Source organism: Aythya fuligula, chromosome 3, assembly GCF_009819795.1.
Source record: "Aythya fuligula isolate bAytFul2 chromosome 3, bAytFul2.pri, whole genome shotgun sequence".
Taxonomy (NCBI): Eukaryota; Metazoa; Chordata; class Aves; order Anseriformes; family Anatidae; genus Aythya; species Aythya fuligula.
This window is the reverse complement of record NC_045561.1, coordinates 9,042,898-9,114,495: the sequence shown is the minus strand read 5'-3', so window position 1 is coordinate 9,114,495 and position 71,598 is coordinate 9,042,898. Positions and strand designations below refer to the sequence as shown.

The 71,598-nt window shown below is 40.6% G+C and overlaps 4 protein-coding genes across 5 annotated transcripts in view; 1 reads left to right on the top strand and 3 right to left on the bottom strand.

Annotated features, from left to right (window-relative positions):
- The window catches only part of C1D (C1D nuclear receptor corepressor), a 12,844-nt gene extending 5,969 nt beyond the window's left edge, over window positions 1-6,875 (bottom strand). The window contains exon 1 of one of the 2 annotated variants that reach the window (XM_032185584.1): window positions 6,820-6,875. The gene's annotated coding sequence lies outside the window, so the exon portion shown is untranslated. Of the gene's footprint in view, window positions 1-5,521; window positions 5,614-6,819 lie in introns of those variants that run through there. The other variant, XM_032185585.1, reaches the window with a different exon arrangement.
- A 10,061-nt stretch (window positions 6,876-16,936) lies between these two features.
- On the bottom strand, window positions 16,937-23,923 carry WDR92 (WD repeat domain 92). The gene is made up of 8 exons (XM_032183695.1): window positions 23,711-23,923; window positions 23,474-23,574; window positions 22,476-22,606; window positions 21,908-22,009; window positions 20,494-20,609; window positions 20,154-20,288; window positions 18,594-18,691; window positions 16,937-17,832 (listed from the first exon to the last, which is right to left on the bottom strand). Exons 1-8 carry the CDS (start codon window positions 23,921-23,923, stop codon window positions 17,625-17,627), a joined length of 1,104 nt encoding a protein of 367 aa, XP_032039586.1. The 3' UTR covers window positions 16,937-17,624.
- Window positions 23,924-24,002: 79 nt separating this feature from the next.
- Window positions 24,003-28,188, top strand: PNO1 (partner of NOB1 homolog). Its single transcript, XM_032184717.1, has 7 exons — window positions 24,003-24,210; window positions 24,298-24,447; window positions 25,449-25,532; window positions 26,121-26,181; window positions 26,938-27,055; window positions 27,562-27,632; window positions 27,896-28,188. Exons 1-7 carry the CDS (start codon window positions 24,052-24,054, stop codon window positions 27,961-27,963), a joined length of 711 nt encoding a protein of 236 aa, XP_032040608.1. The 5' UTR covers window positions 24,003-24,051; the 3' UTR covers window positions 27,964-28,188.
- Window positions 28,189-31,500: 3,312 nt separating this feature from the next.
- PPP3R1 (protein phosphatase 3 regulatory subunit B, alpha) lies at window positions 31,501-67,577 on the bottom strand. The gene is made up of 6 exons (XM_032184332.1): window positions 67,366-67,577; window positions 43,843-43,882; window positions 36,136-36,312; window positions 34,313-34,372; window positions 33,153-33,337; window positions 31,501-31,839 (listed from the first exon to the last, which is right to left on the bottom strand). Exons 1-6 carry the CDS (start codon window positions 67,366-67,368, stop codon window positions 31,792-31,794), a joined length of 513 nt encoding a protein of 170 aa, XP_032040223.1. The 5' UTR covers window positions 67,369-67,577; the 3' UTR covers window positions 31,501-31,791.
- Window positions 67,578-71,598: the final 4,021 nt, after the last annotated feature.

The following is a 71,598-nucleotide window of genomic DNA, read 5'->3' as shown; positions in this document are numbered from 1 at the left end:
AGCCTTCCATTTTTGATCCCAGCATTTGTGGTAACATGGCATGGCTACTGCCAAGCCATCTGGCTGCTGGCTTACGATCAAGATCTTTAATTCCTCTCTAATCATAAATCACTTATTATCTTGGGGAGTTGATGTTACTTAAAGCTGTGTTATTTTCTACAGCTTCTACTGATTGAGCAATGATTTTTTAAAAAATGTTATAAGGAAAGAAATGAAATATATCATTTTCCTGCCCATTTGTTGGGCTGCATCAAGAACAGCGTGAGCACCTGGAGCACCACAGCCCCTTCTACGTGGGGTCAGTGTGATAATCTCACTGCCAGCTGCTGAGTACAGGGGGCGAGAGCATCGGTTGGAGAAACTGCACTTTGCAAGTTTGATCTATGAACACCAAGCCATACAGCCCATGCAAACAGCAAGGAAACAGCAAACAGCTGTCACATCGCTGGAGTTTGTTTTAAAGATTTGATCTTTCCCTTTTCCTGGCAGGAGCTTGGTTTGTGTGAGAGAGGTTTCTTTTTATTTATGTTGTCTGCTGGAGGTCAAGCAGGACAAAGATTGGGAGGAAAAACAGTGTGGAGCTATTTTACTCAGGCTTGCCTACAACTTGTTTTTAACCACAGCAGCGCGATGCCAAGCATATGATCAGCCAGTTAACAAGCCCAGTTCCACTGCTGTTATTTGCACGGTTTAGAATTATAATCCTACTCTGCTGCATGACTTTGCATCCTGGTCAGAGTTCGTATAGTGTTACAATTTGTTGAAGGTCCCCTCGCTACCCCAGCACTTAACTCACTCCATCTAAATACCATTTCAGCCACCTGCAGCATATCTGAGCAAGAAAGCTGAGTTGAACTGACGAGATACTGTCACAGAAAGGCGAGATACCAACACAGTTATTTCTGCCCTTTATCATAATATTGTTTGCATTTCATTCTGTCCTGGCTACCTGCACCCTTCTTACGCTGACTGAGCGAGTCCGCTGTCTCTGTTGCTGTGTTATAGTCTTAAAACACAGCACATAAACCATGCAAAGCTACAGAAGGAACTAGACTCTCCCAGCTGCTGATACAGTTAAGCCTGGTTAGAAGCTATCTGTCAGCACAGAGTTACTATACTTACTCACACAGGGACAGAGGTGTAATCCAATCCAACAATATATGGGGCTTTGCCATTCTCTCCGATCCCTTATCTACTACGGTCTAAATTTTACAGACACGCGTGAAAACACTGACAAATTCCAATTTTTCTCTCTCCCTTTATCAGGCCATCCAGCACCAGCAACTACAGGAAAAAAAAAACACAGCAAATTCCTACAGCAGGAATATGTCACCAAAACTAGTCCCAGCTTTTTTACCACAAAAAATGTGATTAAAAAAAAAAAAAAACGTGGACAAACAGGCACTGCAACATACACGACATTCTTCTCAGTATCCCAAGCTAGACCTAAAGAACGAGGCAGAAAAACTACAGGAAGATAGAAGGAAAGAACAGATGCAGCCCAAAATACATTTTTCTCTGATTGCTGCCTCATGAATCAGAAAGAGCTGCCCTGGTAACATGATGTATTTACTTGGCATTTAATTAGCAAAGAAAGGGAAAAACTGCTTCAGCCTTCCATGGAACAAGGCTGCACGTTACCATGAAGCCTACCACGCACAGGCTGTCTGCTGCTGCTGCCCTGGGAGAAGGAAGAGTTTGTTGGACTTGTGTTTTCTGTTCATTTCAATGGGAACTAGAGCAAGTTCCTCCTCCTGCTGTGTAGGGACTTCTCTCTTTTCATTAGACTATTGTTTCAGCATTACTAATCTCTAAGCAGGATACATTGCAGCGTTGGCACATGCCAACAATACGGCAGCAGTCAACAGCCTAAAACAGTTTTGAGAGCATTAAATCAACAAGAACAAACTTTACACTGCATCAGAAAACAAGGACACCGGAAAGTGTTTCTGCCAAAATCAACACACAGACTGCACAGTCACACCTGCTGAATGACAAAGCCAAGGATGCAAGGAACTAAGACCTATCAGTGGCTCTGTAAACATGCCTAAAGGCTACACTGCCCTCGATAGCTATGTTTCAGTGATTAAACCACAAACAAGATTTCCTCAAAGCACTGCAAGTGTTTCCCTATGCACTTCATGCAAGCAGAATTTTAATTCTGTTCCTGAAGTGGATGTTTACTGCACAGGATTTCTTTGTTGGATTTCAACTGTATTTTATTTGCCACAGAGATCAGACTTCAAAAATTAGACATAGTGCAAATATTAAGATAAGTGAAGATAATGAAAATATTTGCTGGATAAACATTTGAATAATGGGGAAAACTCGGGGAAATATGGATAATAAAGTATTTTCAATATCAAGTAATAACATAATGCAGAACGCATAAACTGCGGTTGCGTGATGATAGTACTTTATAAGATCTTTAATTTTGAGAACAGAAAGGAAAGTTCACAACCCATAAGCATAAAATAGAAAAGGTCTACTTTGATTAAGGACAATGAGGCAAACCAGAAGTGATGAAAAACGTGGCATGACTTCATAACATCCAGCCAAAACACCTCTCCCTTTTAACTCTGAGGTCAAAAACTCTCATGTAGTTTACGGGGGAAAAAAGGCTAGAAGAGATACTGTACTTGAGGAAGAAAAGAAATTTAAATCACAAAAGTAACAAGTTTTCTCATGAAAAGGATTTAATTGCATTTAAGTCTGATTAAGAAGTGCCAGAAAATGAGTTTTCACAGGTGGTAATTCTCATTTATTCACCAACATGACTACATTTATGTGAACTACTTAGAAAGCAAGGAACATCTTGTTTTCTCTCCCGTTAACACAGTATAAACAGTGAGGAGGAATACACTCAGCATTCAGAAGGGGGAGGGACAGAAACATTGGAAAAGAAATACATAAAAGAAACATGAAAAGGGGAAAGCAAGAGAAATGTCATCTTCTGCAGGCTATATAAAAATGACTAAATGCAGTTTGCTGCAGTGCTAACATGGCTATTGATCTAAGATCTAACTGCATTAAATTCTGCGTTAAGGAATTTTATATTAAAAAAGCAGATGACTACACACAAAGCAATTAGCAAAACTGTCTATGTCCATATTTATCTGCCAGGAGAAGGAAAAAAAAACTCTGCAGACTCCTCCTTTCAAGAAAAGCACAACCATGGCTGGCACACAAAGGTAAGAAAAGGAAAAAGTAGAACTGTGGATAATTTGCAGGTGGCTTTTATGAATATTCTCTGAATTTACGTGGTGCTTAAGCACAAGCCTCAGAAATCAACTGCCAGCTGGCTTAAAAAAAAAACAAAAAACAAACATTCCCTCCTGCCCACCCCAAGACCAAAATCATATCTCTCATACTGAAAGATATAAACCCTAATTAGGCCCTGGGTACACCTGTGAGAGATTTCACTGAAGATGCATGGTGAAGGTAACAGAAGCTACAGGCATAGATCGAGGTGGTAACAGGAATCCACAAAAGATAGAATTAAAATATGCTCTTAGTGTCACGCACATGGTTTTCACCTGGAATTAAAAATGCATGTTCAGGATAAAAATTATGTCTGAAATAGTTTCTAAAAAGCAAACAAAAAACAGAAGTAATTCAGCATCCTTTGCATTTACTACTGCATCTCAACACTTCATGTTAACTCTTGTGTTTTTTTAAGCACTAGAAGGCCTTATCTTCATATTGAGCTCAAATCTTTTTTTTTTTTTTTTTTTAGATCATTCAGCTAACAAAAATCAGATGAGACTTTCTTCCTTTTCATTAATATCTGCAGGCTACATGAAGAAAACCAAAAGAAACCCAAACCCTTTTGATCCGGGTAGCTAAAATGCTTTCAAACTTAAATCAAATGCACTAGCAACATCAGTATGATCAACCATCTCCACCAGCTCTCAGGACAATGTGTGTCCTCCCTCTCTGGAGTTCCGACTCACAACCTGCAGCAAATGCAGGTGATATGCAAACACAGCAGAGTCTGTCCCTTCTGCTCTAACCTGAATTCCCTGCCACAGCTGTAGGACCAAGCACTTGGAACACACAACAAGCATTTCAATTTAAATCTACCAGAGATGACAACAAAGTTCTTTGATTACAAACCTCTTTGGGGCAAAGAAACCCATTTTATTTTGGACAGAGATACCCATTCTATTTGCAAAGCCGTAGTACAATAGGCTCTGATCTGTGAGAGAGACTCCTCAGCATTACTGCAGCGTAACAACTCCTTAGTTACCTGCTACTCATCACCATGTCCACAGACCTGTTTTGCCACTGATGCCCTTCAAGCCAGCTTGGGGCAGCTGGAGAGTGCATCTAGTACAAGTAGTCAGAGCACTCTTGAAACACCAACTCACAGTCTTGTTTGCAAGAAAGATTTCCATTGCAAAAGCGATTAAGCCTACCATGAAATATCAAGTATGCACCAACAGGCTTACCTTGATCCCCTTAAAAATATCCCAACTTGAGCTCTCCAACATGCCCCTTGCGCTACAATGCAAATGGGCAACAACCAAGCAATCATTTTCAAGCCCACCTCCGAAGCTAGGCTCCAGTCTGTGTCCCAATGTGCACAAAAATACCCTGTTAAACAGCTCACAGCCACAGGCTCTGGCTGATGGCACTGAGATCCAATTTCTTCAGCCTCAGAGGATCCGCAAAGTTTATTTTGCTCTGTCTTAAAAGACTATCAAAATTTCAAGGAAAGGACTAATATTGCAAGTGAGCCTTAACGCTTCAGCCCATGGGGGATATGACATGAGAAACGGGGTATCTCATCCTGGCCCTTATTCACTTCAGCCCCTTATATACACAGAAACCAGCTTTGATATAAACCTTCAACTTGATCTGTATGATTCCCAAAACATTTTTATTCTCTGTGGAGTGTCATCAGCTGTCCTGGATTCCATGAGGCTGATGACACCATCATTTCCTCTGCTGGACAAATGCAGCATACACTGGCTCTTGCTCAGCTCGAACCTGTTAGTACTTCCATCAACAAGTACAAGGATAAAGACAGCTTTCTTTAGGTATGTCCAGAACACTTCCTAGTGAGAGGTTTTCCAAAGAGCTCTCACACTCCAGACTATTTTAGCACTGTCCAATTCAAGACTGGGACTTTAACGTGATGTTAAATTTGAATGTCTAAAGTGGTTTCTAAAAATACTTTTGGTCGCACTGAACCTCTCAAGAACTTCTACAGCAAAATGCTATCCCCTTGCATAGTCTGAACCACTCTGACAATTTATCTGTAACCCAATTTGTTTGTGACAGCAGTCAATACTTCTGTCCAACCAAAATTCTCCGAAAATAACCAGCCTCCAGTCCGCAGCTGACATATGCTCCAAACCATGGAGTTTAGTGCTGCTACCAAAATTTGCTGCCACTTGTTTCCTCTAGACACTAACTAATAACTAATAAACTGACAAAAAGGAGAACAACCCCTATCAGCAAAGAAAAGGGATATGCAGAATATCACTGAAGTGAGTGAATAATACAGAAAACTAACCTGGGACCTGGAGTTTTCACAAGGAGAGAATTAAATAAGAAATCCTTGTAGGATGGAGAAGAGATGTGCGCTGGCCTGACACAGGAAGAAAGTGCATGGCAGTCACGATAGCCTGACACAGGAGGGAGAATAGAGAACTGGGAGAATAGAGGATATATGGAAAAAGGAACACAGCAAAACAATTTTCCAGCAGAGAAAAATTGAGCTTATACAAGTGAGTGAGAAGAACACTGCCTGTGTGAAGAGGTAACTAAATGCGGTGTGCACCCCAAGGCCCAGCAGGATGACCCACAGCAGGCCTGCACGAAGAATGGAGAAAAGCAAACGGAGTGGGCAAAGGAAGCTCAGACAAACGTAGTAGAATCTACAACCTCAAAGCTTTCCTAGTCCATTACCACATCCCTTTGGCATCAGTTCTGAAGTTAACAATATGAAGCCTCGCTCTCATTCTTACCCCTCAGTCAATCACCTTTATTTCTTCTTGCTGTGCTGCCTTCTCCAGCTCTGGTTCTGCAGCCTGCAAACGTGGTGACCAGCACTATTCCAGCATCCTGTTTTATTTGGAGGGCTTCATGCTTTTCTCTGCTCACCACTGCATCCCATACATATCCCACAATTTTCCACTGATGTTATTAAAAACAAAGAAACTAACCTTTGCTAAACGCTGGCATTTTATATAAAAATCCGATCATCTGCGCACACATGAAGAACCAACTAGAAACATGCCTGTCAAAACGGGCTGTGGGATTTCTGCAAATTATCCAAACGCCTGCATTTCTGATAGGAAGCCTAAGAATGCCAACAAACACCTTAAAGTTGTTAAAAACAAGGCTTTTTAACCGACATAAGCTAAAGTTCAGCTTGTGAGTCCCCTAGTAGGTCACTAGTGGCAACTAAAGGTCCAACCACGATGCTGTGACACAGGAAGAGCACAGCTTTGCCTTCACGAGAGCTCTTATACAAACTGCTGCCTGCCTGCCGACGGGACGGAGCTACCCAACCACTTTACCCACGGCCTGCACGGGCACGGCGGATTTTCCCGTGGAAAAAAAAAAAAAAACAGGCTTTTCTCACAGCAATCACTAACTAGCGCTCACTATTTAACATTCCGCAAGCGGCAGCGCAATTTTAGCGTTATTCAGCCTCGAAACGCCCTCACAGACCCCACGAAGCCCCCCCCTCAGGGCCGTCCCCTCACGGCGTCCCCTCAGGGCCGCCCAACGGCCGCGCCACGCGCCGCGGAGCGGGAAGGGGGGGGGGGGGGAGGGAGGTCTCCCAGGTGGGGCTGCTGCTCTTACCTCCGCGCGCGGCTCCGTCGCGCGGCTCTGACGTCACACCGGGGCCGTTGGGCGCGAGGGGCGGCCGTTGGGGCCCCGCCTGTGAGGGAGCGGGGCGGGGCGCCCGTCAGGGGGCTCCTGCACAAACCATGAGCATTTTATTAATTGTTTGGCTTGCTGCTCCGTGCTCTGATAAGGCTGGTGTGAGCCCAAACAAGTCTTTCCCCTAATGTTGGAAGCGTATCTAAAGCCCTTCAGGCGTTGTACTTGTACAAGTCTTGTCACCGCCTTGTCCTCATGGAGATACAGAGGTTTAAGTTTGCGGTTCCTACCAAAATGGCTGAAAATGCAGCTTTTTCAGATGTAACATTACTTATGAAAGTAGCAAACACGGGGATGCTTTAAGAACCTTCTGATTTTATGGGGAATGCGCACATGGATGGTGAAAACACTGGGGTGAGGAGGGGTAGCCCTACTGCCTGCACGTCCCTCACCAGAGGAGTATAACCCATCTCACTGAATTTCATAACCGTTTCTTAAAGAACACAGCCTAATACCTTTATCTTGTCCAGTTTTCCAAGTACAACTACAGAACTGTGCACTCTGTGTAAAAGTAAATTGAAGAGGGATTCAGTTTATAAGGCTTAGAAATGCAATAGAATAAATGTGAACAAAACAAAACAACAACAAAAACAAACAAACAAAAACAGCAAGACCTGAACTCCTAAATATAAAAAGTTTGCACTTCCAGACTGCCAAGGTGTCTACAAGAACCACAGAACACTTGACGTATGTTAACTCCTTCCTACCTTTGTATTCACGTGCCACAGGTATGGAAGCACAGAGAGGGAAGTTGATCGATAGACTAATTGATTTATCACGTTAGGTAGGACATTTCTGCCAGAGTCGTATTTCCTAAAGCCTATTTTTTTTTTCCAGTTACAAGATGAAAGGAAAATGCAACACATGCTGATCAACGTCCAGATTCAACCGTCTGTGGATAACCACATACAGCATTAATGCAGTACGGGTTGGAGTGTTTCACGGTCATACAGTGTGGCTCTTTGTCGCCTTCTGGTGGTTTACACACGTTATAGATTTGCTACTGCCTCCAAATTGCTACAGATTTATGCTTTTATTTGAGTAACGAGAATTTGTATACTTCAGTGCCATAGATCTTGGAATTTCTAGAGGCAGTTCACTAGGAAGGTTGCTAGGTATATATGTACATGTATTTGTTTTCTGCCTAAAATGACTGTGATGCTTGTTTGTTTTTCAGAGCAGTGAATGATTGAATGATGAGTTAAGGGTTTGTCTTCATCCCAGCCAAAATATGATTGAATACAGCTTATGTAATTCAGTTGTTTTATGTTGGTGTCACTGTGAAAGTATATTATGATTTTATGTGTGGATATCTATACAAAAATCTATCCAGGAAAAGCTATACAGCCATCCAGTACTTAATGGAAGCCATTTCATTTGAGAGGACTATGAATGATTATTGATTTTTCTCTATCATTCCCAAAACAACATAAAACAATCCTAAATATTTTTGCCAAAACAGTCAAAATGACAGGCATCTTTAACATAATTACTCCTTTATTATGATGTATCTCATTCATTGCACACGCTATATATCGACCCCTTCAAAGTCAACGTTCTTTGCAGAGCAGACATGGAGGCCAAATCCTGTAGTCTCCACTTGGCTGGAACCATAATGCTTACATGTAAGCAGGATTTCTGTTCTGAGGTCACTTGCAGTATTCTTATCAGGACGATAATTATTTAAGATAAACATATTTGCTGTATTTAAGACATGCAGTAATATTTTATAAACATTTCTTTCAAACTGCTGAACTGCCTTGACTTTTCACCTTGGAGAGTGAGGCCCACAGACTTTGTGAAAAAGAAAGCTTTCTGATGCCTTTGATTAAAAGAATGAGGAACAGTATCTGATCTGTATTAACAGAACATTTTTGGTAAATGTATTTCCAAGGTGCATTTTCAATTAAAATGTGGTAAATAAGAGCACTTACTCAGCATATCAAGGATAGTGACATTGATGAGATTCTTTTAAGTCACAGCCAGACATCATCTTTCCAAGCATGACAGAAGCCACATGCTTTGATATCAGCAGAAGCCCAGGGTGTCCAGTGACTACATAAAAAGACTTGCTGACAATTACAAGTAAATTGCCATTGTGCCTTGGATTAAGCAGGCTTTTCACTGCTTAGGTGAAAATCAGAGCTCCAGAGAAACACAGATTTTGTACAGTCCTTGTAGAAGACCACTGTGTGCAAGCTGCCCTAATGTCCTCAGACATCCCCAGGGCTAAATTCTAAGATTGTGTCAGCTTCAGCAGTGCAAAAAAAAAAAATGGTCTGCTGCAGTTTGTTCATTTTTTATGTCCAAATTCTCTCCCTATTCTACTCTTTGTAATGTCTGTTGAGTCCTCAATTGCATTCCTGTGGTTTGAATGATACAATTTACTAATTACACTACTCCTTCTTTGGACATTATTACATTTGAAAGCAAAATGAATCTCATTAAATTATACTAGAATGAAATCCTCCAGATTATCTGTAAACTTCATTGTTTCCTGAAACGTGCCTTACGATTAAAATCTCATAAAGCAGAAAGAGTAACAGTGTTGCTCTACATACATGTAGATGGGGAGTAGCTTTTAGTCACTTAGGGCAGCTGAGGCATCCCATGTTACTCTGAAGGGGATGAGAGGTGGTTACAGCCTCTCTCCCTTCTCAGCAGGTTCCTCCAGCATCACTCAGTAATCCGGATTGGCAGGCAGGCCATCCATGCTGAAAACCCTGGCTCAGCCAACCACGTGGAAAAGAGCACTGCGCCTTTGCTGTGAAAGCTGGATGACATCACAGCTCAGGAAATGAAATCAATCCCGACACTGGCTCCATACTCCCGAGGAGGGACGGTGTGACAGCACAGAGCTTCACAGAACTCCGGTCACTACAAGATGAACAGCAGAAGGCAGTAAGGAACGACTCGATGCTGTGGGCTGGGCAGGAAGAAAGAGCCACCAGGGTGCAGCTCAGCCCACAACCATGAGGATTCCCAGCAAACCATCCTTCTGCCCTTTGTAGCTAATGCCACAAAACACAGCATTAGCAGTGGCTGTGCACACTGTGAAAGATCAGCAAGGTTATGGATGATCACCTTGTTCAGGAAAAGAAAGATTCACAAGGAATGAGATCTTCAGCCAGCAAGGCTGCATGCAGACCTGCTTGTAGGACGGACAGATGATTTTATGGAGCCTGGCCGTGTTACACAAAGCCCCCACTTTGCATCCGCAGCAACAGGAAAGCTGTAACAAAAAATCATCCAGGGTGCCTTGAAAATGGCCAGTGTAGCTGATGTCCAAATCACGCTTGTTGGTGCAGATGAGTTAAAAATCTCATTCCAACCAAAAATACACAGTTCTACTTCTGATCACTTAAGCCTGGGTCATGCTAAGCACCACAGCCTGAAGTACAGACCAGCTGTGGCAACTCCAAAGGCCCAGAAAAATAATGCCACTGAAAAAGCTCATACAGCATTTGAAGATTCTCATGTAGAAGACAAGATGAATACAAAAATTGTTAGGATTCTTCTGAGAATCTGGTATAAATCCAAAGAAGGATACTAGAAGCCACTTGTAACAAAAGGGTCAATGAATCATTGGCAGCATAAATGTTCAATTAATAAAAACAGACCAGAAAGAAAAGGCATCTGCAGTCATCCTAATGGAGAAAAATAAAGGAATGGTATTACTTTGTTTTCAAGTCCAGCCTCTTCCGACACTAACTGCTCCTTTTGGCCTTTTAATGAGTCTTAGCAAGAGCAGCAGATATACTCCATTAAATAATTTAGCATAAGTGGATATTTTTATCAGGTGTCCACCACAAGCCCTTTCTATCAATTACTGGAGAGGCAGTACAGAGAGCATTCCCTTTTATTCTGGCAGTCTCTTGAACCTCCAGAGATTCACTGGCTGTGCTGAAAATGCAAAACTAATTCTGACTTAAAATGAGATTTAGTTTGGTGAGGATACAGCTACAATATTTTGAAGCTAAACTGTGAAATGTTGTGCTACCTCTGGTAAGTCTGTAGCTTAGGTTTAAAGAAGTGTGTCTGTGTAAAACTGTGCAACATCACATTTAAACTATTTAAAGAATGAGTTAGTCTACACCTGGGTACCTGACCTGCAAACCATTTCACAACTGAAGTAAAGTTATGCCTAATGGCATTAAAACGCAGAGTAGCAGAAGATACCTTTTAAAATTCCAGGTCAGGGCAAGCAGACCAGTTTGGGAGATCCTGGTCTTTATAGCGCACTCATGTCTGAAGGCCTCAACCATGTAAAGAAATCCCTGGGACAGGCATTTTGTGATTTTGAGGCCTGTTTCTCCACCATCTGTTCAATGGTCAGAGCAACCAATTACCAGAGGAGCATGTAGCAGGAGTAAGCTGAAGCATCGACATCCATCTGCTCGCCGATACCTGCCTGCCTGCGCTTGCCACTCAGCGGACAAGGGGTGAGTACCTGCCGTGTCCCTGGCACATCACAAGACAAATGCTTGCAAAAGGATGATTACAGGCAGCTCACTGGCACGTTTATGGTAATTTATGTCTCCGTCTGCAGTCTGTAGAGATCAGAGGTATGCAGGGAGCAGGAAATCAAGGCAGGAATAGAGAATTCAGTGATTTATTACAAGGCAGACAGCGAGTCAATGAAGATGGACCAAAATAATCGGACCTGCCAGGTCTGTGCCCCAACCACTAGAGTGAGGAGGGAAATAGTCTTGAAGAAGCTAACCCCAGGGATGTCTCACATCTTCAGGAGCTAAAGAACAACCAAACAAAAAAGCTGTGCCAGCAATGCAGGGCAGTGGCAAAGAAGTGTAACCTCAATTTTTTCCCTGTTGCGGTAGTGTGGGGGTAGTGTATGTGGCACCCCAGGCCCAGATGAACTTAGACTCACCTTTCAGTTAAAATGCTCTGGAAATATCTTTTTTTTTTTTTCTTTTCCATGCACTCAAATTAGATTAGAATGGCTTTAAACATACTAAACACAGACTCTTTTCCCTTTTGAAAACATAACATTTCTAATCAAAATACAGATGTAAAAGTACATGGAAAGAAGGAAACTGAGCTTGATGTAACTTTGTTTTAGGGAGGAAAAATAATATAATTCAATAAGACTAGCTTAAACTCTCTGATTAAAGCTTTTTGAACATAACAGATAGGGAGGCTGAGATCTCTGCTGAGATAAAGATAGTTAGCACAGATCAAAAGAGCTTGTGTTCATGCCAGCAAGATTAAATGACAGGATGTGGTGAAGTGCTGGGTACCGTATCTGGTTACTTCACGTACAAAGCTTTATTTGCTGAATGCAGATCTATCTATTAGGTTATATGTATTTATATATGAAACCCGGAGAAATAAATGGAAGGCAATCTACCATGCGTGGAGTATTTGTTCTGATATTGTTCCAAGATTGCATTTTTTCCAATTAGTATGTAAAGCTGTAATTTTTTATAGCTGTCTCTCTCACTAAGATTGTAAAAGAAAATTGTATTAGAAATTGAGATGTTGTTTCTAAAGGCATTAGCATTCCACCATTCTCACTTCCTAGCTTCTGTGCATAAACTCAATAGAACCATATATTTCATTCTCCAACTTCAGTTTAGCATGAAGCCTGGGACAATTTCAGGAGTAAATCAAAATTAGAACCCAAATTGCTGTTGTCATTTTAAAGGATTTTTTCCTTGGTAGTTATTTACCTGCGCACGTCCCCTGAAGAGGCAGGATGCCAGGCTGGAAGACCACTGTGGCTGCTTTTGTGTTTGTCACACGTTCTGCAACAACAGATGTGGGAGGAAGAGAATGTGAATGTCAGGAAGGGAAAACGCTGATGGCTAGGAAGATGCCAGAGGCCTGTGCCACCATGCGCTTCTGCAAGGCAGCAGGAGGGGTCTGTCTCCACATCTGCTGAGCAGGCAGCCCTGCCTGGCCGAGCTACACCAGCAAGAAGCATGAAGGAGAAATTCTGTCAGCTCTGCAGGAAGATTGATGACTCAGAAAATGAGAGGTTTAGCATGGGTTGCACCTGAACTGAGCAGATTTCATTAACTGCACCTACATTTTATTATTTTTCAGCAGTGCTGCCTAGAAACCTGAACCTCGTGGTGCTCCAAGCTGGAAACCCTCAGGAAAAAATTGCCTTTGTCTCAGAAATCTTCCAACAGACAAAAAAAAAAATAATGAAGATAGCAGGAGGGAAAAAGCCTCTCATAAATAGAGCACATCACTAGCGTTGGAATATTTCTGAGGGACAGATGCTGGAGCAACATCCCAGCAAAATCAGAGCCAGAAACAGCTACAGCTGCAGGAGAGGGGCACAGCCCCGTTATGCCCTAGGGTATCAGGAAGGGGGTAGGAGGGCACAGCTTCCTTAGCCCCCAGCAAATCCACAAATAAGAATTTAAGGCTTTGCACCACACATGGTCATTCGCATCTGTGCAAAGTGAGAATGAAGTTGCATTTATGTTGTATTAATAGAACCTTTAACACACAAAAATAATAAAAATCGTGCCCTAAGTATTTTCTGAGACACAAACATAGCTAGCGGGGGGGTTTCACGTAGGCAGCCCCTACCTGCGAGAGAAAAAACTGGAAGCAGCTGGGACCCAGAGACTTCATCTGTGCTTTACTTAAAGTACCGTGGGCCTTACTGCCATTCTGCAAACCACGCGTCCCCTAGCTTCAGAGCGTCTTCACTGTTTCGTAACCTTAAAATCCCAGGCAACCTAGGAGAGCTTGCCTGTGCCTGTTTTATTTATGCTGCTGACGGGCTTTTTATAGTGATGAAAAACATTCAGGTTCACTGCCACGCTTAAGGTCAGGGTGTAATGTTCTGATCAGGAAACGTCCTGAGAGGCTGGCAACCTTGGGAGGCTTCTTGCACGCTGACGAGAGAGGAAGGAGCTGTTGGTGTGGGATGGGAAGCCCTGTGTGCGCCTTCTGGACAGGCTGTTCTTACTGCCAGGGGAACTTGGAGGTAGTGCCGCGTGGTTCCGTAGCCCCTCACATGGAGATGGTGACTGGGGGTGGGGAGAGTTCCTGACATCCTGCAGGCCTGGGAGTACAGGTGGGCAGGACACGGATCTTTTGGAGGTAGAAAAACTGGAGCACACACACCTGTTGCAGGGACTGCGGCTGTACCCAGCTAACAGTGATGGGCTTGCTACCTGGCTTAGAGAGCAGCCGGGGCAGCTTGTGACCCACCTTAAAATCAAGCTGGTCTCCAAGGCAGGGCTGCCACGTGCAGGCTGCCTCTGGGAAGCAGCCCCTGCTCATGCTGTAGTCCTCAATCAACCAGCACATTGGCTGCTTTATTGGGGTAAATCCTCAAATGCTGCCATGTTCCAAAAGCTTTCACAGTCTTTTCTTTTGTCTGATGTTTCTTTTGATGCTGGTTTTGAATACCTTCCATACCACGGATGAACTTCAGAAGTCAGACACGAAAGGTGATGTTTCATCTCCCTCACTGGTGCTGTACTGAGGCTTCCCCTACAGAGTTATCACCTGTGTTACTTTGCTTGAAATTCAACCCAAAGCATGGATAAGCCTTAATTTATTTTTTTGGTGGCAAAAAGTATGAGCTATAGACCTCACATAGGATACCTGCACAGAAAACTGTAATCACCAAGGATCCGTATGAATGATGAAAATCAGTGTCACTGATGTGAAAGAAGAGCCCCTGATTTGAAATAACTGGGTGGCACCTGATAAAAACCTGTGTGACGCATACCTACGTTCTGTTTGCAGCCATGCCCATAAACAGGTTCTTCTCTGCCAAGCACACATGGGGATGTTTTGCACAGGAAGCAGGAGAGAGCTGCCAAGCAGGTATACTTAGTAAATGTGGTCGCTGATGGTAAAGCCAAACAACCCAGCAGCACATTCCATTCCCTGCCCCTGGACCAAGCAGGGGTTTTCCAGAGCATGCCGCGGTACTGCATCAGAGGGGACTCGTGCATTTCATCCCTGATGCGTTATGATTTTATTTAGAACACACTTCAGCTCCTCAGCCTCCAGGCTGCAGAGGCAAGGTGCCAGTCTTCAGCAAGAGAGGGGGAGAGCTATAAATAGAGCAAGCTAGGCCGCTCTGGGCAGCTCTTTGGTCTGCTTAAGTTTCTTGTTTAGCCTGGGAGAAGCAGAAATTCAATCTGCTGAGGAGATAAAGCATAGAAAAAGGCACTGGCAGCAGCTCTTCTCTTCCAACCACTACCTTTCATTTTTTAGGTACGCAGAAACAGCCACTCACCTTTCCTGAACAGGGGCAGCACCATCATTTGTCTACGCTTTCCTCTAGCTTAGTTTTTTGCAAACTCTCACCATGCAAGGCTGCCACATCTCCATGAAACAAGCTACTCATGAGGGAAAACCATTCCTTCATTCTCAAAGTAACAAATAAAATGAATCCCATAATTAAGCATCTAGAGGTAGCACAAATTTAATCTTCTTTGAGGCCCACGAAGCACTAAGAAGTGTTGTTTAATTATTATCATCTAGGCTCACTAGGAGCTCTCCATGAAGTTGCTTGTATAAGGAAAGAAAATTGCTGCAGCAGGCTAAGTACGTAACAGGAAATATCACCGAGAGCCTGGTCCTGCACTTGCAATTGTTTGGTTTTGCTCACAGGTACCTACAGTGAGAGCTATTTCTTCCCTCACTCTACTTCACTCCGAATTGCTGTTAAAGAGAGAAAAGCTGTTTTCCACAAACTTGTGCTGCCCAGCGTACCTTGCAGTGAGTACAAAGCATTTACAGGACAAAGCTAATGGAGCTCATCTTTAAAAAATGCTTTTTAACTCAAGTGCTTGAACCGATTCTTTGAAGTTCAGATCCCAGCTTTTCAAAGAAATCTGCAGCCAAGATTGCAGAGCAGTGGTTCCCTGTAATCCCTCCCACCCCACGATGCACGTTAAAAAGGACAACATTTAAAATAATTTCAGGATACACTCAGTGTTATGCTATGTATGTAAGCAGATGGGATTACTTGTGTCAAAAAAAAAAAAAAAAAAAGTATGCTAAATATTACACTTGCAAGCAAACCATCAAGTCTCAGGAAGACAGCTGGATCTCATAAATCTCTGCTTTCTGCCAAATCTTTAGCCTACGTTGCTTGAAAGAGCACTTGCAGGCCAATACACACCTCACACACGACACAACTTGCCGCTTGCTGAGCCAGAATGAAACCTGCGCATCCCTGTGCCACACCAGAGGTTAGAGCTGCATTTTTGACAGATGGACAGACCTCCTTAGTTCTTCCTCAGAAGAACTTTCCTTCCACATTTTGCTGTTTCCTGTTCTTCTTACATCTTGCCTGTTCTCCAGCTGGTGGCAGGACCAGCACAGACACAGCTGGTGCCTCTCTCTCTGCCAAGCAGCCTCTAGTTGGTTGTCAGGAGCTGTCAGCAGAAAGCCAGGCTGGAAAAGCCATGCAGGCAGCTCACCTGGATTTGTCAGAGAGCAATTCCTCATTCTGAAGCCTAAGAAAACTGAACTTCTTCATAAATGGGCACAAGGGCTCTTTTGCTGTTGGCACAGACAAAGTTGACATTTTTCCACCTCAATCTGTTTTCAAAAACAGTTGAATACTTTTACCTGAAACTTGCATTTACACAAATAAGCGAGCTGTAGGCTAAGACCAGACAAAGAAAGTGACCAGTGAAATTACTAATGCTTGCTGAAATTAGGAAGCCCCCCACCACACACGCACAAATAGAGGCTAAGTGGGTGTGCCTGTTAAAACAGCTGGCAGCAACATACAGTGTTAAAATCAGAAACAGACTGTGGGTAAGAGGAATTACAAAGAGTTCAGGTGCAACTACAGCACAAAGCCACTTTGTCACAGCAGGTTTTGAAGAAATACTGAATGTTAAAAAAAATAAAAAGTGATTTGGCAAACTTACCTCCCTTTTGAAAAAAAAAAATATAAGTTTTAGTAACTTTTGCCGCAAAAATGATGAACTTCTAACTATTACAGGCTGTTCTTTTAAACCTACAGAAGTCTATTCCTTCCCTACATGTCCGGATGTTTGAATAACATATTTTGTTTATATCAAGACAACACTCCATATAATTTTATTTGTAGAATACAAAGTTAAAAACGGATATAAAATCAACAGAACATAAAAACTCGTTACAAAACCAAACTAAAATGGTTAAACAGTGCATTTTGCTCAATAGCTTAATTGCAATACCATCTTCAGTAAGAAGTCTACTCAATTAAACCTGAATATTTTAGTATTCGTTATGGTTTCTAGTGTATTGAAGACCCCTAAGTCACTTTAACAAACATTCTAACTAACAAGCACAAAGAGTTCCTATGGGGAGCACACAGTAGTTCCCATTGCACGAGTGCATGTGGACAATACTATATGCAGAAGAGCCAGACCATTCAACAAGCACCAACAGATCTGCGCTGCGGTTAAACCCAACACAAGCAATTTCAAGTTACCGCTGAAGTTACAGGCTGCGTTAACACGAAGGCACATCTTGTTTTAACGTAAATTCACATTTCCAGACGGTGAAAGTTGCGTGCCCAGGCCACTTCAAGTCATCGCAGTGCAATCAGCCAAACAACTCTAAGTGCACGTATCTGAACTTTCAATAGAAAGATCTGGTTTCTATTTCTTTAATCCAGTTTTAATAAGGGAGAAATTAAATTAGAACCAGGAGGTCTCTCCCTCCCATATTTACAGACTGCAAACTATATTGCTTTCTCATCGGAGATCCAAGTTCTCCTGTCAGACTTTGTTAAGCTTGGTAACTATCAGTACCCTCACAGTTTGGTCAAAGGCACCACAAACACACAGCCCCTTTTTGTCAGGGCTCCAGTCTAGGCTAGAGATCGGCTGCGTTGACAGGGTCACGTTCTGCAAGAGGCTGACAGAACCTGCCACCCCCATCTCAGCTCCTTCAGAATCCTTCTTGGAGCGCTGAGCAGGGTACTCGCTGGCAATAAGAAAAGTAAAACACGCACTTAACATTTACCGATACAAACACATCGTTATCATTTTGTTTGCAAAAGACCACACAAAAGGGGCTGTTCTCAAGATAGGGCAAAGAAACATCTTCCAAATAATGAGCCATCATATCCAGCTGTATCTATAGTACGTACTTAGCAAATATTTCATGACAAAACAATGAGGTAGGAAGTTCTGAATCCTGGCATGTCTCTCCTATAGCCCTTTATTTTTTAACAGTTTGGCTTTTGCCACAGGCAAAAAAATTTCATCTCAGAGCTATCCCTCTGAAACCTGATGCACCTACTTCACTGTATTTGGGATGATTAAGTTATTTTGATATAATAAAACATTACAACAAGATCGTTACAAATCCAGGCTTTCGATATTTTTCACAGATGCAACTGCAACCATACAAAAACTTTAAGAAACCTATTTTCTTCCATTTATTACCATGTTAACTGAAGATATAATTAGATCTTGAATATGTTACAAAAAGTGACAAGGGCAGAATTCACCTGTGCTGCTGTCAATCTCTTTTTTTTAAGGAATCAATTCAAGATTCTGAATTGGGTACTGACACCAAAATCACCATTTCTACTGTACCTGTAAGCAGTAATTTTAACTTGATATTCTGAGCTTGGAAGCAGGACCCCAACTCACCATTTTCAGAAAGGTTCCTTCTTAAAACAAGAAATTATTGTTTTGGTTTCTTATTCCCCTGTTGTAGGCTGGAGAGTGATCACTTACTATTTCCAGAGATGAAGGCTCCCAGCTCCTCCGCTCGTCATAAATATATCTCTGTTCTGCGGTAGGTGCCGAACCTGCCATATGGTGGATTTGTGGGCCTAATAAGAAAAAACAAAAGCATCATACTGAAGTCATTTACAGATGAGCTTCACAAGGACGCAGACTCTTTAAACTGGAGTCACTGGAGACCCCATCCTTCTCACGGTGGACACTGGAACGTCCATTCTGAGGCCCCTTCCCCTGCTCCTGCCAGTCCCCACACAGAAAAGGCCAAGTCAGGTCCCCAATGTGCCCCATTCCTCCACAGAGATAAGGTGGCAGCAGCCCTACCAAGGCCACCAGGGATACTTCAGCTTCTTGGGCCATCTGAGCAAAGCTAAACGGAGGTGAAGTGGCTGCAGTTCCTCTGGAACAGTTCTAGAGCTACTTGATTCCCAGGCTCTTAAGTGACATGGTCACCACAAGGGGAATTTCAACGTCTGACAACTCTTAAATATCATTACTGCAAGTGAACATACTAGAAACACTACGCAAACACAACACACACACCTACAATTCACATTTATATCTCAGCCAGGGCACGGAAGATCGCACAGCAACAGAAATCACTTGAAGAAAAGTCTTAACACTCATACTCTGACCTTATGCATACCTGCCTACAAGTGTCCAAAAACAAAACAAAACAAAAACAAACAAACAAAAAACTTAGATGCAACTAATGAATGATAACAAATCCTACTTTCGTATTTTGATTATTACAAACTCTAATTTGGAAAATACTTCTGTGTTATCTAATCAAAATACTTCCAACATCTGATCTGCTTTGCCTGGAGATGTGTTAAATAGGGATTTAAAGATATTCAGCTGAAATTCAGATCTTTCTAATTTAGGCAGTCCTAGAGAACTTAACCACAAAAAAAAATTAGTTTTTCTAATTGACATCAGATTTTGTTCACCAAAAATAATCATACGGCTTTATAAAGAACTCGCAACCTTGTGTCTTCTGTCTATGACCACTCTTGTTGATTATTTTAAGTTCTCCACATTAAAGAGCTTTCAGGGCCCTAAGTTTCCCCTACATATTCCTTTCGCTCATCCTCAGTATAGCAAGCCAAAAGCCTTTGGTTCTGAAGAGAAATAATGATTTCTGTGGCTCATACAAGGTCTTGTGATGCAGGATAAAACAACATTTGCATAGGGCTTACTTTATTTTTGGATATATTTAAGATTTGAATCTGCATGCTCATCCCACTTTGATATACTCCTCCGACATACAAGACTCCTGGACTAGGGGCACAGCTGAGTGCACAAACTTGAAACTGCAACAGGACCCAAAATCCAGGTATAAGAGAGGAAGCTTCAGTGAACACTGGCAGGACAGATAGGAGCCCTTTTGCTGCTTGCACCTGGGCCACACCAGCCACACCACTGCACAGCTTGTTCCTAGGAACCTGGGCATCTCTCACCTATCAGTAATTTTACACCTGCAGTGCTTCCAACTACTTTAGCAGCATATATTGCAAAAGTTCGTCTCTTAAGAAGTTATCTGTCTCCACATACCTTTTCTGAAACAGAAGCAAAGCCTTTAGTTGGGTGCTGAGTCCTCATATCAAAAACGTGGAATTTTCCCTCAAGTGACGTAGCCACTAGCTTGTTCATATTCACATCTTTTCTGTCAAACTCCACACTGCAGACCTGGAAATGCATAAAAATAAATGCATTCAGCCTTCAAATTATCCACTGCTAAAAATAATAAAATAAATAAAAATAGTATTTTGTGTGTGATTTGTAAATCTCTGGTTATCTTTACAACATCAGCACCAACTTGGACTTAACAAGATCACCCAAAAACACAAATACACTGAAGCTGGAATGAAACCGTGTTTTTATGGCACCTTACCCCATTCTTAATGTTGGTCTCCCATCGCAGTGACATAGTTTTTAAGTCAAACAGTTTAATGTCCCCATTGTCGTACCCAGCACAAACAACACGCTCCTCTTGATTGTAAGCGTTACCTGGACACAGAGACAGAAATAGTTAGAATACAGAAACCCTCCTTAGGCTATAAATTTCAGATCTCCTAAGTCTGCAATTTCAACTTAGATTTACGCCAGAAAAGCATTACTATTGGGACAGTAAGACTGAATGAACAGGCCAGTTTTCTAACCCAAAAGGTACAGCAAACACAGCTTCAACACTGGCAGTCTGTTTCTTTAAACAGCGTGAACAAATTCTTACTCCCCTGCCAAGCACTGCCTAAATTGCACAGACTGCTTCAGCTGCTATAAACCACGCTCCCCGGGCAGGACAATGGCCCCGCAGCACAGAGCAGTCCAGCGGTTCACTAACTGGTCCCTCATGCATGAAGTGTTGCAGGGACAAGACTCCTTTGAGGACACGGGCATTTAGGGGGGCCCTGGGTGTTACAGTAGCCCTCAGACACACAGAAGCCTGCCTCCAAAACCTGACTCCCAGCAGACAGGCTCAAGGAGGCGCATCAGCACCTGGGAGCAGTTAACCTGCATGGACAGTGTGTAGCTCGGGATGGACCCGGCCTTGGCTCAACCAGCAGGAACTCAAAAGCAAGCAGAAGAAAGTATGAGGCCACTTTTCTCTCTATTAGTCAAAGCAAAAGACAAAGGTCTCAAAAGCAAGGAACATTATAGCTTAGCTGGACCTTCTTGCCAAGAAATGTCATCTCCCTACTATCAATTTTGTTATTATAATCCATGCACTTATTCGCAGTTTGTAAAACTTACTGCCTGACTCTGGAGGCAGAAATGGAGCTAATCCAGAAATACCAGCCCGTGTACTACACAGACAGCTTGTTCTCTTCAAAGGAAAAACGCTGGGCCCAAGTGAAGCATCTCTGTCTTTAATTAGCTCCTAGCTTTGAGGATTTTCTCTTAAATTAATGCCTTAATGCTTGACAGTTGGAATTATGCTACACCAGTGATCGGCTAGCTCTCCATGCACTGCAACAGTTACACTATGTTAGGATAAGGCAGCTTGTCTGCTTTTACATTCCTAGACACACAAATTTTAAATTCCTGCACCTAGGACTGTAGAAGTACCTAGGAATAAAGCTTGCACAGTTTATCTGGGAAGTGATTGACCAAAGACTGTAAGAAAATTAGGCCAAATCCAAGTATCACAAAACAGGCATCTTTTGAAAAACACATTAAAAACATGTAATTTGATAATGCTGAAAAACAAAACCTGCTACTGACTCATCCATACAAATAACCATTCCATAACACCTTGAAATAGAGGTCACATTAGAGGGGGGAACAGTAATTATCTGGTACCTTACCAAATGCTACTGTCCAGCAGTCTCTCTTGCTCTCTCCCTGCACAGGCTCCATGTTAGCCACAGGAGTATCTTTCTGCCTTGGGTCCCACACCTTCACGGTCCCTGTAAAGGAGGGCAGGGGATTCTGTATTAGGGACACGCTGCCACGCTGCACTCATTTTCTCAGGAAAGGCCTTTGCTCTTCAGCCTGGTCATTCAAAATACAGGAGCATCTCTTTAAATTCCAGAAAGCCAGACTGGTTTAGTGGACAGCAAAGCAAAACAAAACAACAGAAATAAATGAAAAGTATGCTAAGGATGTATGTTCTCTAGCTGGTATTTTGTGTTTATTCTGCTTTGCGTTCCTTCTGTCCCATGCTCAGTGACAAGAATATCTTTTGCTTCTCTACAGCTTCTACAACAGTTACAGATCCCTTGTCCCAGACAAGATTCAAAAGACAGACTTCATACAAGAACCAGTTGCAACAGGTTTGTAACTGGTTCAGATGGCAGAGCATCCCCTGCCATCACAGCTCGCAGGCTGCTTTCTTGGAATAATTAAAAAGACTTGTAGAGGTCACTAACTCACCATCTCGACTGCCAGTCACAATTTCTGGTGCACCTTCCCCAATTCCTAAGCCACCTACACCATCTATACTGTTTATGATTTCCTTATGACCTTTCACAGAGTACACTGGTATTTCAGGAGCTTCTAAATTCCTAGGCAAGAAAAAAAAAAAAAAAAAAAAAAAAAATAACAGACAATATGGCATTTACCTTGACAGTCAGGATCTGTATAAAAATTTAAATGTGAGCACAAAGTACGTGAACTCAAATAATGGGCGTCAATGTTATGAGCATGTTTTTGATTCTTTTGGCTGATTCTTTAGACGGGTCTGAAAGCTTTTGCTCAGGTCTGGATTCCTCTATTTGTAAAACAGCTGGGGATTCGCCACAGCAACCCTCGGGAAGGGGTTTTTATGCTGGGCTCAAAGCAAATCATGTTGCAGATCAAAATGCTTTACTGCAAAACGCTCTCATGAGCTTTACTTCCAGCAAGCATTTAAGGTGACCTCTCACCTATTCCCACCTAGCTCTGACAAGTGGCCTCCAAAGGAGCTTTGCATCCACCTCTGGGTTTTGTGGCTCTTTCCTGCTGATTCTCATCCTTGGAGAACCCCTCATTGCGCTGCATCTTTAATCTCTTTTCAAGGAGGGACTGATCCACACCATCCTCAGTGCTCCACCAACACAGAACCAATAGTTCTTTGGCACATGAAATACAGCAATAATTTCTTTAAAAAGTGCTTTTTGGACCCTCTTGCTTAATTGATGACTGATGTACCTACAAAAACTTATTACACGAACCACTGAGGGACCAGGAAAACCCATCAAGCCCACTAAGTGCACGCAACACAGGTGTCACATTAAGGCTGGAGGCAGCCTCCTAGAGCCGTGCACCCACGCAGCAGCCCCTTTTACAGCCCAAGGGCCTCGCTGAGGCGCTTTCGACCACGGCAGGGGCAGCACCGACTGAAGCACCGCGCAGCACCCATATTTTGGGGCGACAAGCGGCGGGCCGCTTACCACACATTGAGGCTCCCCGCGAAGTCCCCGGTCGCCAGGTATCTCTGCTGCAGCGAGGCGGCGCCGAAGGTCCCGCATTTGATGGGCTTGGCCTTCTCGATCTTGCCAGGAAAGCACACGCGGGGCTCAGCGGGGGGCACGCAGCTCCCCTCAGGACCCCCCCCTTATCCCCCCATTATCCCCCCCCTCAGCGCTGAGGCGCGGCCGTTCCCGCCCTTTCCCCTTCCCGCCGCTCACCTCGCGCAGCAGCGCCAGGCGGCCGGCGCGCAGCTCGTACAGCTGCAGGACGCCGGTGCCGCGCGCGGCGCTGCCCAGGCAGAGGAGGCGCGCGCTGCGCGGCACCCACTTGCAGTCGAACAGCGTGTAGCTCAGCGCCTGCTGCACGTGCGACACCACCTGCGGACGATCCGCACCCGCACCCGCACCACCCGCACCGGCCGCCGCCGCCATCGCGCCCGGCGGGAAGGGGCGGGCTGAGGCGCGGCGGAAGCGGCCCCCTCACGGCTGCTTTCCGGCGGTTGGGCCGCGTGCGGCCGTTGCAGCCGTTGAGGCGCGGAGAGCGGCTAACGGGGGTCGTCATGGAGACTGAGGCGGCGGCGGGAGGGGATGGGTTCACTTCAGTCAGCCGGCGGCGGCGGCGGCGGGAGGAGGAGAGGAAGGGGGAGGATGAGGAGATGGCGGAGCCGCGGCCCCGCAAGAGGCCGGCCTTCCCCGCGCTGCCCGCAGAGAGCCTGGGGGTGAGCGGGGAGCGGGGAGCGGGGAGGGCTCGGGGCCGGCCCGGCTGAGGCGCCCGGAGCGGGGTCCTGAGGGCTCTGTCGCGACAGGTCGGCGGCGGGGAGGTGCGGAAGGTGGCCGTGCCCGCCAACAGGTACACGCCGCTGAAGGAGAACTGGATGAAGATCTTCACGCCCGTGGTGGAGCACCTGCAGCTGCAGATCCGCTTCAACCTGAAGACGAGGAACGTGGAGATCAAGGTGGGGGCCGTGGGGTGGCCGCGGCTGCTCCCCTGGGGGGCCCGGCGGGTTCGGGGCGTCCAGCGGCATAGCCGGGAGGGGAAACCCGCACCGGCGGCCAAAATAAACGTGTTTAGAAGCAAATGGTTTGTACACGTAGAATCTAAAAGCATTAAGGCTCTTCTAGAGTTGGGTGGTGTTTTTTTTGGGAGGACTTTTATAGGAGAACATTTACTTGAGAATTAAGGAAGAGCTCCAGTGTCTGCGCTGAACGTGATTTGTGAGGCGTTCCCCCGACACGGAAGCTGACTAAGCGCACATGTGGCACTCAGCAGCCAGCTGACTTTGGAGGGGGCACCAAAACTTTCGGTATCTCTGGCTTCTTACGGAAGATCCAGGAATGCAGGTTAACAGTGGGTTTTGTGAGTTATCCTGCCTTGCTTTTTCCGCTGCTTCAGTGACTATGCTTTCTCACTTTTCCCTGCTTTTTTACTGCATTGTGTATGCATCTACGTTTACAGACCCCTAGGGTCTGTAAATGTAGATGCATACGCAATTTTTTCCCCTGGCAGCAGAGGAAGGCCTTGGCCGAGTTTTAGGACAAGCAGTAAAGAATGCTGCCTGACAGCAGATGCTGCTGCCTCTCCTAGGGTGAAAAAAAGTCTGAAACTTAAAAACAAAAACTCAAATATTTGATGCTTTGCTAGGTTGGTTTCTACATGTTTCAAATACCTTGTTAATCTTTTTATTCTGTATGTTGTATTGAACCTGTCCATGTTCTGTAACGTGCTAAAACATCTCAATGCTACTGGCATCTCAGTAAGTTCCTCAAGTTGTCTCCCACCATCGTCCATCTCTTCTCTCTGCTGTTCTGTGGTCTAATTTTTTTGTTTGTTTTTTATACAACATAGAAGGGGCGTTACCTCAATGTGTCCTCTATGGTTAGCTTTCATATCCTAACAATTTTCAAGGCCTGACTCTACTTGCATGTTAATTTGCGAACTGAACTTTGTGTCTTGCAGACTTGTCAGGAGACAAAGGATCTCAGTGCTCTAACGAAAGCAGCCGATTTTGTGAAAGCATTTATACTTGGCTTCCAAGTAGAGGTGAGTCCCCAGCAGCTGGACTGGGAGGTTGGATGAACTTGCTTGAAATCTTTGGCCTCTCCAGAAGTTGTATTAAGAAATGAAAATCTTCAGGGTGGTTTCCTATAAACAAGCTTGTTTGGAATTATGACTGAAGTGGGAGGCTAATTTCTGAAACTAATTCAGAATAAAAAGCCTTCAAAAAGCACACAAGTAAAATTGTGAAATGAAGGAAATACCTGGTAGTATATGAGTGTTCATTTTGCTTTCGTCCAAGCCAATAGCCATTTGTGTTCAAAACTCAAACTTTACTTGGAAAAAAAAACAAAGCTTTTGTAGTACAGAACAGTCAGGTTGTTGTCACAGGCTTGTACTGACTCTGGTAGTAAAGGTGGGTCTGGGTAAATGTCGTAGGGTCTAAGCATTTCCAGGGTTCTCTACATAGAAGTTTTTATTTCTAATGAAAAGAAGCTGATCTAGCTTTAGCCAACTGTTTGAGACATCAAATGGAGAAATATTCACGTGATCTGTTGAGAAAGAAAACACAAGCTTGCCCTGTGTTGTGGTGCTGTAACACTTGTGCTGATAACAAATCTCTTAATATTCTAGGATGCTCTTGCTCTCATCAGATTAGATGATCTTTTTCTAGAGTCCTTTGAAGTTACAGACGGTAAGTGGCTTCTGCTCCTGTTCCCGTAATTGTGCATACCATCTGCGAGTTCTTGCTGTCTCTTTCCCTGCTCCATTTGTGTCATTTATCCTTGTGGAGCAGGAAAATCTTCATGTCAATACATGAAATTATTGTCTAGGTACAGGAGGCTTAAAAGGATTGTCATTTTTTTAATGATTTCCCAAGAAAATGCTCAAAATCTTCGTCCTTAGAAGTATAGCACTTCATCAGACCGTCCACTGATGTGACTCGTTACAGGAATTATTTTTTTTAACATAAACATCACATGGAGGAGTGTTTTGGGGAATATATAATTTTTTTAAAATTTTTAAACTGGAACAGGCTCTGTTCCTCCAAGTATGACAGAGAGGTAGGAAGCAGGCAAAGTGTTTGTTTTGCACATTACTGGGACTCCAGGGAGCTGGCTCCAAGAAGAGTAGCATCTAAACTTAATTGTGTCACTTCCACTCATGTTAACCATGTGCTCTTGCTTGTTTCTTTCTTCAATCTTAATCGCCCTGTAACAAAGGGAATGCCTTCTGTTGTGGATTTCTCTGACAGACCTCATGGTCACTTATCACTGGTGTGATTTTTCCCTTCTAGTCACACAGGTGAACGTAGGTAATATTTCACCAATAGTAAAATTGCCTTAGTGTTACTTAAAGTGAGTTATTTCAATAAAAACTTGAACGAGGGAAGCATTACAGAGGGCTGTGTACTACTGCTGTTTTACCAAGTGTTTTGTTCTCATTTTAGTCAAACCTTTGAAAGGAGATCATCTGTCAAGAGCAATAGGGAGAATAGCAGGGAAAGGTGGAAAAACAAAATTCACAATAGAAAATGTAACAAGGACACGAATAGTTCTTGCTGACTCGTAAGTATTGACTTCCTTCCTTCTTGACAGTATAATCCCTTCACTGACCTATCTTGTCTCCTAGGAACCACCATGGTTCAAGTTACCATAAACTTTGGTAGAGCATCAGTGAGACAAATATTTTAAGTGCAATTTTTAATGAACATTAATTGAGTATTTGACCTTTTGTTACGGCAACAATGATACCAGCTCATCAAGCATTGTTTCCACACTGCTGAAGAATTCCTTCCTCTGAGTAATCAAAGTTGAACCCACCAACCCTGCAACACTCTTTTCTAAAGCTGCTATAGCCTTAAGCTTGCAAATTGTAAACATCTATTTCTAAAAAGATTTAGAGGATGGGTTCTATGCTGTAGTTTTCTTAATTATAGCTGTGGAGAAAAAAGTAGTACACTGATCCAGAATGCTATACTCACTTCTGAACTCCTGCTTGAGCTATGTGCTATTAACTATGCAACCACGGAGAATCTTTATCCCCCGTTAACATTGCTCTATTTTTTTCTTAGGAAAATTCATATTTTAGGATCTTTTCAGAACATCAAAATGGCACGGACAGCAATTTGTAATCTAATTTTAGGTAAGTCCTGTTAGTTAACCTTCTCTATTACAGGAAGAGAGACTCTGCAGTTTCAGACTGCTTTCTGGGGGCCTCCCGTTGTGCCCTAGTGTGTCCACAGCTGCTTTTGGGGGTGTGGAGCTTGTAGTAATCAATGAAGTAGCTGACCATGAGTATCTCTTACTCCTGGGCAGGTTCTCCCCACTAACACAGACTGAAGCACGCCAGCAGGGGAGCTGTTTCTGTAACGTGTTACGTTTGCTGACTTGGTTTTTCTTCTGCAGGAAGTCCTCCATCAAAAGTTTATGGCAATATCAGGGCTGTGGCCAGCAGAGCAGCTGAAAGGTTCTGAGGTGCGGTCTGGCTGCTTTATGAAGGACTGGGGCTGGGAAGCGTGCTCACCGCACGCACAAGCTGTGCGTTCACGGGGGCTGCAGAAGCGCTCAGCCCTCTGCCTTGGAAGCCCAGAAGAGAAATGGGACTGTTTGTGCGGTCTGACTTCCTTCAGGCACACCATCTGATTTGAACAGTCTTTGTATTGAAAAGCCATTAAAAGTTGTATATCTAAAGTGCTATACTGAAGTGTGGGTGCCTGACATTGTTTATCCAAGCATTAAGAGACTGCTCACGGTACAGCAGAAAGCCTGTAAGTTTTGAGCCAGAACTAATCAGCATAGTTGAGCATTTACAACCACGCATGGATCAGCATCTTCCTAGGGAAAAGAAGAGTCAGCTAATGCCCAGTTTAACAACAGGCTGCTGGAAGACTACTGCTGCTGCTGCAATGCTGTCACAGAAAGAAACAGTTTGAAGACTAAGAGGTAAAGAGCTTATTTGCACTTGGTTCTAGAATCTGCACCTACCAGGATTCTCATTCTGTTCTCAGAACTGACGTGCAAGGGCAGCCTAGTGAGGCTGAGAACCTCCCAGTCCAGATGCTGGGCAGTGCCAGGGACTGCAGCACCACCAGCTGTCAGTGCTGGATGTCTTGCCTCTTAAAATGCTGCATGTGACAGAACAGGGGGCTGCAGTAACCATACTGAGTTGATTTATTAAACAAGGGCTCTTTTCTCCTGCCTTCCACCAGCCTTGTTACAGATCTTGCAAAATAACTCGGCTTAGGTCTGTGAATCAAAACAGAAAGTGAAATGAGATTATCAAAAGAATCAACAAGTAAGCATTTCTTTGTCCACATAAACACTGCAGCACTTTATAGCCCAGCAATATTTTTACAGCTGAAATCATTCAAGCCTTCAGCTCCTGAGATTTAAGACTTGCTGAGTTGCCTAAATCGGTTACCTTCAGTTACCTCTGAAGCCCAAGCTGTAGAGAGGAAAGAAAGAGCTTCCACTTCGAGCAGCTCAAGGTAAAACAGCGCACTACCAACGCAGTTTGTTCGGTTGTTGCTTGTGTCATTTATCTCAATTAACTTGAAAGGTAAGAGGTGAGAGTGAGCCAAGGACACAGAGGTGATAAGCCCTCCTCCTGCAGCAGGTACATACTGATCCTGGCCAAAAGCTGTGGAAGGCAACAGGGCAGCATGCAGAAGGCCCAGATAACTTGAAGACTTTGAAGGCTGCCTTTTAGGATGCATGAAGCAAGGGAGGCAACGCAAAGAGCAAGAGCAAAGGGCTCCCGGGCTGCTTCTGTAAAAGGAAATAGCTGCCTACAGGGAGGGTTGGTTCCACCAGCAGGGGTCTCAGACTTTTCCCTGAGAAAGAAGCTGCCATTGGGTTTCCACGTATTTTGATTAGGGTTGTTGTTGTTTCGGTGTGACACAGCTTAAAAAGCAATCATTCCCAATTTAGTAAGATTTAAACAAGGTATTTTATCTCATTTGGGCATTTAACAAAGTTTCACGTGTGCCTTTATGAAAAACATTAAAGATTGGTCTTGAAACACAAAAAGCCTGGGAGTGTTCAGGGGACTGTCTGCACCCTGTGCCGCTGACGGTCAGTCTTTACCAAGGAACAAAAAACTGAACAACTTTTCTTCTTAGAGCAGGGTGCAGAGCTGCCCTAAGGTTAACAAGAAGCATCTAGGTAAGTACTGAAGCACCCCAGCCAAGGTTCAAATATTTTATTTTATATTCATATAGTATGAAGGTTCTTATAGTTCCCACAACATATGATGTAGCATGCAGAGGAAAAACTAAACATTCAACGTAAATCATTTTTCCCCACACAAACTAAAAAACCTCATCCCTCCCCTTCCAATCCCCCTAAGGAAATAACGGTAGCACTAAATTTCTATAACGCCAGCCAAGATATGCACAAGCAAGTAAGAGAAAATCAAAAGCATTTGCTAAAATGTTTGTAACAAATACTTATGTACAAAAAATTCACAAAAGACTAGTTCCCCCTTGAAGCAGAGCACATGGCAGTTGACACTGGAACAGATACAACCACTGGCTGGGATTACAAGCCACGTACTGATCCAGAGGAAGAAAGTTACATGTAGTGGAGATTTTTGTTTTGAACATTAACATTTACCAAAGTTTGGCAACATTATCTTAAATTATGCAAATTATGTAAACAAGAGGAACATTTCAAATCGATCTACATGCAAAACTTCATGTCATGCAAGGACACCAAGCACCTGGATTTCTCTCTCACAGACAGAGCCCATGATGTGCAGCACTCAGTTGAAGGAACAGCTATGGCAGACAGGTGCTCGATAGAAGTAGGTTCAGACAACCTGCACTTTCCACTGCTGATTATAAAACAATTGTTTTTAATAGAAAAACTACTATACAGGAAAGATGTACTGTCCTAAAAAATCTAGCAAATGTTTGTCTTCCAGCCAATAGTACCATTGCAGAAAAGGGAAGGGATGATATAAAGTTGTAAAACATGGCTCGCTACTTTTATATCACACAAATATATCAAGTTACCATCCATTACAAATTATGATATGGACAAATCTAGAAAAGAAAAAAAATTCTCCAGGCAAAGGACTGGAGAACCGCAAGAGGTATAAATTTAGATAGTGTGAAGTTTTCCTCCTCTATGGCATAGGTTAACAAGATTTTCCCCCTGTATGAATCCTATATACATATATATATTATATATAAAACATTACCAGTTATTTATGCTACCTGTAGTATTCTTTAAATGCAGAGGGGAAACTATCACTGTTGAAACAACAGAATTTAAATGGCAAGAACACTTTATAGTCTAAGAACTGTATAAAATAAGTAGATGGGAATCCTGCACACTTACGTAGGTCCTAATTCCATTAAGCTAAGCACAAGAGAAAATCATGAATGTGTCTAACACCTTGAGCAGCCGTATCTAAAATGAATCCAAAACAGCAGATGTGCACTAACCGTGGGACAGCTCTAACTGCTCCCGATCCCTAAGTGACAAAATCTAGTGGCCACCGAAGCATTCTGCAGTTACTATATGCACATGAGGGCTAGTTCTTGGCAGTAGCATTAAACTATATTCTCATATTAAGTAGAATTGTACTAAGTTATTTAGCAAAGAGACACAGTCCCTGGTAATATATTAACAGGTATAAATAAACTTAGTCTCCTGTGTTACAAAAAATGTCATTAAGGTAAAGTAATAAGAAGCAATGCTTTGTCAGCCAGTCAATATATAGAAACATCTGAACAGTCACAGGAAAAGGAAAAGAGTTGACCTAACACCCAGTTAAAATTTTACATTCTTCTACTATATATATAAAACTGTGTGAAATAAAAGTAAGGATGTATATCCATATATTGAACTGTTAATATTCTGCTTGGCACTTTGTACTCTAGTTTTGTTTCTGAATCAAGTATATTAAATTAAAGCCCACCTAGCTACTACATATAGAAAGCTACATATATATCTATATATAAATACACACACACATATATATATATAGATAGATATTTCCTTGTTATAAAAGATGAAGAAAAATAAATTAAAAAGCCAACCCCTTCCCTTTCTCCACCACACTGATATGCTCTTTCCATCTTTGCTGTCCTTCAGACTTTAAAGTGCTACACCGAGTTATTGAGAGAATAAAAGTTCAATAACACTTAGTTGGCTTCATGAGGCTCATGTTGGAAAATGTGGCTTCACAGAGAAAAATACTTCCATTTAAATACACAGAGAGCATTGCTGGACGTCTTGAGCAGATCTTCAGAGATGGAGAAGAAAGCAAAAGTGTTGGGTGGTGCCCTACAGAGTCACACATCTACCACCATCTTTTTGTGGATATCTAGGCCTCCTACAACCTGGGAGAAAAACAAGCGCTCATAAGTAGGCAAGAATTGAAAATTGGCAAGACAGAACAAGCACGCTTCATTCAAAAAGATGCATTTATCTCTAGTATAATCACAATACTCCTCTGGCCTCTTCGATCTAATTTACACTTCACAAGCACTGCACAACACAAATTAATTAGGTATTACCCAAGGTGATTATATTGTACAGGTTAGACAATCATGTAAGTTATACCATCTAGCTTTCCTCCCCCTCATCTCATAGTCTGACCTTGTATTATGCTGCTACATGTTAACTGAAATGCTAACTTATTTCTAAAACATCCTACAAAACTGTGCAGCTTTACAAAGAGAAGCAAGGAGCAACAGCAAAGCAACATCCTCAGTTTTTAAGACGAGCCTTTCATCTGCCTGTCCTGTTTCAAGAGCAGCACTCAAGGGGTTACTCGCCCTCTAACTGACAAATCCCACTACCCCGGCCTCTGTAAAATCCCAGTGTGCTGCAGACCTGATAATCTCCCCAGGCTCTCTCTGCTCTGTGCAAAGATAAACCTTTCTCAAGAGTGATTTGGAGCAGACACCTAGTTTAGAGACAGGAGATTAACCTGAAGTTAACCTCTGGGGAACACACCTCTCCCCTCCAGCTACCACCTCTGAGGAAGACACTTTGTAAAAGAGAGATCTGCTGTGAAGTACTGCTTTCACAGCTTCCAGATCGTTTGAAGCATTTGTCTTCACTCAGCAGACTTACATGCCTGCCCACTGTTCTTTGATTTTTCCAGTCTATTCTGTTAAACAGCTAGAGACAGAACAACTGGAAGTGCTGTTTCTTTTTTAATCAAACCATTGAAAACAAAGAAAACCAGCCTCCTACGACAAGCCAGTCACTTGCAAATCATCTTTAAATTTGCTATTTTCTACCAGCATAAGGCCTGGTAGAAACCAACACACATCTTAAAGCTAGCTTGTTTTGTCTCTGTATTAGAGATTATTTCGGACTGGTCTTGCATTTAGTATGCCATAAAACAGCATAGGAATTGTGTTGCAAAAGTTGCTATTCTCTGAATGAAACCCTCCTCCCCTTCAGAGGCACTAGATTCAGTGGGAAAATTGCATCCCCAACGAACCAACTCATGACTGACTCACACATCAGAAGACACGCTGCACTCTACTGAAAGCCAGAAGACAACAATGCCATCTATAATAATGCTGCGTTGTGAGGAGCTATGGCCAGATCAGAAGAAACGCTCTGCTTTTACAACCTTACCCTTTATACTGTTTACCCTTTTATTTTAAATAAAAAGTTTTCCTTAGAGGTTACTTACAGCACAGAATTCTTCAAAAGATATTCTTCCATCACCATCCTTATCTGCATTAATTATGGTTTTATCTACAATTTGCTGTAACTGAGTGTCTTTGAGATTGTTCCCAACCATCATCTTCAGCACCTGGAAGAGCTCTCCATTTGAGATATACCCATCTTTGTCCATATCATAAATGCGAAAAGCAACTGCAGAAGTAAAACATTGAAAGTTGTTTTTTAATGGTTTTTTTTTTTTTTTTTTTTTTTAAACAACAAACGGGGTCAGAAAAGAGCAATAAGAATTTGTGCGCTTTGCAACAAGGCTGTGCAGGACTGTGTCATCACAAACAAAAACATACTGCAATTTAAGTGGGATATACTTTTAACACCTTTTCAGTTTCATTCTAAAAAAGCATGAAATATCAGGAACAAAACGAACAGTGTTACTACAGGACTTAGAAGAAAATATACTTTGGAAGTGTCAGCTAATGTCAGCTAATACTGTTTTTAAGCCCCAACAGTAGAACCACCTTATAAACACTAAATTGGAAACTCTTCACTACCAGAATTAAAGTACCGAGGTAGCAGTTAATTTGCAAGGAAGACAAAAAAAATTGCAACCTTCTAAGGAAGGATGAATCAAAATCCCACCCTGCTGCTTTGCTGCAGTTTGACATAGGACTGAATTTATTTTTGAACATTTAAATAAAGCAGATTTCTTTCCTAAACCTCTATTGTGTCTTACGCTACTGAAAGCTACGTCCATGACTGAGCCTCTCCCCTCCCCACACCAAAGGCTTAGGACGTGTTCCTGAGATGCAGTTCTCAAACAAGAAGAAATTAGTGCTGTTCTACTGCAGCATCCAAAAAGCCATCTTATTTTTATGCTCCTGTAAAGCAAATCACACTGCTAACAGTTTTCTGAAGTATACTTAAATATTATTTGCACTTCCCCCACCGCTGAAATCAGAAACAATTGAGGCACCCTCCTGAAACCTTCCATGAAGAAAAGAATGCTGGCAAACTCCTCACACAAATGAAAAATGTGAATAAAAGCTTCCAAACTACCTTAATAATTTCCCACTTTCAAGAACAATCTGGATTTACTGTTTTATCAATGTTAACTAATGAAAGTACGTTTTTGAGCAGTCAGATTTGTTAAGGAAAAACCAAAATACTTACACCTCAACTTCTGTTCCTTATCTCCTTTGACACTGAACTGGGAGACTCCTTCTATAAATTCTAAGGGATACAGCACAGAAAAACATTTACAAAAATAGTATATTTTTTAATAAAGCAAAGGAAACAGTGTTCAGAACTAGAGATATTTTAAGACTCTAAATTACTGCAAAATCTTTAATACATTGCTTACCCTGCAACACTTCAACTCACATACTTGGACACTGTTTAGTGGGATGTACTTCAAACCCAGCACTGCACTCACTGAACAGATTTTTCCATGTCAGTATTAAGTAATTCTGAACTATGTTTTCAGCAGTCTCATAAAACCCCATCTCTACTAAATCTCTCGCCAAAAATACAAAACCTTGAGACGTGATGCACCTGGATGAGTTCCCATAACTAGACTACCCAGAGCTTTGAATGGTGAAAGTGACAACGGTGTGAAACTGCAACCATGGTACAGAAAAACAGAGGTATGGCAATATAGCATTAGATTGAAAGGCCTGCCACAGCTTCAGCAAATTTTGTGAAATTAAGTGAACAACTCAATACTGGGCTAGTAATTTTTTCTTTCTTGAACCATTGTGTTTCTGACAGGTTAAGAAAATCTCAGGTCCTTTAACAAAGCAATACAAGTTTCCTCACACCAGTGATTTTTTTTTGAGCTTCCCTGAGGCTGAAGTCAAGCGAGTCAAACTTTGCCAGATGACAACAGCAGAATTCATTACCACTGATTGCAACAGCATGATTTTACTACAGCAAACTGATTTTGACAACTTCCTGTTCCCACCCAAGAGAAACAGCTCTTGGTAATTTTGCTAATCACAGCTCAATGTCACACACAATATAGCATCATCTTTCCTCACTGCCTATTTTTCACATGGGGATTTTGAACTGTAAAACAACATCGTTTTGGAAACAGATACAATGGAAAAAGTCACGAAAATCAACATTCCAGTTATACTGTAAGTCTGTAGAAGTTTGAGGGGGTTTGTAAAGTAAAAATCTTTGTCATTATTTTTTTCCTGTGTTCATTAACATGGATAATAATTTGAAAGGTCAGTCTGTCAGTATGAGATTTATTAACTTTCTTCAATTTAAAATAAAAAGCAAAAAATATCTGAACAACTTTTTCTATTCATGATCTATAAGAGACCTGTAATAGCTTGGACACCATCACTTCCAAGAGTAAGGTTGTTTTAACAAAGTAGAAAAAAAAGTTTTTTGACTGCTGATTCTTTTAACCAGAAATAGTTAAGATAAATCTAAAGCTTTGGAAAAATCTAAGTCAAAGCTCTTGGTTTTGCCTCAAGTGTCTACCCAAAACCATAAAAAAGACTCCTGTAAGGGAAGTATCAACAGAAAAATATACATCACTTTCACAATTCAGAAAAACATTTTCAAAATACTTCAAAGGATATCTTGTAGCAAGTTTTGGGTAAATACAATTCAAGCAGAAACACAGCATTTGCAGTCTACCCCACTTTCTTTCATAATACTTCAGATAGCACCATGACTGAAAGTCTAAATCAGTGCACGTAAGAGATGCTTAATGAGTAGTCATAAATCAATAGGATCAGGAAAGCATATTACTGAAGACTTTGCTCTTTTAATCAATTTAGGCTGAACCGTTGCCCTAACACACCAGAGAATTTTTCTGGCTGGCAGTTTTACTGGCACTCAATTTCATTAGAAATTAGTATTTATTTTGATTAAGAAGTTTTCTACACCCATCCTTTCTTAACAGAAGTGAAATTTAAATTCTGAGTCTCCAGTTAATCTGATAAAAATGCCACCACCTTTCAGAAAGCATTGTATCTTACCTTTGAAGTCCACTTCTCCATTGCCATCTGTGTCAAATATATCTATTACTCGCTGTACTAACGGATTCTGTTGCAATTCAGGTAAAGACATGAACTCTTCCACACTCAAAGAACCAGAGTTGTCCAAATCAAGCTTCTTAAATCTCTTTCCTAGTCGTTTAATCTCATCAGCATCAACTGGAAGGAGAAAAAAAAAAAAAAAACACAACACCTATTCTTAGTATTTTTGGCTTCACAGTAAACCCTTTGCCAGTTAAACCCCACCGCACGTTTCTCCCTAGCTTCCTAATCAGCATTTCTCCTATAGTATTAGGACCACAAAACACTTGCATGGAAGATTATAATGCCAAACTCTGAAAAAAAAACAAGCCTTTTCATTTTATTTTAATTAAAACTTACCTTTTTTCCTCCCTGCACCAGCCATAATACAGTTAGCCTTGTGACTCACTGAACACCACATGCTGACACAACATTTTAAAGGATTGCAGATGCTTAGCTAGTTCTTAGTCAGAGAGCTCTTATAAATACCAGGTATAAAGAAATTAAAAAAGAGACCAAATTTCCTTACAAGCAACCAGCATTAAGTTTACAGTAAACAACATAGTAAGTTATGAAGACAGTTACATTAGTGAATGTATTAGCACACCAAACACGAGACCTCCTGGCACACATGCCAAGTGAAGCAGGTTAGCAGGCTGGCTGCTGCCCAGCTACCACTCACCTACTCACTCATCACCCTGACAGATCTAAGATAATTTGTGTCTGTCCATCACAAATAGGAAATGGACACGCATGTAGCCATAATGTTCGTACCCCTATTTTCTGTCACAGAAGTTAGAACAGGTTCAGGTTCTGCTTCACCTCTCTTCACATTTAAAGCAACCCTTAGTTACAGCATATACCTCGTACCCTACTTCGCATCTGATTTCTAGAGTAGACTAAAGCTATAAGCACATAATCACTCCTTAAAAAAAAAAAAAAAAAACACACACCCCACCTCTCTCTCCCTCTCTCTCCCTGTCAGTGCTGAAAAGCTTGTAATTTTTTTCTCCCTAACAACCTAGAAATTTCCCATCAGCAACTTGATTTAACACACCGAAGTTAGTTCACAAATTACTCACCATGTTTGGGTATGAAGGAGGAACTGTGTTTCGTAGGAAGTACTAGAAAGTGGCTAGCATACAACCAACCACAGCAAATATATCTTACAGCACCTGAAGGTTTCCAGCTTGCCATACAAGTTTCTTTCCTAACATTAACAATCTCCTCAAAATTTCTTAGCTGTGTTTAATGCATTTCCTCTGATAGCAAAATAAATTGTTTCTCAACTTCTGTGAGGCACAGGCATACCACCTCATCCATTTCACATCACATTAATACCCTCTTAGGCTTTTGCACAAGCACAACATAAAAACAAATAGCACTTTCTGACATTTAAGGACTGCCAACATGCAGAACTTTATGTTTAGAAATTGTAACAGATTCAGAGACCAAAAGATTCCTCTACCAAAGTGGTCACAAACTTTCAATTAAGTTCCTTGATATCAGTGTTTACAAATCAACCAATGAAGATACATGCATTATTTAGTAACAATATTTAACTTCACTTTAGAATATTTAAAAAACAAATTCAAAGTATTATCTATTGTGTACATAATACTGTCCTCTTACCAGATCAGTAAGTGTCTGTCACTTCCAATCTTAATAAAAAGGGTAACACTGACTAAAATTGAACTATTGCTCGCTAAGCAACCTGAAATACTTTATAGTTCTGTAATTTCACAAAATGACAATGGAGAAAAATTAAAGAAGCAGTAATATACCTGATCTTACCTCCCCTGCCACACAAATCAATGAGCTATGAATTGCAAGTTTTGAACCATTAAGTTACACTTAAGAAAACCACACGTATCCAAAAACTACAAAAAAAAACAAACAAACCATAACACAAACAAAGAGATGTCTGAGCCAGGCCTGAAGACTGGCAGCAACAGCATCACTGCCTCAGAATGCCAAAGCAGCATTCAGTAGAGTCCTGTCTCGTGACGACTCCAGTCCATCTCCTCGTTTGGAAGCTGAAGTCCACGGTATTTTTCCTCTTAAGTATATAAGAGGAGACCAAAAATGAAACCCAGAGTTCTGTCAACAGCCTGCCCTAAGTTGCGCTGATCACCTCATCCACAAGCCAGTCCAACACAGCTTTACACTCCATTATTACACAAAAAATGACACTGAAGTACTGGACCAGTTCTGCCATCACACTCACCTGCTCCAAGAGATAGAGCAGAACTTCCGCAAGAGGTGCTAAGGCGGCAAACTACAAGGGTATTTTATCTCAAGCTAGTCTCTATGTTTTAACAGGACCTACCAATATTAATCCAAAAGCTACATTTTACTAGGACATTCCAAGACTGATCTATAGCACTGCTTGTCAGGATTGTGTGCTGTAACAGTGCTCTAACATCACCTGCTAGGCGTACAAACCCCTGTTAACCAGTCATGCATGAGACTTCAACTTACACAATCACAATACTTAAGAGGAGATGAAGCACTATTTTTAAAATTTTTTTTTTTTTTTGAGGATCACAGTCAAGGATTTCAAGATTAAGGACAGTGAAGACAAGCACCAGAAATGTGAAGGCATTAGAGAGGCACCTAAGGAAACTACTCCAGAATGCTTTGTGTGTTTTGCTGAACAGTGGCAAAGCAGCAACCACTCAAATTATGAAATCACAAGTCTCCAGACAGTTCAATTGTAGTACAGAATGCAGATGCTGAGCTGAGATTCTAGGAGAAAGGGGTAATAGAAATTTTTCACTCCTAACTGTGACACATTCAAACAAGCGTTTGCCTGCGGTGCAGAGCTGAGGAGGTGCTACCCTTGGGAGGGGCAGAGCAGGGCGTGCAGGGACAGGGAGGTCAGAGAACAGGAGTAAGGAAACTGCATCTCTGCCAAAGCTGGCCATGCGTAGGTTTTGTCCAAAGCTTTGTTTCTGGCAGCAGATACACCATAGATGGGCATACTGGGAGAAAAAATTTCATGGTAATCAGAGTAATTACGGGAACAGGCAAGTTTCCTTTAACAGTTCACATGTATAGAAGCTGCCGTTCATCATGAGCAAATAGATAAAAATCAGCATCTGCAGATCAGTTTCTGAATTTTAATTGACTGAGCATGTCCTACCAGAACAATTTTTTCTTGAAATACACTGCAAGCATCACCTACGTTTTTAGAAGGCCTAACTTAAAGAGCTTATACACTTAAAGTCATATTTCAATACATGCTTCTCTTTATAAAATGGCTTTCAAAAATTCAAAAAATAATAGAACTGATTTTATTTTAATTTTTAAATCTTTCTTTGAAATTTGAAGAGGTTTTGCCTATCCTTTTTCCTTCAGTTCAGCCATCACCTGTGACAATTCTCTCTGGCTGAGCTGAACCACATAGAGATTTTGCCTGGCTGAGCTGAACCACATAGAGATTTTGCCTGGCTAGCTTTTAAGGAAAAAAGGCAAACATTTATTGTAAGAGCAAACTCCAATATTATCCTATGCATTTTTTGTTCAGACTTCCTCTACAAATACACACGTACAACAGTCCTCACCTATAATGAACATAACCCTTTTTACAAGGCTGCTCTTTCCTTAGTATTTAGCAGCAGGCTGACTCTCCTAAAATTTCACATAGCTATCACTAAAGACCAGAGCAGTGAATTAAGTTATCAGAGGCTGAACAAAAATACTTCTTTCCTTCTTCTCTAAGGTCTCCTTACAGGCAACCTAATGCTCACACAAACATCCCGAAGCTCTACTGGAATGCAAGGCATAGGATAATCCTGATGAAGGTATTTGAGCCAGAAGGACTGATGGTGGCAGTAGCAGGCAGAATTTTACAAGACTCAAGCTCAGGAGACCAGGATAGAGATGAAAACACTGGGAAATCCAAGGAGGTCCAAGTCCACTAAAGTGTAAACAGGGTGATAACATCACTGAGCAGAATAAGGAGGATCAAGCTTTGTTTACATCATTTGTGGCAGAGCTCGCCTGTGACTCATCACAGTGGTCTGAGCTTCCTCGAGCTCTGGCTGCAGCGAGCGTTCTTCTAACCTCAAACTCAAGTTGGCCTTTTTTGTGCTCCGCTCAGCCACTGATGTAAGGCTCTGTGCTTCCCATGGCTTTTACACAGAAAAATATCCCATCAGCTTATCGCTCATGCCTGGCCTTACAGAAGATACTAACTAGCCAGGAATTATACCTGGTGATTTTCTTAAGAATGCTTTGCTCATAACCCTCTAAAAATATCAAGTTATTCAGTTTTAAGTTTTTTCATAACCCAATTTATTTCAGTCACCTTTTTAATTAAAGAAATATCAGTATTTCCAAAAGATTCCTCTTCCAAGCAAGTATTACAATTCCAGAGGCAACAATACCTGCTTCATATTCTGAACTCATTTGCATACACCTAGAAATGCTATGAATCAGGTCAAAACACAAGAACTACAAGCTTCCATGAAACAACATGCTAACAGATCTGTGTAACTCCATTTTAGTACACCAGCTTTATCTTCTAGCTGGATGCTATCTAATATGCTGCTACAGACTACTGAATATACCACTCCTTTCCTCAACACAGAACAGTAGAGAAGATGATCCATAAAGCATTTTAAAAAATAAGTTTGTTTCAAGCTGTTATTCACATCACTGATGCTCAAGTAGTACTATAAAAGGCATTCAAGTAGCAACTCAAAAAGCCTCATTAAAAGCGCATCTGAAGAGCATTGCACTCTACTTCGAATTAAGTTATTTCAGAAAATCTGTTTTAGTGTTATTTTTTCCAGTCAAAGTCAAGGTGCACCTGCATGGTTAGTTTGCTATTAATGTGAGAGCCACAAGTAAAAGAATACCTTAAAATCCACATCTCTTTAAAATCCACTAGATTCAGTGATATTTTAACAGGGTAACTGCTTGTGTCTTCAAAAGTGCTGTGCATTCATTGTTGCAGATACACGATATGTATGTAGGTATCTGCACAGTGCACTAACCTGAGAAAAGCTGTACATCTCAGCAAAGAGGTCCACTTCTGAAATCTAAATGTTTATCTAAATATTTAAAGATGCACATAAAAGATTGGCTTTTCAGGGCTTTTCAGATACTCTTAAAATACTAACTTTAACTCATAACGAGAAAAACTGAAGAGAAAATATGGTGACAGAAAGCCTGTATTACACTTCTTAAAATATCAGTAAAAATATTTTTCTAATGCTTTAACATGCTTGTGAAACATTAGAAAAAAGCTTTATAGAAAGAGAACATTACTAAATTTGAAGTGTTTCCAGATAAAAAAAATTACACATTTTCTATAAGAATGGACTGCAGAGATCTCAAAATAAAACAGAGGTGAGAGCTGTTGCTGAAGGTCTAGCCACAGCCTTGTCTGGTGCAGGAATATAATGTTTCAGAGCAGCAACCAAGACAGCCATTTCAGTCTTGGAGATCAAATTTCAAAAAGATGACGCCCTTGAGAACACATTCAACCACTTGTCTTGTATATGCTTACACGCAGCTGGTCTAATCCTTTTCATGACTTCAGATGTGTCAATTACAATTTCTAAGTTAGAAAAGAGGTACCAGTCTCCTTAACCTAAAACCAAAACATAAATCTAAAACTGTTTTCTTCAGTTTTTTTGCTATGATATTTTTTTCTTGTGGATAATTTGACAATTTGGTTCAAATCAATTTTTTCCATATGAAACAGCAGTAGATTTTCAGTAATTTCTCAAACAGCATGGCCAAGAAAGTAACATTATTTATTTATTTATTTTTAAGAAATCCAGCAATGCCAATTTACCTACAGAAAAATAATAGTATTCTGTTAATGGTATACATACCCTGCATAATATCCTGAATTTCCTTTCCATTACTGCAAACTTCAAAACAAAATTCTTATAAAGTCAGACACCAAGACAGCAGTGACTGCAGGGCCAGGTAGGGGGGTTATGACCCTGCCACCAGGGGAATAGCATAAATTTGTTACTGCTTTCAGTCACCCAGAAGTTTTCCAGTCAAAAATCCTTATCAAATGATCTTTAAGAACACTGTCCAGTCTGTACCCGTGGCCCTCAATCCCTAGATCTTTCACTTTACTCAGGCACGCAGAATCTTGAAGCACAGTGCACCCATTCCGGAGACCAGTCACAAACAAGAGGGACTTCTACAATAACTCCATCTTCCCCACTGTTTGTAGTCGCGTTGCCCAGACAAGCAGTGACACGCTCTCTACCGTGAGAAGGTCCATCAGAGCAGAAAGTTTTAATCATGCAAAACCTCAGATTTACATGATATCCTCAAAATACTGTTTAACCACAGAATATAACACAGAAATGATCTCCTCTGCAATAGAAGTGGGTAAACAAGCTCAGCAATGAACTTTTAGGTTAATAGTAGCCACAAATAAATACAGCTTGTCCCAGAATTAAAAGTTAATAGCAACTTACTGCTTACAACTCACAGAGAGATATGGCTAATAAAAATCTTCAAAGGTCAACTTGTCCCTAAGGAAAATCTGACCAGTAGAGCAGTAGCATAAAAGCAGATACAAGATGCAGAAAAAGACTGATAATGTCTTCACTGCCTAGGAAGTTCTACCCACATACACGTACTTAACAAGATATAGATTGAGAGCGTAACACCACAGTGCAGTGCTTTAGTGAAGTGGGTAAGCTGCTCCTGCAAGTCTTTGCTAGCTGATGACAAACTAATTAACATGGACATGCACTAGGCATTGCAGACTTGCAAGGTATTAACAAAAGCCTCATTTCTCTGAAAAAACGCTTCGAAAAAAATGCCTCTACTTATTTCACATTACTGCTTGAGTTATGACGAGAGCTGGAATTCAATGACTAGCATTGTGAAAGTAGTCTAGAAGTTAATTCTTATTTTTAAACAAAAAAAATCTTCAAATTAGGAACCAATTAACCGAAGAATAGTAATTCTATTAGGAGTTCATACATATATGCACAGGCCTATGCATGATTTAGTGCTGAACTGAAATGATCAAGGAAAAAAACAGTTAAAAATAAGTACATTCAGCATAACGCTTCCAGGACATTTCACAAGACAGCCCTTTCTTTGGGCAGCTTTAGGCAAGAAGTATTTCAGTATTTTTACAGGGTAGCCTAACCTCATGAGACAGAGCAATGAGTTTTATTGTCACATGGCCAAAAGCAAATAACACCAACTTAAGTGGCTTCTCACCTAAATGCCTGGCTGCAAGCATACACAGGAAGGGGAGAAAAAAAATCCTCTTACAGCTTCAACCTCTCTTTCTCCAAGGGTGCCAAGACAGCCTAGGCAATATACTTAGCTCCTGAGATAGCACATACTGCGCCACAAGCTGTTCCACAGCCCTGAGAAACTGGCATTGGGACCCGTGGAAAAGCCTGACTGGTTGAACTACCAGTTAACGCTTCATTGTATGGACACCTGAGTACGAAAAACTTATAAAGTCCATAGAAAAATAGAAAAAAAAAAAATCAGTCCAACAGCAAAAGCCTACATTTTCCAAAGGCAATTTTTCACCTTTTAAATTTTGCGCTTACTGTATAAACTGCGTTAACTTTTCAAGCAGCAAATTCTGTAAATTCACATGAGAAGCTGTACACAAGTAATATCCTGTAACAATATAATGTAGTGGTCAAAAAAACTTACAGTGCGAGCACATTTCCAAAGGGTAGCTTGCCTCATTTCCCTGCAACACAAAAAAGAACAAAGCCGCAATTATTCCCAGGTTCACTTCGAGGAACTATTTTAAGTTTCAGTATTGTAAGTATCTTGGGTAATACAAGTTATCCATATTTATTTATATATATATATATACACACACACATATATACACACATACACACACACAGTAAACCAACAACACCAGCTTGTTATTTTATTTGGATAGTTCTATGTCACCGAAATATACAAAGTAATATAAAACCACTGATGTGTCCCTCTGATGAGAATTCCCATGAAAATATCAGCAGTCCTCATGATACAGAGTAGTACCTTCAACCCTGTATTGTAAAAACCAAAACTGAAGTCGCCAGTTACTTCCAAATTACACAAATGCTACTTTTCAAGCTAAGATAGGATTTAACTTCAAGACTTCACACACATGGAAGCTGCTTTACCATTTTATTTTAAGAACAAAAACATACATGTCCTTATGAATTGCCATGACAAACTTTACCCGATTAGCAGAAGAAAATCCCAGTGTATGTTCTCCCCCTCCCCAAAAGATTCACACAGGAAAAGCAATGGGAAAATGAGGTTTACATGTCCAGAAATTAACTTGACATTCAAATATTATTTTGTATCTTAATGTGTTCCTACATCGTAGCTGAATGGAAAGTTAAACACTAAGATTTAAAATCCTTGCTGTACTACAATATCCACAGCAACAAAAATTAAAACTTTATGGGGGTACAGTCACTTTGAACTTAAATCATACAGAAACATACAGAACTTAAGAGGAAACCACAACTACCATAACATGAATTCCAAAAGACAGTAGACATATATGCTGGTATTTTTCCTCAAATGCCTTGGAGCCAGAGAAGATCGCAATGCACGCTCACTTAATATTTATGTGGATTCGGTCAGCAAAGGAGTGACCATGTAGCTGAAGAGATTCACAACCAGACCTTCCCAAAAATTATTTGATTATTTGAGTATATCTTCTATATGTTTTATAGAAGAAAACATATTTAAGACGAATATAGAACACATTCTATTCATAAGCAGTTCTCTTTTGGTGTGGAGTGTAAGGGATTCCACAGCTGAGCTCTGGCACAGAAAGAGTCCTTAAAATTATGCAAATTATACACAAATAAGAGATTACTTGACAGAAGAAAAAAAGAGAAGAACCACATTTAGCCTGGAAGCATGCAACTGCATTTCCTATTAAGGACGGAAAGAGGCATAACAAACATCTCATGAATCTAAACATGTCTGAGAAGAGATGTGTTGGGTTGTGTGTGTTGTTTGCTTTTTTCTTTTTTTTGCATCCAGAACACACATTCACTACCCGTATGTCCCCATAACACACAAGTCTTCTTACTTCTTTAAAAAAGTTCATACACTTGCTTTATAAGTAGAGTAGCAGAAGAGAGCCTTAACATCTTCCCCAATGTCTACTTACAGCAAGTCAAAGTAGCAGAATAGGAACTGACAGGGAGGGAACAGTCAGGTCCCTAAACCTAAAAACCATGACTGAGATATTCTGCAAGAGAAACTTCTTTATTCTGCAAGAGCAACTTCTTTCACTGCAGCTGGGAATCAAAGAGAACGGTGCCACGTGGAAAATCTTGGATGGAACCCAACTGAAGTCTTCGAAAACCAGTGAAGACCAAAACAAGCAGTAAAAGCCTAGTGTATGTATACGAATATAAAAACGTATAGGATTTAACATTGGGGAAAACAGAATTTTGAAACAAGAAGAAACAGGAACCAGGGGATCCAGCTAGGCTGCTCTTAAGACACGAGGCCATGAAGAGGCAAGAAAGACACCAGACTGGAAGGCTGCAAATTAAAGGAGAAAAGTTGAATTAAAACCAGTGCACTTGTGCACATACACATACAAATACACAATCAGAACTACGTTAAAAGCCTATTCTGGGAACTTATATACTTGCTGAGGTGTTGGGACAAAGTTAATTTCTAGTGCAGGCCACTGAAATCAATCTGGCTAAAACAGCATAAAATACTTCTGAAAACTGGGAAGGAAATGGGAGTAGCTTTCTTCAGTTAATGAGGTATAATGTTTATAAGCAGTCTTACTATACATCTAGATGCACATGCTAAGCCATAATCAAGTTATCTACGTGAAGTAGCCTAGGAATTGTTTGGAGAGTAGAGAAAAAAGTGATTCAACTTCAGTTTAGTTTTTCTGTGAAATAGTTAATGCTAACAAGAAATGTTAGGAATACTTACCTATCCAGGACTGGAACTTGGATCTCTACAAAAAAAAAAAAAGAAAAATCTAATGAGCAGCAGTGCAAAGCATATGACTATTCAGTATTTGCTGTATTTGAATAGGGTATTTTAAAAAGTAGTTACCTGGTTTTGATATGCTGTGTTCACTTCCACAGGAGAATCCAAAAATCCACTAGATTTTCAAAAATGTTTTAATTCCCCTTTTTTGTTGAATAGAGGCTCAACCTACTCATGCCATGGCTGAGATTCCTGTTTACACACCTGTGAGCTGGACAAACACAAAGGTTTTCCAATGTACCAAAGACTTTTTCCTCATAGGTGAGTTTAATGATTTGGTCTTGGGAGCTGGCATTTTTCATTGCGTTTTGAAAAGCAGTAAAGAAATGTCCCTTATTTGTCTCCAGATGCAATCAGCATGTGTTCAGACAGCATGAAGTGAAACATAAGCCCTGAAACACAAGTGCTAAAATAGGTTGAATATTTTCTTGCTGTTGAATGACAGATAGGTGGTGGGTAAGATTAAGGCCTACAACAACACCCACCTTAATGACTTAAAACAAGCAGGCAAGTAAGCACAGCTACAGAACTTCATGAAATATCAAATGAGCCCTTTAAGAAAAGGAAAAAAAATGGGTGCACATTGTTATTTGCATGGTTTTAATGCAGGGTTAAGATTTAACACCAGGCAGTATTCTACAGAATGCTGGAAAATATTAGATTCCGCACGCTAACAGAAAAGTTGACAGTTATCACATTTTATAATTGTAAACCTTATTCAGCAAATCGACACTGCACTGACTTTATTTGTAAAATTTTAAGATGATACCCATTTATAAAGACAAAAGTTATTGTAAAATCTCCAAACAGAGGCTGTCATTTATTCTCTGATGCAGCGATACTTGTAATGTGTAGCGTAAAAGGTTCTGACAAAACTCCAAGATTGCCAATTAAAAAAACACATTATTAGTACTTCCTGCCAGATATATATTTAGCATACCTCACATAAGCGAGTATCCTGTCATGTACACCATATTAGCACATTTAGAGATGAGTGACGCAGCCTCTTGAAGAAATGCAGCTCGTACAGCATCAACACTCCCCACCAGCTTTATTTGGCACCTACACCTAGTGTAAAATGTGCTTTCCCTAGCTGCATCTGGGGATTACTTCCACACTGCTCGAGTTTAACTCTTTTCTCTTGAGTTACGCGATTAAAACAAGTGGCTGGAAAACAACTGATATTTTCTAATCCTTTTTCTTTTGAAACAGTCCTGAGACCTTCTTGAACACCCTTAAATCCCTGCAAGTTCTTTCCTCATTAACCACCAGCAAAATCATGACTCCTAGACAAAATAATTACCTATCAAGGAACAGTCCTAACTAAGTCTAGTAACAAGAAAGCTGACCGAATTCTGAATGCTGCAGAAATATCAGTTCACTAAAGATGAATCAAAGCACACCACGGAAGCAATTTCAGAAGTTCGTATGACATGTAGTTTGCTCATTTAAGAAAAAAGTGAGCTTTGCAGTTATATTCTGTACTAATCTCTCTTCTTTTGGCAGCTCTGGCTTTTTACTGATTAAGGATAACCCAATGGCCTTTAGTCTTTATTTCTCCCATATATTATCCATTAAAAAATATATGTTTCTTGATTCCTTTCTTCAGCAACTATTTCAAATACTAATCATTCTCTCTTCTTGAGATCAGTTTTGTACATGTTCCTCCACGGCAGGCTAATTAAGGTCATTATGTTTATGAAAGCTTCATCTTACTGAAAGACAAAAAGCTGTGGACAAAAGAAAGTAGAACTGCACTTTACAAAATCAACAAAACTGTTCTACATTAGCAACATTTCTGGATCTGTTTGTATGCAACTTGTCTGCACATCTTTTTGTCAAATGTTCAAAGGGTGAAGTGTCAGCCTCCAAATACTTTTTTGCTTTTATAAAGTATTTTAAATGTCAGCAAGAGTCCTAAAAAGAAAGTCCTCAAAAAGTTAAGCTTGAGTGCCTACCAGTACAAACACCTGCAAGAGGTGAGAAGCTAGGTTGTTTCAAAGCTTCTGGTTCTACAGCCAGACAACAAATGAATTCACTGAAATGTCGAGTGGCTGATATTTAAGTACGTGCACAGGAGGAGCCGTCTGAGATCTGCTATTTCTTCTGCAAAGTACAAGTGCAATAGCTCATCCTTGCTGTGAATGGCCTTAAAACACACCGACTGCCTTGATACTGCAGTTGGCTGTTACGCCTAAGTACCAAAGCCTCCCACAGAAGTGTGTTCCTGCATTTTTTTGCTGCACAGGCACATCATGAGGTCTTGTCAGAATTGCTATATGATGAACTTCATCTGCTCCTGCATCTTCTAAATTACTATATTTTTTTTCACAAGAAAAAATGCAGCCTTCAAATGCAACAATTAACCAAGCCACATCACCTGGGAGTCAGAACTAAGGCTTAATCAACATAAATAATTTCAGTTATCAAATTATATAAAAAGCTGTTCTCCATCATCTACTACTAGTGAAGAGGAACAGAAATGCTAAGACAGCAGAGGCTTGTAGTCAGCATTTAAAGAACTATTCCTCCTTCACAAACAAGCAAAGCGCTTCTCTGTCTTTTCTCCTTATTCTCCATACCACCTAAATTAACAATTAATGAAAATTACTACCTCTTACAGAGAATTCTTCCTCCTCCAAGCTCATCTTCCACATATTGCTGTTTTCATAGCTTTAATGATGAATTTTCAGCTTGGTGAAGAATTTTTTTTTTTTTAAATGACCATTATTTAACATGTTACCTGAGTTTTGGCTGTCATATAGATTGGCACTGTATTCTCCATTAACAACCAACAAGCAAATTGGCAAGCTAATTTAAGACAAATGGTGTTTCTTACCAAGACTGCAAAAACTTTTGCCTGAGAAGAACATGCCACACATCCACATCTGTTTAAATATTTATTAAAATAAGTTTCAGACAAAGCCCTAGAGGCTTCAAGACACACTAATATTCAAGTATCTGAATTCATGGTCAGAAAAACATGCAAGATCTCACCTTTTGTAATTTGTATATTTCATATGTGACTTATGAGAGCAATGAAAACCTACAAGGATCTTACCACAGCACAGAGGAAAGACACGCCCAAAGTTTCTGTAGACACCCCAACAAATCAGAGAAGTATGGCTTAGAACAAGACAAGCAGGAATAAGGTACAACTGGAAAAAGCAGCAAGAACATCACCCACCCCACTCAAAAACCACAAATATATACTTCTTGTTTAAATCCAATGGATGAGGGTTTGTGTTTTGTTTTGTTTTTAAACAAGTTACTCAACATACAGAAGTTGTGCCTTAGCCTGAGTGGAGCCTGTAATACCAGAAAGACCAACAAGTCAAGAAAAAGATCTTACTGATCTTCTTTACGAGTTTGCTTGTGATAATGTCATAGATAAGACTGCCAGCAAATTCAGCATTTGTGTTTGGTAATTAAGCCACCTTTTAAGCTTTTCATTGCAGCCATTAAGAGTAAAAAAAAAAAAAAAGTCTACTTAAAATTGGGATATCACAGCATAGTTACCGGAAAACAATGACTAAAATTAAGAGCTGATAATACGGCAGACTAACTGCCAAAATGTAGACATTAACATTTAACATAGCTCGGTCGTTGCTACACAGTACTTGCTTCATATAAAAGCAACGTACTTGCTTTCCATAGAAGTCCACCAGGCAGAGCCCAAACACAAGCTCAGAATTAGCAGCTCTCCGGCACTTCTCCAAAAATATTGAACAAATAAATCTACCCCAAGGTCCTTTTAGAACAATAAGAATTTTGAGTTTGATGTTGTGATGCAAAAGTTAAGACAAGAAATCAAACATCTTAAAAATATACACGAAAGTTGGAGCAACTCAAGAGCAGTGAGCTTCACTGTTTACTCCAAACTCTCAACCTCATTCTTGAGATTCTGACCCACAGAAAGAGTTAAAGAAATGCATAAAAATGCCTGGCACCTGCCCTAGTAAGTTCCCAAAATAAAGTATCACCTAGTGGTACTGCACTGGCAATCCTACATTATTTTTCCAGGCCATCCACAAATCCTGTTACTCTTCTGAGGGGCAACTTACGGAACTAAAACACTACCCTCAACTCATGGAACTAAAACACTAGGACAGAAATTCAGGATGCATTACTTCCAAGCTGAACCCAACTCAGAACATGCCTCGTGTTCTGCAAGAATTTGTATCTTCAGAGCCTCAGCTCTGCTTACACCCCTCATTTTTGTGCTCAAAGCTGTGGAAGAATCCCTCCGCTATTTCATGGCCAGCCCCTTCTCCATCCAGAAGTCCAATATAGCACCTGGAAGTTGGCAACGATCTCATTTCTCTTCTGGCATTTGGACTGTCAGATCCGGCCTCCACGTTACACTTCGGTGTGAGCATTTAGATTATCCACAGGCGCAACAGAAGGGATTAAGCAGCAAGGAAGTACAAGCAAGGAATTCTTACAGGGTATCCAGACAAGCAGGAAATTACAGAAAATAAACTTAGGGAGGAGGAAAAAAAGGCAAGAAAGAAAATCACAAAAGCAGCAGTATTGGTACCCAGTACGTAGCACAGACCCCCAATGTGACAGTAAAGCACCCTGGCATTCATCTGATACTTAAGAGTTGTGCTTTCCTGCTCTCCTCCGGGTAAAATTCCAAATTTTAAAAAAATTAATCATTATTAACAAAAGCTAGAGTTACCATCAATATTGAATTCACAGAATGGTATTGGTCATGGAAGAAACAGAACATAGTCTTTACCAAAAAGATTTTGCAAGATTTTGTTAGCAAATATATATATATATTTTTTTAAAACAGACTAGTGTCCGCCATTTGTTTCTTATTCTTTAGTAAACCAGAAATAAAAGTCTACAGAACTTACATCTACAGAAATGAACTATGAAGTTACGTATTGATCAAAAGTCTCTGTACCACGAAGTTCCTATGAAAAGTCATAAAAGGGAAAGTCTCCTAGGGATACAGAGATAAGGAATGGATTTAAAACCAATCAAGTTTTAGGATGTTCCCTAAGTGTTAAAAAAACAAAAACCAGACTTCAGTCATTTGCTTTTAAGTTCCTCCAACAAGTGCTTTTGGGATACATTTGCTTTCCCAACTATGACTGCTGCCTATTAGGAAAATAGCACGAGAAATAGAAGTTACAGAAAGGCTGTTTGTTCTAGTACAAAAGTTTATTTTATTTAGGAATTTCTCTAATGATTCCCATCTCTTTGACTCAGCTACAACCCAAGTTCTTGAAGCTTCTCATGTTGAGGACACTAAACCAAATGCATCCCACAATAAAGAAAAACAGAAACTGAAAACTGCCGTCACATAATGCTCACATCTTCATGCAGAAAAGTAAGTATTTTTCAACTCTAAATTTGCCAAAGTACCGCTAATGTGCTCTCCTCTACTTTTTACTCAAACAGAAATATTCTCCAAATATTGATTCTACAATAGTTGACGAAACTGTTACATATATTTTTAAGGGCCGAGATAAGAACTGAATTGTTAAATGCCTTAGACAGTAACATCTCTCCCTCACACGCACCTTGAATCTAAAAGAGAAAAAACAGGCATTTCATTTGGGATTAAAAAAAAAAAAATAAATGATTATTCTCTTGCATTTGCTACAGGCTCCACTCTGAGACCACAGCATCAACTGTGACCTCTCAAATACCCACTGACAACCATAACCATCGTTCCTTGTAGCTGCGGTATTACTTCACTCAATACTTTCAGTTTAGCTGCTTGAATTCTGATAAACCTCTGAACTTCCTGCTCTCAGTTTTTAATCATCTTAATACAACTGAAACAATTACAAAGTTCCAAGAGCCAGGTCTCACAGCTGTTGCTAACTCAGCATCTCATCTGAGCACTGACCAACAGCAAACATCAAGAAAAACCGTAGGAGCATTTTGCAGTCAAAAATGGGCACTGCTAGGAAAAAATGCAGCTTGTTTCGAGTTACCTTTGGAAGATTTCAGGTTTAAAATGTGTTATCTACAAAAAAGCCAGAATTCATTAATCCTGCCTCTAAAGAAAACACTCTGACCTTCAGTACCAAAGGAATTCAAAAAAGATTAATACCTAATTCTTGAACATGGCATTTAAATTGCAGACATCAGAGATAATGAACCAAGGCAAAGGGGATTGCTGGATTTGGGATTACTGTAGGGATCAAGTCAGGTTAAAGCTGTTACAGTATTCTGGCATTGTTGTTCTTTGCACAGATGCAAAAAGAGGTGTTACAGTTCACTTGGACGCATTTAAAAAATTAGTATTATGAAAAACTTATTTTTGACACCTTTTTTTTTTTAATTTGATTTGTTCACGATGAAACAGGTGATGATTCTTTAGAAGATTGTCCTCTTGCTTGTACATCAGGTTCCTCCACACACCCCCTCACTCCAAGGTGCAGCAGGCCAGGAAGACGGCTCAGGTCTCAGGGTAAGGCCGCAGTTTACTTCTCAGCCACCACCAGCCGTGGCTGTGCTCGGGCTCTGCCAGTCATTTCAAGGGAAGCCACTTGTCCTCTGGCTGGCAGTTGGCCAGTCACTTCTGCTATGCTTTAAATCCTACACTGCCCAGGGGTCTCCTCCAAAATGAGGTATTAATGGCTTAAGGCCATCACAGGCAAGTAGCTATTCTAGGATACCACAGGGAAGCCCTAGACCAATGAAGCAAGAAGTGAACCCGATATTCGAGAGAGCTGCTGCTGCCAAAACCTCGACCAGACAGGAAAACTGAAAGAATCAAGAGCAGAGTTGAAGTTCAACCTTTAACTTTAACATGCCCTCTTGCTTTATTAGTGTCAAAGGGAAGATAGAAAAACAAAGCATATATGTATTAAAATTTAAAAAAAAGTGTTTTTTTTTTTTTCTTTGAATTTGAAGTGTTCAGGACCAAAAAAGCAATCGAAAATCTGTGCAGTTACAGCAGGGACTACGATTTATATTCATATAAACATCACAGCTTTTAAAATCTAAATATAATTACAACTGCACAGCTTTCAGAAAAAGATCTAAGCTTTCATGATCTTAAAAGTTAAAATAATCGTATCTACACATGCACATACAACACTCATCTGCAGATAATCTAAAGGTGCCTCCAAGAAAAAAACCTGTCACCTAAGACATACCAATTTATAAGGACTCAGCAGAAATGCCAGTGAACAGTTCACAAAACCACTGAAGCAGAAAGCACGATCAGTGACAGAACAGTTCTACTGCAAAGTCCTTTTCCTAAGCCTGCAGGTGAAAATGATCCATCAGGTCTGAGGGTACAGTCAGCATCAGTAACACCAGTTATTGTGTCTACCCCCGCATGTATTCTTATGCAGGTTTACATAAAAACCTAAAAAGGTAACTGGGTTGCTTTAAACTTAATATAACTGAACTGTTGTATCTTTGACATGTTTAAGTCTTCTGGTCTACCCGAAGAACTTCCTGGAAGCATTTACAAGAAGTCTAGCAGGGAGATGATTAACAGCACTGGAGACAAACATACTGCTGTGTTTAAAACAAGGTATGGTACAATCCTGCCTCTACCTTACATTAAGAAAAGAAACAAATAATCCTTGTTACTTGAAGATGAAAACCCGATATGCATGAGTAATCAAACTCCCGTACAGAACAAGATCTGTCATTGCAGAAACCTACCTAAGTACCACGACCTGTAAATGAATCTTGAGAGAAACATACTGACAGGAACATGAGTGGTAACTTTAAGAGCTATGAGACAATTTCACTTTTGGCAGTTTCCAGCTACTGCTCTTCAGAGGCAACAACCCAGTCTGCTTTGCAATCACTGCAGAGTTAGCATTTCTAAAGCTTGCATCAGTCTCAAAAAAAAAAATCTCAAAAGCCTGTAATTTTCAGTACATAAATAATGAATCCTCCAAAAGCCAAGGACAGGACATTTTCCCAGAAAGATGCTGAAGCAACTCAACCTTTTGTAGGGGAACAATAAGGTTCTGTCGTCGCTACATCAAAGTTCTGATGCAATTTAGAGTTCACATTAGGAAGTCTTTGGAGTAAGACAGGTTGGTCCTCCATAGCTACTGGATAAGGCATAAGAAGTTTACGAGATGCCAATTTAATTGCTCTGATTACATTAACATATTGGTTGCACCCATAAAACTTCTTACAAGGTTTACTGGGAACAGCGGAGACCTTCCAGGCACTCAAGTTCAAGCCCCAGATCCAGAAGAGCTTGGCAGATTGTCCCTGGTTCTCCCCAGTTGACCACTATACAAGCCACGAGGAGGCTTGAAAACTCTTGGCAAACAGAGGCAATTGCTAGTGGCAAGCCAGATGTGCTCTCAAAAACAGTAATGATTTCTCACAAGTTACAACTTCTGTTTTCAAACCACAAAATAAATCAGATTTGCACTGTCCAAAAATTGTTAATTGTATTCCAAACTGATACTCTAGATGAGGATATACACCCACATTCCGAAGCCTGGCTCTAACCACTCTTTCAGACACATTCACCATAACATCTTGAGAGAGGGTCCAAAAAAGACAGCACCAAAACAGCACCTCACTCTAGAAGATAGAAGAAATTATCAAAGTCGGAAAAAAAAACAACCTAGTGATAGATAACTGTGCTAACAATCCTTTCTGTTTAGGAATGCTATCACAGAAACATAGGAAACAAACACACAATGCTCTTTACTGAAATTTACTCAATGACCACAGCAGCCTTCTTCAGGGACTTAAAAGATAAACGCAAGGGACTTGCCCCACCAACCCACTCTAAGACACTGCCCTTACACAAGGATACCTTGTGCTACATGCCAGGGAAAACAAAAGCAAGACCCCACTGCCAAACCAGAAAAGTTGTAATCCAAGTACAAAGCCAGGTAAAAGACACAGAGAAGCCTACAAGGAAACAGACGTATCAATGACACGTTTTAAAACTACATAGATCTTTATGAACAACAAAGTTGTGCTGAAGAGTTTTATAGAGCATCTCAAGGAAGGCATTTATTTGTTTATTTAAAGTTGGCAGAAGCTTGTAATTAACATCATGGGAGAAAGCAAAATACCTGACTGAAGACCACAAGTGACTGAAGTATCACAGGATTTTCACAGTTAATGGTGAAGAAATGACAGTAAGGCACCAAATATGTCAAAAAAAAAATCCCTTCCAAAGCAAGTACAACTTATACTTCATAGGATAATATATAACAAAAAAGAAAAACAAAGCATAGCACATTGATCTTGTTCTTAGGGAAATTAGTGGATATAAATTGGCCATTAATAGGGATTTATAATCTTCTTTGGTTTAAAGCTTTGACTTAGAAAAAGGAATGTTTTTCTCTTCATTGGTGATTACGAACACAGGAAAATCAAGAAACTGCAAACAGTAAATTGCATGCGCTTGTGTGACAGAATAACAACTTCCAATTTGGAAAAAATAAGTAACCTGTACAGCAAAGGAAACAAGACTTGATTCAACATTAGGCCAAAGTATACAAGCATCACTGAAAAATTGGACAGACTAGGATAGAAGTCACAATTTCAGCTAGTAATAAAAAACAGATTGCACTTAAGCTATTATCTAGCATCTTACAGCCTGTCAAATGATGAAACAAAACTGAAGAGTCAAAACACCTGCTTTGCAGGTAAAATATTTAGTAGGTACTTAAAGCTCTGTCAGCTTCTCCCTTTCTCTGTAAACATCTGGAAACAAAGGTTTTTGTACAAAGTAACCTCCCAGAAAACTGACAATGTTCGAGACTTCCTCTCCAACACGAAGTCTTAAAAGAGTGGTCCAACAAAACTGAGGATTAATCACTGGCTGACCTACATAGAAAATAGGAACAGAAGAGTTACTTTTTATAAAGATATTAATTTGACCTAAAGCCATATTGAACTATAATTTGCTTTATAGAGATGCTCTCATGAGGCTGCTTTCAATTATGCCAATTTAATTCTCAGCACTTCCAGGTACTATAAAAACAAGAAAAAGCCAGGGAGCTTTAGCAAACAGCTCCTCAAGAACAATCTGAACAAAAACTCGGCCAAGTTAACTGGTATTTCAATACCTCCCTCCAAATTTACCAGAAATAGTTAAAAAAAGAAACAAAAAAAAGAAACAAAAAAAATAAAATGTTTTATTGCCTATAGTACTTCTAACCAAACTCTTGTCACAGGATCAATGAGAGCTGTACAAGCAGGTTTTTTATCCTCTGATCCTCTGAATTGTTTTTAAACGTGCTCTAGTATGTCGTGGAAATCACTGTTATTTGTTACTATGTTTGGAAATTTAAACTTATTTTTGGAATAATTTTGAAAAAGCTGTAGCTAAGCATTTTCAGTATCTGTAGAACCAAAAATTCTACCTCTTAAAAATATGACTTGTGACAATACAAAAAAAAGTGAGCACAGTTAACGGTGGTCCAGTCTTCTGAAGTTTCTGAACTACCTTAGTTTGCTTGTACCAAAGTCAGATATTAACACAAAGCCATAACTCTAAGCATGCAGCAAGAAAACTGCTAATCATTAGATCACTTTCACTAATACTCAAAGCTACAAGCATTAGGAAGGAGTAATAATACTTCTCTTTGCAGAGGATTTTCCAAAAGCAGAAAGTGAGCTATAGCAGTCAGAAAACTCCCAGGAGAGAAAACAAATCTTCCTGACTTTGGCAAGAAAAGGCTACAGTCCTGCTTGTGACTAATCAGATCTATCTGAGGTACGTACGAGACTGAGGCAAATATGAAAGATGAGAACCTAGTTGGAAATTAAGTGGAGCATGTTATCCTCTGACAGCAGACAAACATATAAATTAACTTATTTGTTCCCAAAACAAAGTTCTCTTGCCATAAACACTTATCTGAACTGTGCAACTGAAGACGGGAGACTGGTATCAGAAAATCAGCTATAAAGGCTTCGTTTTTTGTGTGTGGTTTAGACATAACATATTATTGTACTGCTGCAAGTTGTATTTGGAGAGCAAAAAAATAGCAAAGATACATTCTATAACAAACAAAAATAACAGATTTTTCTACATCTTGCAATAGCGCACTGCTTGGTATTAAAGGCTCTACTTTGTATTGCGGTTTAATGTAACTCCCTGTTCAAGTAACTAGGTTATAAATGCTGAAAAACAACGTGACCAATGTATCTGTCTACCAACAGATCACTTCAAGTTTTTAGATTTCAAGAGTTTATCCAGTACTGTGTTGACTGCAAAAGTTAAAGCTATGGAACCAGTTGCACAGATACGCTGAAATGGATCTGAGAGGGCCTAGAAGAAAAAGAAAGCTGATGCAACTCTACAGCATAGCACAGCCTAGTAACAGTTTAAAAGAGGCAAGTGTCCTTGAGCAGGGAGGTTTAAGTGCAAATTTGAGAGAATCATCAATTCACAAAGGCTATGGCACAAGAACTTCAAAGTTTCAGGAAAGTCACACAGGTCAATGCACAGTACTTAATCAATGGTAGCGAACAAGCACAGAACAAGCTGCAGAAATAGATGCTGTCATCAGCCGTCCTTGTTTAAGCAGCTTACAAAGAGTTTGATACCACACTTAGAGTGAAAAATGGAAGTCTGAGTTTGAAACGAGATGAGAGTCTTGTGGGTGGCCAGAAGGAGAGAGAGAAAATGGAAAGTGCACATCAAAAGAAGATAAGAGAAAGTAGACAACTAATAGAACGTCCTTCACGATCTGTCACAAAAAGGGCTGAAGAACATTACAAAGAACTGAGTAAAGGACATGCATCTGAGAACAGAAAAGAAACAGGATTTGATTCATGAACTGACAAGAAAAGAAACCAAGGAGGCAAAGACACAGAATTGGGCAAGATGCGCAAACCAAAGGAGAGCCAGACTGTGCTGAAGAAGAACAGTTGCTCATATACAATATCTGAAAAAGACTGTATTCCAGTATTCCTGTCTCTAATAGTTAAAACTCATCTTAATACTTAGCTCTTCCTTCCAAAAAGAAAATAACTTCATCAGAACTTACAGCTGTCAGATACTGAGACATTTTAACAAGCTCTGGTTTGGTTTATGACATTCACGGATGCATGAAGAATTAATTCAGTAAAGAATAAAGATGAGTCATGGTTTGAAAACAGGCCCTACCAAGACAGTGATCCAATACAGAGGAATCAAAACCAGTATAATTAAAATAACAAGAATTTAACAAAACATTAAATAGGTCTTTGGGCGCATTACCATCTCACCTTCTAAGGGAATCTGCAGAATTTCTAGTACTGCTGCTCCAGCAAATTAAGAATTTATTTTCTGAAAAAGATGCATTGCGTATTTCCAAAGTCTTACAATTATGATTATTAGTCTTTCAGATCAAAGGAATGCAAACTGAAAAATAGTAAGACACAAGAACACCACACTACTTTCAATTAAGGTTTTCACAGCTAAGGAACACTTCAAAGCCTGACACAGTTTTTGTTGTTTGACCCGAATGATGGATGAAATACTGATTTTTTCGTATCATAATGGAGAGGTGATATCCATTCAAGAGTTAGTTATGTGATATAATATTTGAGCACAATTAGAAGGAATATTTTAGGTTATGTTCCTCAGGGCAGTGACTGACTTGTTTCACGTTTTTATACAAGGAAATGCAAATATTTACCATTCAGTAGCAAATACAGACATGTAGCACCTTTACTACAAGCTAATAAAATGAGGGTACTCAACAGATTGGATGAGAATTCAAACCGTGTTTTGGTAGTTTATAAACAATGATGGATATGTCAGATGTTTGAAGAATTATCCACAAGTCTAAATTACTTTTAGCTTGCATTTTTGTAATGATTCATAGCACCTGGTAAAGAAAAGATTCCTTCAACCTCTCTGAAATCAAAGCCCATTAATTGTAACTAGCAGTAAGATTAAAAACAGCCGTCCCAAAAAAGATTTGTAAACATTAAGTTGTAAACGCACATAAAAGCAAGCATGAAAGTACGCACAAAGCAGCATTAAAAATTTACTGCTATTTATAGGGTCCACAGTCTCCCAAAATAAGCCAAGTAGACGCACCCCTGCAGAGCCCCAGTGACTTCCAGTAATAATTACCAGTTGCTCTGGAGGCTCACAATCAAGAATCTAGTCATCCTAGTCCAAAGCACAGCACAAATAATTGCATCCATCCCCCGAAGACTGACACAACTGTGCACGCATACACAATTTACCCACAGAACCACAAACTACTGTCTTTCTGCTGCTTCCCATCTTCTCTCTTCTAGGCTATGCTTTCTGAAGTTTACTGCTTGCAAGCCTTAATGGAGGCATGTGATAAAACACTTCTAATTTTAAAATGAGTGTTTTCAGTGCTGTTTGAGAGATGTTGGGAAACATGGATTAATTGACTTTACAAAACAAACAACAGCACAGATGTTAAACAATACCCCTGAGAAAGAACCCAGAATAAAGCCACTGCTAAAAATCTCTTGCTCAGACCAACTCTTCCAAATTCTTCTGGAATCTTTAATATTAGGAAAACAATCCAGCGCTGCCACTATATACAACACTGACATTTTAAAAAACATCATCTGCTACATCCTGTCAATTTTAGTCCCTTTTACTCAGATGACCTTTTGCTTTCTCATCAGTAAAGGGAATCTGACCACCTTCAAGCTAACTCAGGCCTCTCAAAAGAAAGCTTTTCACAGCTGAGCTCCGGCAACTCAGTTTTAACATGAGAACTGCACTCTAATGTTCACGACTACAGAAGATTTAACTTACTAAACTTTCAAGTTTTATAAATTACTTTTGTCATTAACTTGATTTTTCAATACACTGTATGAAATATAACAACATCCCATGCAAATGCTTTAATCCGTTTCATTATTAGAAGAATCAAACTTCGTGTTCTGAGTAAAACACTTTGCCTTCCCAAGCAGGGAAAACTGCTGGCACTATAAACCCTAATCCATATAAGGAACAGATTTTTATCAGATACCCCTGTCTAATACAGTGATTGGAGTGCCAATATAATCAACTGAAGTCAATCATAGAAATCAAGTCTATTTAATTCACATGGCTTTTTTCTTTTTGCTGTTTAAAATTTAACAGGCTACATATAATCAAGCTTTGATCTGTGAAATCTGCAAAGTGTCCTTCCAGCGTTACCAACAAAACTGACCCATTACTGCTCAGACACCAAGGTGTTAAGCTTGTTAGGCAGTGACCCAATACTGAATTAAAGTTCCCCAAGGGAACATCACTACACACTGAAAGTTTCATTACAACACTGAAAAAGCTGTTCAGTCATCATGCCTACCAAGTATGAGGAGTTATTCTTTGTAAATTCAAGGGGCTGAAGTTGTATCATGCAGTTTGTTTCAACCCCACGGAATTTGTTTCCAAAATGTTCCTTTTGAAGTTCTCTCTGCTAACCACAGTATCATTGAGCTGAGGGACTTCAGGTGACTTGTGTCAGCTTCAGTGATGCTATTCAAAACCTATCCAGTCAGCAGTGGAACAACAGTTGTTCTGGCTTTTACTACCTATTATGAAGAAAACAAAACACCTGATAAATGCAGAGAAGCTGTTCACAAGACGACATATGAAAAGACGTAAGAAGACAGAAAAGGTACAAATACTGTAGCAGAGGTTTTCCTTCCCAAGGTTTCCAGCTACTTAAAATAAACAGTAAGAAGCCTCTGTATTTGTCATAGACATATTGAAGGAAGAAAGGATCATCTTTAAAAGCTGGGGAACTAAGATCATATTCTTGTGCACATCACAGCTGAATTCCACTTTTCCAGTAGCCTGGTTTCTTTCCAGAAACACATTATCCCTGGTTTTCATTTCTGGGCTTTTTATCTGTTTTCCTATCCCATCCCACCCCTTCACCCCTTCCATCCCCATGCTCCCCCAAACTCTCTCTGAAGTTCTTCAGCTAAAACTGTGGGAAGCCGTTTGTTAATTCCTACTTTAACTAACTTTGGCAATGATATAAAGTGCTCGTGAACTTCAAGCTGGCTACATAAGCTTTTCAAAATAGACACAATATCAGCTTACTGGGGGAGTTCCGGTTCTTTGCCTTAACAGTTTGCTTAAAAATGTCCATCAACACAGACTTCACAAATATTCACCTGAGTATTAGCTGCCATAACCTGTTTACAGCTTGGAAGCCAAGATTTTCATTGGCACTTCCTGAGCAATGCTGTTCTTTAATCCAAAGCATCTAAATGACTTCTGAGACTTCTTAACATAGGTAAGAATTACTATTTCTATAACTGGGGGCTGTTCACTACTTGTGGAATAGAGTATCAATAGCAGGCTCAACCAGTTGTGAAATCACAAGCAAGCCAGATACAGTCTCCAGCCTCTTTGCAGCACCTATGTAGTTTTCTCAAGCAGTTATAATAAAAAAAGTGCTTGTGGCTCTGCTAGGTACAATCTAAAAGCAACACGAAACATTTTTATGGCCTTCCTGTATGTGCAAGAGGCCTAATAAAGTTCGGCACCAAACTAAAATTTTCTAGTTATGCATTTTGAAAGCTATTTTAAATGTCACCAATATTTTTCCCAATTTGTTTAAAAGAACTTTCACCCCCGAAGTGACTTCACTTGAAAGATGTGGGTTTTATTCTTAAAAAGACCCGAACACCCCCTCCACCTCCCACTCTAAACACTGCACAGACTTTCGCCATTCAACTTGTATATAACATCTGAACAGGAAGACAAGCCACAGTTTAACTCTGGTTAAACTTATCTTGATATTCAGAATTACTAAGGAAATAAGGTTTCACATGGTGACCAAAAGAATCTAGTTACATTGTATGTCAGAGCAGTATATAATGCTTCTAGCCCGGTACTTAAATCATTATGAAATTGTGAATGTCAAGTCATTTAAGCTCACTGAGAATTAATCTAGGGAAACATCAGTGAAAATGTCCCCAGAATACTTGAACTCATATACTAAAATATCTATCTATGCCAGATTAAAAGATGTTGGTCCATATCCAAGTCTGTCCCTCTTCATTCACCACAGCAAAGCAATCTTTGCAGCAGATCTTTTCTCAAACAGCTGGTGTTAAGATTACTTTAGGCCATGGACATCTAGGCAACTGAATAGCTTCCACTGGATATAAAAGGTGCATTTCCAAGTCTAATCTCTAAAAGAAAATGGCTAACACAAGGTTACAAAGACACTTGAAGCATATGACCAAAATTTCAGGTACAGTGAATGCCAAATGCCTTAAACCAACCGGACAACGTACTGCAAGATTCCTCAGGACTGCACGCAAACCAATCCACCAGCCCCAAGACTTCAACTTCTGAGCAGTTCATTTGATTTAGACTTAGCATTTTTTTCAGAACTACAAACACATTATCCACTTCCCAGATCACATATTACTGTTAACTTCTAAATGACAAGAAGGGCCTTGGATAAGTTATTACCCGGCTGTTACCTCAACCTTTTGCATTTGTAGAACAAGGGCAATATTTACCAGCTTCGTGACAGCACTGCAAGATAAGCTCTTACGGTCTTTGGGAAAGAAAGAACATGTGTAAGTAATTTATACAATCAAGTCAGCCAATAAAATTCTTACAGTTTCCAGAAGTAAGGAGTTCCAACTTTTTTTCTGTTTTAATTACCAGACTTACACGCAAGTAAAACAAGATACTTATTTTCTTGCGATACGCTGCACAGAAGGTTCCAGCTGCTTACCCTTTAAGTGCAAGCACTTTTCCCTCCTCTCTTCTGATGTAGATCCATGCCTCTCATCATCCCTTTCCCATCACTCCAATCTTTACTCCCCCATCCTTCCAGTACTTGCTCCTCCAGAAGCAGAGGAGTTTGATCGTGACAAGGCCTTTGTACAGTAGCACCTTCCCTATTTCTGCTTATGATTCTGGGAAAGAACAAGCATGTAGGAAGCACGGGAACAAACAGCTCCCTTTGCCTCTGTGGTCCTTCTGTAAGGAACACACAGGAATAATCAAGTTTAGGAGGAGAAGAAAAAAATGTAAGCCAGATGAAAGAAAAGATGGAAAAATAGGGAGATGTGCTGCTAAACGAATTGGCTGGTTAACAACAAGTAACAGTGCAGCATAATTTTTCCCCCTATTAGCAATTTACAAAAGATACTACCCAGAGCAGGGAGAACAGGCTTGGGAGGAAAAAGAAGGGGCAAGAAAATCAAGAGCAAACGGCTTTCAAGAAATCATACATTATCTCAAATTACAAAAAAAAAAAAAAAAGTCTTTCATGAACACAACTTTTGGTCACCATTTCCTATAACTAAATTAAGGTCTTAACAGCTTCATGCTCAGTCAAATCACCATTCAGACTTACAGTTTAGGAAAGGATACAATTTTCTTTAACAAAACTTCAAGAATCACAGGCCGTAAAAAAAAGGGTAGAAAAGGAATTCTTTTTCCAGCAGGGAAATCAAAGTAATGTAGAAAAATCTCACGCAAGTGCAACTTACGAATTACAGTAGCAGAACACTATAAAGCATACCTACAGCTAAAAAATCTCTTCTGTCTATGATGCTGCCAGATAGGTACTGCTGTAATACCCAACTAGAGGAAAGCTGCAAAATCTTCACTGCTAGATTAATTTTCTTTTTCTTAACAGCACGTATTATTACAGCAACAAAAATTCATAAATATTTCTTAGTCTGGCTACACCTCAGCAACTTTTTGTATGTCTACATGACATAAAAAATGAAGAAACGATGAGGCAGAAGCAGACTGAACAACAGTTTAGCATTAAAATGCACATACCTGCCTTATTTGTTTCCCCAGAAATACCAGATTACTGACACTGCCTGTTCCTGCAGCACCGATGGGCAAAAGGCAGCCCCATCTTTAACATACCAATAAAAATCCTAATTTATGTGTTATTCATCTCACTCCCTTAAAGCATTAGTGCTAGGTCTGGTACCTTAGAAGATGAATAAAGCTCCTGAGGCATGCCCATCACACATCATTTTCCCTTAAACTACTCCATTTTCCCTCCTAGGGAGTATTTAAAGATTTAAATCTTAGATTTAAAAGTTAGCACCTTGCACCACAGAAAGACAGAATTCCACTTTGATTCCACTGGAATATTATAATTATTTTTTAAAAGTCTCTTTCCTCCTCAATCAACAGTCTCTTCCTTAGCAGATCACAAAGCTAAGTGAACTCAAATATTCCAATCAGCCTCAAAAGGCAGCCCCTGAACATTTACTGCCACAACAAATTCCTCTGTTTATTGAAGTGGCTTAAATAAGCCTACCACATACTTTTTTCTTAAGACCTACACGTGAGTTTCCCATCTTGAATCCTAGACTATTATTCTACCTGTGGTAGTAGACCACCAGCAAGTCCAACACAACAGAGGGATTGCTTGATGGCCTCTCTGTTCCTACCATTCATGTCTGTACTCAGGCACAGATAGAATGATTACAAAACTCAAACGACTATCCAAATGCTTGTAATGATAGCAGTCAAATTGCGATTTGGCAGCAGAGTAGCTGTTTTTTCTTCAAGAACTTATTTAGTACCTTTACTGATAAGTAGTAAAGAAAGACTCAACTTGGTCTTCTGGTGTATTTTTGTTTGTTTCATTTCAGAAAAATAAGAGTTTTGGTGGTTCTTGGATTCCATAAATTAAAAACCCTGTTCTAGATCAGCCTGTGAATGAATCGCTTCATCTGGAGAAAATGCTCAAGTGCCAGAAGCACCACTACTCAAGTGAGTCACAACTTCGAAGAAGAGTCTAGCACCAGCAGTGTCCAAATTTAAACTGGTCTCCTCAATTTTCCAAAGACTCTCTCGGCTTGCTAAAAAGATGTGTGCGTTATGTAACATGGTTTGGGTGACTTCAGTGCATTTGTCTTTTCCGTCCTACAAGTATAAAGCTCAAGAGCTAGATACGAACGAGGACCTACGAGAATACAGATGGTCCCAACAAAACATTTAACCAAATCCAAGATTGTTTATTAACATCTGCGCTATTTACCTTTTTCTAGTAAGTCTTGCTATGAGTAGTATTTTCTAAGCCAACTCTGACATAAACAGCTCATCTGTATTACTTCTAGAATTATGTAATGCATCATATTATACTCTCTGCTTGATAGGTTATTATTTTAGAACTGGCTATCCCAAAACATCCAGAGCTATGTTCTTTTACTTACTAGATGTTTATCTTAAGCTACCTACTATGAACACAACAATATGTTCACCTCTTGTTCTTCACTAGAACTCTCAGCTCCCTGGTCCTGCAAGAACACAAAAGAAAAGTTACTCCAAACTGCAAAAAAGGGCTGCTCTATTGTAATTAACAGTTGAAACAAGATCTACTCTATTTTGTCATTAAAAGTGAACTCCTTCAGTGCAAACATCCACAGGTAACAACAGTAGAAAGAATGGCAACTTAATATGTATTTGAAAGAAGAAACAAACCATCATTTAACTGTTTACTTTTAGCATGATTTTTACAAGGTACCTAAGATCAGGTGCTGTCAAACAATGTACTGATACAGCTGTGGTCAAAACCTTCCACTTGTTGTTACTGCTTACTGTAGCAATGAAACAGCTTTACTGGTGGAGATAACATTCAGAACACCTTTTTCACGCATCTATATTTACACGTGGTAATTGATCATATAGAAACACTGTTCAAGAAGTCAAAGTAATAACCAGCATGGTTATGCCAGCAAAAGATGCTAATGTAGCTTCGGCTGAGGCAAAACAAAAGGAAAAAAATAAAATTAATGATATATGAAAGTTAGTTTCGTTACAGGTCACCGATACACACATGGACATCACCATCGAGTAACATTTTCTTTCCTTTCATGCATGTCGGCATGTCTCATCAGACAACTCTTCGAGAGCAGAATTTTCACAAAAGACCCAACTAATTGCAGTACGAACCCAACCACTGTGTAGCACATTATCACCATTCATCTGTATATTCACAGCAGTACTAGCATTGCTGCAACTATGGCATAATTTCTAATCATAACTTTTTTTTTCCAAGGCGCAATCTCACTGATTCTTGCTCTCAGAATACAAACCTTCTTTTCTCAGCCTTATATTATTCTAAGAGTGTGTAAAGGCATTCGTTAAATACATTGCTTTAGTCCACAACTGAAAATAAACCCAACCTCTGCATGTTTCAAAATATTTATTCAAATGCACATCTAAAAGACATTGAAGCGTACGTGCAAAGAGTATGCCACATCAGTTTTGGTTATAGTTTTATTTTTTAAAAGCAGAGGCTGCAACCCCCTGCTTAAAAAGAAAAGGAAACCCATTTCTGGCTCCTAGGCCCTGTGAGGTCTCATGTGAAATGGTGATAAACAGCTGGCTTCGCTCTTTAAGAGGTCAGAATGGAAAAGCTTAAACCATCTGTATTTCTCCAGTTATAAAAACCCAAAATATTGCCAGAGTCTTCCTGAAGCCAGGGTACCGGATAATTTAGGCTAGGATAGATGTTTATTAAAAAAAAGGGCGTTGATTTCTTGGCAGTGGTGGCAAGCAGGAGACACCCCTAGTGTCGACGTAAAATACTACAGGACTCCATACTGTATCTCTGGATTAATTTTACGGCAGTAAAAGGGAAATTTAAATCGCCATGATTATTATTAACAATAATAATAATAAAAATAAGAACAGCAGAGCAGCTCAACACACACACACACAGGAACACCCTATATTTCCCTCACCCGCAGGCTCCCAACACCCCCTGCCTCTCGCATTTTTAAGCTAAAAAAAAAAAATAAATCCCCGTGGACATTATAAAATCGCCCGGCTCCTGCCATGGGCTACGTGCTCCGGGAGCTCTCCGCCCTCCACACGAGCAGCAAAACGCCGCCGCAGCAACGAGGGGGCGGCCTCGGGGGCTGCAGCAGCACCCCCACAGCACCCCGGGGGCTGAGGGGAGACCCGGGGTGGGTGGCGGTGGCGGTGAGGGGAAAGGGAGAGGGACCCCGGGGCTGAGGGGGGCTGAGGGAAGGGCTGAGCCCCACAGCGGGGGCGAGGCGGCGGCTGTGGGCGGCGGCGGGGGGGCCGCGCCCGCCCCCGGGGAAGGAGGGAGGGGAGGAAGGGGGAAGCCCGGCGGAGGACGTGGATGGCTCGGGGGCGGAGGAGCCGGCTCGGAGGCAGGGCAGCGGCCGCCGTCGCCCCCCTTTATCCCCCCCTCTTCCCCGACCGCCGCCCCCCTCACACGCAGCCTGGAATATTCCGCCGGGGCGGCAGCGGGGGGCTCGGCTCCTCACCATGGCGGCGGCTGGGCGTCAGGCGCTGCTTCCCCCCCCCTGCGGTCGCGAATCCGCCGAGCCCCGGCCTCACTGTCAGCCTGTTCGGCGTCGCCGCCGGGCCCGCTGCCGGCTCCCGCTGCCCCCTCACTGCGGCAGCGGCTGGCGCTGACCCGCAACGGCGGCGCAGGGAGAGGAGCGGAGCGGAGAAGAGAGAGGAGAGGAGAGAGGAGGGAGAGCGAGGGCGGGGGCGAGCGGCGCTGAGGCTCGGCGGCGGGGGCGGCGCCTCCCACATCCGGGCACCGCGCCGGGGAGCGGGGAACGGGGAACGGGGCGGGGCGCCGACATGGCGGCCGCGGCGGGAGGGGAGCACAAAATGGCGGCCGGGCTGAGAGGGCGGGGAGGTGCTGCGCTGGGTTCTCCCCTCCCCGCAAATAAAATAAATAAAATGAAGTTAAATGTATCTGTTACCTACATACACACACATAAATGAAAAGCTGGTAGTGGGGAGTCCCAAGTGAAAGGTTGCCACACTGTAAGGAAGCTTCGCTGGTTGGGTGTTGCCACAGGATGGGCTTGAGCGTGCTCCATGAAGCCCCTCGCTCAGGGAGCGGCCCTGTCGATCTGCTCAGGTGCTCTGCAAGGCTTTGCAGTTGTGCTTTGTACCAACACCACACACCTCAGTGGAGGCTCGTCTCCATCAGCTGCTGTGTAAACCTCCGTGTCAGGGCCCTCACTGCCCTAGCTTAAAGATTAAAATATGTTGTACTTCTCTCCATGGAAAACCAGGCAGGGACATAGCCTCAGGTAGGCCTTCCTAATTGGAGCCTCCTCATTTTCTGGCTGTTGCCTTCCTCAAGTTTTAGCATAAACGTTGCAAGAGGTGCTCCTTATTTAACAGGTTTTTAGTGAATTGTGTTTCTGTAACACTAATAGGTACTTAGACCGAATTAACAGAGATGTGCTTTGATGAGGTAAATCTGAAGTGTTTACATATCTATCTGTGGTTTCCTTACCAGTAGTTAGGCTTTGTATCCTGGATAATTTACAAAATAAAATGTCTGATGCTGTTGAATGCAAACTAAGATAAAAGAGGTTTAATAACGCCTCTGAGGCAAGATTTAGGGCAATGTAACTACTTGTGTAAGTAAGGCTGACCCTCAGGGAATGATCTATCTATATTGTGAAGTTTCAAGTAGGCCAGAGGATGCCTTTAAAAACCTCTGTGAAGGGTAATGTGAAATAGCAAATAAGGATGGGTGGATTTTACATTCTCATTGCTGCTTTTGCTCTTCTCTCTGGGCTCGCAGTGTTGAATGTGTTTATTTTGGAGCACCATAACAGTGCATAGCACTGTGACAAATGAAGTGGTGATGTGAAAATAATAATTACATATAAAATATTACTGCGTTAATACTGCCAAAGAGTAGATTCAGTACCACGTTGATGTTGTTTTTCAGGCATTTGATATTTGGCTCACAATAACTAGATGCCTTGCCAGGGAAAGGCAAATCAATCTTGCCAACTTTGAGGTGAATGGCAACGTTACTTGTGGGGAAAGGTGAAACTGGATTATTAGTTTAAAACCAGGCTGATTTATTTGGATCATAGCTGAGCTTGAGCTTCCCAGTCTAAAATAGTAATTTCCTCTTTCTTTAGCTTTATGGAAAAGGAACTGACTGCCTCATCACTGTTGCCGTGTTTGTGAGAGTTTGAGCTGGTCAAAGGCTAGCAAACATTACCTTAAAAGTTCCTGGACAAACCTAGAATCTTAAAATGCTAATGCGTAAATACGAAGAGGAACAGGGAATCTCCTGTACAAAAGCTTGTTCTAGAAGCTTAATAAATAATAAATAAAAGAATAAAGAGTAAGCTAGGGACATTGCAGAGAAAAAACATAACAAAGATGAGGAAATGAACAACATGGCAATGAGCGAAACTAAATGGCATCAAACAAAAAGTAATTTGCACCAAAAGAAAGCAAAACAAACAGTAGTGCATAACTTATAAGCTTTAAGTTAATAGGAAAACCAGAGAAAAGGCCTTGGTGATAAGAACCTAAGCCTTGCTACAGTGAGAGGTTGCACAGTGTGAAATGGTCTGATCCAGGTGGGGAAGTTCCTGCCTCTCCTCAGACAGATAAAGGTGTGTAGGATAACCATTCTCCTGGGAAAAATAAATAAATAAATAAATAGATCTAGTTGTTAGTATGTCTAAAAATAAAAAAAAAATCTTAGACTTTTATGGAAACCTAGACAAAACTAGTAATAATAAAAGTTTAAGAACTCCAAAAGAAAAATAAATTCTGATGTCAAACAGCCTTGCTGCTTACATCTCTGTCAGTGTGGCCTTATCTAGCAGATGCAAGTATGGAGTATAATCAGCTAACTGAAGTTGGAAATGACTAGAATTTTTATTGCATAAAGTAATGGGACTAAAACAGAAATGAGGAATACAATACCTTAATTGTTACCTTTTTAGGTTTTGAGTAGAGACAGCCAAGAGCTTATGAAAATATAATTTTTATCTTGCTATGCAGTTAGGTTGTTGCTAGCAATTTTGAACCTCTAGATGCAGTACAAAGACATGCTAATTAATTTTTAATTCTTTTTTTTTTTTTTTTTCTGTTGTCTCGACGTGTCAAAATTACTTTTCCTTTATATCTGGCTTCTTAAAGATGTTAAAAATGCAAGATGGCATTTGTTAGAGCATAGCTAACAATCTGTAGAAAGCCGTGACTTGCATTTAACACTTTACTACTCAGAAATGCAGACAACATTAATGCATTCTTGCAAATAGCAATATTCAAATGTATTTTTAGAGTAAGTTCCAGCCAATGCTGTATTTTCTCACTTTCTGGTTTTTAATAAAGCTCCTTTGCAGAATAATTACAACCATTCAAACTAGGATAAGATGTGTTTCCATGGGATGGAAAGCTGTTTTAGTTTCAGATAAATAAAGAAGTAAGTTAACTCGGTACCTGTTTAGGTTCTTCAGTGTCATAAACAGTAATGATGTGGTTTGCATGGTGCTTGACCTGGAGAAAATTTGGGCTGGATAACGATTTCCATACCCCTGCTTATGTGACTGGACTCTAGCTGCAGTTCTTTTCATAGCATGCTTTTAAAGTGCTGTTTGCGGTGCCTCATCTATCTAATTTTGAAAAAAAATAAATATACATATATATATATGTATCTTTGATCGTTTGAGCATGTCCTTTATCTTGCCTTGTGCTGGACTTCATAAAAATATTCGTTACTTGTAGATGTCACAGGATGTATTTTGTATGGAGCATTCTTCTCTCTGCTAACCCAGGGTTAGGGCTGCCACCTAATTAAATAATCTTCTGTCCTGACCCTTAAAAGGCCATAAGCAGCTTTTCCCAGCAAAGCAGGTAAACTCTTGGGACAGTGCAGTAAAGCTTGAAAATATGCCATTTTTAGGCATCTGTATGTTCTTATTGGCTCCAGTGGTGTTTTGTTTTAAAATAAATTATTATTCTTCTTTAATGCTCTAGAAGGTAAAAAGGGAAGCTACCTTTTATGACCTGACTTCGAGGGAACGTACTTTTAGCTACCAGGGGTTGGGGGGAGGGCTATATTTTATCAGCAAAAGAGGAAGGCTGTTTAGGCAGAAATGAAAGCTACCCTTTCTCAGCATGTTTGAATTGCCCTGGTGCTGCAGATCCTGAATTGTTAAGTCTGTAAAACTGATGCACCATATTTATTCATCTCCTTCCATTTGTAATAAAGGGTAGAATAATAAGCAAGTCTAAAGATATAATACTGACTGGAACTGACAAATAGATGGAAAGATAAAGTACCTCTCTCACTGTATTTCTCTTACACCTACATCTGTCTTTTCAGTTGAAAGAAATCAAAAGGAGTCTGCCCTTATTTTCTTGCATATTTGTGAGAGCGTATATAAATTGCCAAGATTTGGGAGGAGAGGGAGATAATACTTCTCAGATCAAGTAAGGTACAATAGAAAAAAAATGGCCAAATAAAAGGGTTGGGGACACAGGGGAACACTGTTCTCTTTACCTAGAAAATGAAGAAGGGGACTTGTCTTAAAACTGGGAGCAAGGTGAAAGGCACGGAATCTTTGGGAAGTTGTGGGTTGATAAGGGTGATTTTTGGTAACCTGTTGGGTCATTTTGCAGCACTGCAGGACAGTAGATTTCAAATTGCTAGAACTGCCTTGGATGTGAAGTCGTCTTGAGCATGCGCGCTTACTAAAACAGTGAATATTTCT

What these genes read in the sequence shown, in the direction of transcription:
- PPP3R1 (XM_032184332.1), bottom strand. An exon ending in TTTGGAAATGTGCTCGCACT is followed by an intron (nt 36,313 to 43,842) that starts GTAAGTTTTTTT and finishes TTCTCCTTCCAG; the next exon opens with TTGATGCTGATGAGATTAAA. An exon ending in TGGAGAAGTGGACTTCAAAG is followed by an intron (nt 34,373 to 36,135) that starts GTAAGATACAAT and finishes TGTATCCCTTAG; the next exon opens with AATTTATAGAAGGAGTCTCC.
- WDR92 (XM_032183695.1), bottom strand. Translation starts at nt 23,923, where the DNA reads ATGGCGGCGGCGGCCGGTGCGGGTGGTGCGGGTGCGGGTGCGGATCGT. An exon ending in GCGGGGAGCCTCAATGTGTG is followed by an intron (nt 22,607 to 23,473) that starts GTAAGCGGCCCG and finishes TTTCTTGCCTAG; the next exon opens with GAATTTAGAAGCTCCTGAAA. An exon ending in CTGCTGGACAGTAGCATTTG is followed by an intron (nt 20,610 to 21,907) that starts GTAAGGTACCAG and finishes CTCTGTGTCCAG; the next exon opens with GTAACGCTTACAATCAAGAG.
- PNO1 (XM_032184717.1), top strand. Translation starts at nt 24,052, where the DNA reads ATGGAGACTGAGGCGGCGGCGGGAGGGGATGGGTTCACTTCAGTCAGC. An exon ending in CGAGGAACGTGGAGATCAAG is followed by an intron (nt 24,448 to 25,448) that starts GTGGGGGCCGTG and finishes TGTGTCTTGCAG; the next exon opens with ACTTGTCAGGAGACAAAGGA. An exon ending in GTCCTTTGAAGTTACAGACG is followed by an intron (nt 26,182 to 26,937) that starts GTAAGTGGCTTC and finishes TTCTCATTTTAG; the next exon opens with TCAAACCTTTGAAAGGAGAT.